Below are 71,816 nucleotides of genomic sequence, written 5' to 3'. Positions count from 1 at the left end.
TCCATACGTAGAGAAGAAACCGGCTGACCCATATCGATCGGCCAGGACCGAGCAAAGAAGGGATTTCAGGCGTAGGGTATGCTGGGAGTACAGTAAAGGGTTATGCCAAAGGCCATCTTGTAAATACCCGCATGAATGCGACAGATGCGCCGGGGCTCACCCTGCAACATCTTGCTTTAAGGGGGGGAAGCAGCCCTTTCGTGGAAGCCGGGGGTTCCATCATTCCAGTTCCAGGGGAGCCCCCGCGGCAGGGAACAGAAGATAAGGTGGCTCTGGAATTGGCGTTTTCCCCCATCAAGCTCGCACCCCTTTGCAGCCTTCTATCCTTTTATCCGGATAAAAACGCGGCTTCCTACCTCCGGGAAGGATTTTCCAGTGGGTTTAGAATCCCTATTGCAGGTTCTTTGATAGCAAAAGATTCCCCCAATCAAAAGTCAGTTAGAGAGAGACCGGAAGTTGCTGGGAGAAAGATAGCAAAGGAAGTGAGCGCAGGTAGGGTAGCGGGCCCATTTGACAGTCCCCCCATCCCAAACTTACACATATCACCATTAGGCATCGTCCCCAAGAAGACCCCTGGGGAATTTAGGCTCAATCACAATCTTTCCTATCCGAAAGGCGGCTCAGTTAACGACACCATCCCGCAAGAGTTATGCACGGTAAAATACGCCTCCTTTGACCAGGCAGTTAAATTAATCCGGAGCTTTGGTCGAGGGGCACTGTTAGCAAAGTGCGATATCGAGTCGGCCTTCCGCCTTTTGCCAGTGCACCCCAGCGATTTTTGGTTGCTGGGCTTCAAATTTCAAGGAAAATACTATGTTGACAGGGCCATGCCAATGGGCTGCGCAGTAGCCTGTTCGGCATTCAAAACTTTCAGTACATTCTTGGACTGGGCCTTGCGTTTTAGGACCAATTCCACCGGCGTCACGGACTATCTGGATGATTTTCTTTTCGTGGGTAAGTCCAACACGGGGGAATGTGCCTCCTTGCTTGGGGCCTTCTCAGCTCTGGCCCAGGACCTGGGTGTTCCCCTCGCAGCTGAAAAAACCGAGGGTCCGGCCACGCGCCACACGTACCTGGGCATTGAGTTGGATACAATGGCCCAGTCATCCCGCCTACCTGAAGAAAAAATTGACGCCCTTAAGGAAATAATCCGAGACACCCTTACACTGAGGAAGATCACCCTTAGACAAATTCAATCCCTATTAGGTCATTTTAACTTCGCTTGCAGGGTAGTTTCCCCCGGGCGCCCCTTCTGTGCGTGCCTAGCCAGGCTGTCAGTTGGTCTCAGACACCCACACCACAGGGTCCGCCTCTCCAAGTCAGTTAAGGCCGACCTGGAGGTGTGGACGACATTTTTGGAAAACTACAATGGGGTATCTCTCTGGCAGGATGTTTTAAATTTGTCATCTGACTTCCAGGTCCAATCAGACGCGGCTGGGTCTCTCGGCTTTGGCTTGTACTTTAGGGGACGTTGGTGCGCGCAACGATGGCCAACGGCATGGCAGGGTCAGGCCATCACGCGAGATCTCACCTTTCTTGAGTTTTTTCCGATAGTGGTGGCCGTTCACATCTGGACGGAGGATTTTCGAAATCACCGCGTATGCTTCAGGACCGACAACCTGGCAGTGGTGAACATACTAGCCAGGCAGTCATCTCGGTCTGCGAGGGTCTCCTCCCTTCTGCGAGCGTTTGTTCTCCAGTGCCTTGAGTACAACATAATTTTTTCAGCCAAATTCATACCAGGGACCAATAATGATATAGCCGATGCCTTGTCTCGCTTTCAGATATCTCGCTTCCGGTCGCTAGCACCTGGAGCACAACTGTTGCCCGAACCCTTTCCGGAGCACCTGTGGAACGTTGGAGACGCAAAGTGATACAGGGAGTATTAGCGTCTGTCGCACCATCCACTCTCAGGTCCTACAAGAAGGCCTGGGGCGATTTCCTGGGTTTCAGGTCTGGGTTATCTGGGCTGTCGTATAACGTTCCTCCCACCACAGACGATGTCCTGCAATACCTTTCCCATCTCGACGATTTGGGACGCGCTCCCAAAACCTTAAAGATACACGTAGCCGCCATCAGCTTCTTTGCTAAAGCCACATTTTCCTACGATCCGTGTAGCGACTTCCTGATTCGTAGAGCTATTGAGGGTTGGGGCAGGTTACAACCTCCCAGGGCCGAGGGCCGTAAGCCAATATCTTATGGGTTGCTATCTCAGATACGCACAAAACTCAGGTCAATTTGCTGGACCAAGTTTGAAGCCCGTCTTTTTTCCGCAGTGTACGCCATTGCCTTTTTTGGTGCGTTGAGAGTTGGCGAAGTGGTGGCTGAAGCCAGCGCCCGAGGCGCTACATGCGGCCTCCTGAGGGAGGATGTTCAGTTGTCGGAAACTACTTTGACGGTGCGGATACGTCAGTCCAAGACTGATCAGGCCGGTAGGGGTGTCCTAGTTAAGCTCATAGCGTCAGCGCAGCAGGGCCCATGCCCGGTTAAGGACACTAGGCGGTACCTCTACCTCAGACCATCTGGCCGGGGTCCGTTTCTGGTTCACGAAGATGGGTCACCCTTATTGAGACACCAGTTCACCAGGGTACTCCGCAAGGCTATTGAGGCTTGTGGTTTACCCTCCCGGGAGTATGCGGCGCACTCATTTAGGATTGGCGCCGCAGCAACAGCCGCCCACTTGGGGTTGCCAGCAGATAAGATTAAAGAAATGGGCCGGTGGAAATCCAACGCTTATAAGAGTTATATACGCTAGAACGCGCTCTGTTACATTACCCTACTTACCTGCCTTTCTTGTCCTTTTATCCTCAGCTGTGCTCAAGAGAAGCGTGTGGATTTGCGGCCACAGTATAGTCCACTGGGCCCGCATACGGGCGGTCAGCTGCGGCCTCGCGCCTAATCTTGGTTTTCCACCGGGAGTTCGAGTTTTCTGGTTCTCGAGAAGAGGCATGCGTTGGGAGGAGCTTATGCCATTGCTGTGGGAGAAAGTAGCCACTTTCGGCCCTCCCGACATCCTTGTCATTCAATTGGGGGAGAATGACCTTGCTAACAGAAGGAGCGTGGACTTGTTGTCAAGCATAAAAAGAGACTTGAACGCGTTCGCTGCCTTATGTCCCAGAACGACGGTGTTCTGGTCCTCCTTCCTGAAGAGAACTTTCTGGCGCGGTGCTCAGAGCTGTATGGCCATTGAAAAAACCAGAAAACTCGTAAATCGGGCAGTGGCCCGTTGGGTGCGCTTCATGTATGGCCGAGTCATCTATCATGACCGTATCCGGATCGGCGACCAAGCCTTATACCGGAATGACGGGGTGCATTTGTCAGACCTGGGGAATGACATTTGGTTAGATAGTGTCATCAATAGCACCCGGGATTGGTTACAGCCGTGAGGGTATTGGCGGCGAGCCTTTTGGCTCGGGTGGCGGTTAGGCATTGGAATAATGTGTTGTGGTGTGTCGAAGAGGTAGGTGTGGCCATCGCCTATGCCTTCAATTTAGGGGTATTCCGTTAAAGGAATCTGGCGGTCGTGTATTTCTGTCCGATGCCTGCTTGGCGGGAGGCCATGGCACGACCCCCGGTGACATCAGGGGAGAGCCTATAGTTGGATTAGCATCAACAGGCTCCACCTACTGGTGAATAAACCCATTTGCTTGAGAGATCCAATGCCTAAGCCAATACCTTTTCACTGCTGTAATCAATAAAGTTGTGGCCTTTCCTTGCCCATTAACCTTACATAACGTGTCCTTGTGTATTTCTTTCCACACTGCGGGGTTGGGTCCTCGAACCACAAAGACTCTCCTCCCTGCAAGAGAGGGGAGTGGTTGTGGGCGGGAGCCGAGCACCGCCCCTAGCAGGGGGCATTAGCCCCCTGCCTCCACCTCACCCGGCTGGCGCCCACGCCCCCTCGGCAGGCATCCAACCAGGTGCCTGGGAGGGGGCGTGCTTAGCAGCCTTTTGCTGCGGTGCCAGCCTCTCCCCGGCCTCATTCTTCGCCGTCTCACCGCGAGTCACCCACCCTCCACTCCCTTGAGTTAGGGCTTAGGTCATTGGCCTTGCTATGGACCTTAGGTTGGTCGCCCTGGTTGTCTAGGGGGCCTGGTAGGAGTTTTTCCATTTGGCATTAGGCTTTTTGGTTTTTTCGCCTACCTCGTAGCAACCGTCACAACTTTTGCGGTATTGGTGGGTAGGTTAGGCATTGGAATAATGTGTTGTGGTGTGTCGAAGAGCTAGGTGTGGCCATCGCCTATGCCTTCAATTTAGGGGTATTCCGTTAAAGGAATCTGGCGGTCGTGTATTTCTGTCCGATGCCTGCTTGGCGGGAGGCCATGGCACGACCCCCGGTGACATCAGGAGAGAGCCTATAGTTGGATTAGCATCAACAGGCTCCACCTACTGGTGAATAAACCCATTTGCTTGAGAGATCCAATGCCTAAGCCAATACCTTTTCACTGCTGTAATCAATAAAGTTGTGGCCTTTCCTTGCCCATTAACCTTACATAACGTGTCCTTGTGTATTTCTTTCCACACTGCGGGGTTGGGTCCTCGAACCACAATTTCTCTTTCCATGCATCTATTTCAGGACATACGTCAGATTTCCATATGTTAGCCAAGACCACTCTGACTGCTGTGGTCATATAACTAAATAGTTCCACTGACGATTTCACAATACAGTAGCTGAAGGAGTCATTCCCAACAGCATAGTTTGGGGGTCCAATGCAAATTTGGGGGGGTTACATTTTTTTCATTTCGAAATGAACTTTCCTCCAAAACATTTTGGTCTTTTCACAGGTCCACCATAAATGGAAGAAGATTCCTTAAGGTCTATCACATTTCCAGCAATGTCCATTCATTACATTATTCATCTTCTGTATATTTTTCAAAGTTATATACCATTGAAAGAACATTTTTGTACAGTCATACCTCATGTTACGGCCGCTTCAGGTTATATGTTTTCGGGTTGCGGACCGCGGGAAACCTGGAAGTACCAGAACAGGTTACTTCCGGGTTTCGCCGCTCGCACATGCGCAGACGCGCCAAATTGTGCTGGCGCCTGTGCAGATGTGGCGCTTCAGGATGCGAACGCTGTGGGTTGCGGACGTGCCTCTTTCACGGGTTATGTCTGCAACCCGAGGTTCCACTGTACCAATTTTGTTTTAGGGCTTAACTTGAAGTTTTATTCCTTTATTCATAATTGTTCTCATTGTTCCACTGTAAACTGCTCTTAAAATTTTTGCATCCATTTTGTCATATAAGGTTTTGCTTGTCCGGTCTCGGTGTCATATTTGATTAATAGTTTATAAATTTTACCCAAAAGGTAGAACTCTGTTATGATGGACTCAAATTCTGTCTTTTCACTGATTTAAATGTTTGCCATACAAGGAGTTCCGGTTTACCGCGGACATTGTGGAAGTGCAGAAAACCTCTCTGAGGCTTTCTGAGCGACGCGGGGGTTCGGGGGGTGGCGCAAGGGCACTGCGCACCCCCAAACCTCAAGGGGAGCAGCCTTGGGGGACAGGGCACCCAGTGGCGTGAAAGCGGCTTCTCCACTTTTTCAGGTTTTTTTTTAAAAGGCTCGAGAGCAAACGGAGCTGCAGACGCGACAAGGAGGCACCACCACCCCCGCGTTGCGATGTCTCTTAACTTCTACTGAAAAGCGGTAAACTTCCAAAGCTATAAGAACAGAACCCTCAGTGTGCACAGCTGGCTTTAAAGATAGACTTGAAAAGAATACACTGAGGGAGTTCTGGATGTCGAAGGATTGATTTAAGGAGTCCATCCCAGCAGCGGAGAGAAAATGGCGCAGAGAGAGAAAGTTGCAAGAAAAAAGGAAGGAGGCTGACAACCCTGTTGAGTGAGTACAAAGTGAAAGTCCTCTGCAACTTTGTACCAAGGCAGTGGATTAATTTGAACTAAAGAGCTGCAAAAAGAGTTATATTAGAACTTTGTTTTACCCTCATGGTTGTGAAAAGAATGCATAAGAGGCTTTTTTGAAGGAGAGAGTGATTACTGACTTAAAGGAGTTATGAACTGTGCTTGATTAATGGTGGCCAAGAAGAGGAAAAGCAGAAATAAGAGCCGAGATCTAGGAGCTGGGATTTAAGAGCTGGATTTTAAGAACATCAACACTATCATTTTTGGTTCCAGGGGTTTTTTTAAAAACCCAAATTGACTTTAAGTATATGGATAACCCTCCCAGCCTAATTATTATGCTATTTCAGTACATTCCCTCCGTTTATTTTTTATATTTTTTCTGGGTAAGGAAAAAAGAGTGGAGAGGGGAAAATAAACTTCCTCTTTTTTGGCTCTTCCCCTTTCTCTTCCCCTCTCTCTTCATATTCTCTTCATATTAATAACTAATAAGCCGGCAAGAGATGAAGAAAAAATATAAGAACTTTAATATTGAACTTTGGACACTTCCCCTTTGGATTTTTATATATTGGATTTCCAGTGACTCAGGTTTTTGGGACTATTTCTTTCTTTATCTCCCTCTCAGGTTGTAGGTTTTGGATACAATTTGTTATAATATTAGACTATACCAGTAAGAGGACAAGAAGAGAAGGAAGCCATTCTGGATTACAAATATTCCATTTTTGGTACTTTAAAGCTGTTTAACATTCAAGTTGACCTGCCCCGATTTGGATTAGGCCTGCAAGTGGCTGAAGAGCATTTAAGTCGAGTGGATTTAGGCCTACAAGTGGCTGAAAATTATTGCTTAACTGAATTAAAACTTCAAAAGATAAGAAAACAGGGGGCTAAAAGAGGATTTCAGCTAAATCAGTTATAAGTGAATTAACTTAAGTAGACCTTTTAAACCCCTATTGTTGAAAATTATTAATTGTATTAATTGGAGTGAGAGTACTGAAACTGATTTATTTGATTTATTTGATTAACTGATTTACTGGTTACCAAAAATGTGTTAATGCAAGTGTATTAATTTGTATTAATCTGTATCAATTTGCTTAATCACAAGAATTGGTTAATTGGTGGAGATATTTAAGGAAATTGAGAAAAAAGTGATAAAATATATGAATATTGTGTTGGGGAAAGAAGTTGAAGAGAGACATCTTGTGGTATAATACACAATAGGTTTCTTTCATATATAAAAGGCATTAGAGGGGGATTGTACGCCCCCTAAGGGTGAAAATGAGTATTGCATTAGAAAAAATTGGAAAGTTTTTTGAAAATTGATTTAAAATGGCAAGAAAGAATGGCAAAAAGATAGGGGGAACACCGGGGGAAAGGAAAATATCCTGACAAGAAGAAATTAAAGATTTGGACATTTTGTGGCTGAAGATTGGCCGTGCACAATCGGATGAAGTTCCAAGTAGCTTTATAGTACAAGGACAATGGAGCTAGGACAAATCTGAGGAGCTGAAGGACCCCTTTAATGATCCTCCTCCAGCCTCAGCAGTTTTTTGTCTTTTTATTCTTGAACTATCGGTCATTCGATGTTTTAAATCCCCTGTTGTTTCTGTTATCTCCTTTCCCCCCCCCCCTTTAAGTATTTGCCCAGGACGATATCTACCTTTACCTCCCCACCCCCATTTTATGTTATGCTGTTATTTCTATGTATATCGTGCTATGGCCACACGGCTAATGCAATAAATCTATGTTCATTGATAAAGGAAGAATTTAAGCAAAGCGAACAACATATGGAGAAGAAGTTAGGAGAAGTGCAGGAAATGCTAGATAAAAAAATAGAAGGGACAGTAGGAGAACTCTCAAACAAAATCAAAGACTTGACAGTTAGATCAAAGATAATAGAAGAGTCAACTAAAAGAATCCAAAAGGAAGTGAAGGAGAACAAGAGAGAGACAGATAAGATTAAAGAGGAGTTAGGAGACCTGAATAAAAGTCAGGACCAAGTATGGGACAGTCTAGCCATGTTGGAGATGAGGCAGAAGCAAATGAATTTGAAATTTAGAGGAGTAGGAGAAGAGATGAATGAGAACATCAAAGTTAAAATGATCAAAGAGCTGGCAAGATGGCTGGACATGAAAGAAGAAGAAGTTGAATATACAGTGGGAAATGCATTTAGAATAAAAGTAAGATCTTTACAAGCTAAATCAAATAAACTACCAGGAGATTGTCTAGTGATATTTAACTCGTTAGACATGAGGAATGCGATATTGAAAACGAGTTACCAAAAAAAGTTGATAATTGATGGCAGGCCGATTATTATCTTCAAAGAAATTCCTACCAGATTTTTACGTAAGAGAGATGGCTATAAACAACTAGTGAGTGTTTTGAAAAGAAACGGCATACAACACAGGTGGGAGTTCCCGGAAGGGATCTCCTTTCATTACAAAAATAAAAGATTCAGGTTGACGGACATTCAAGAAGTGAGGAAATTTTCAAGGAGATACGAGAAGGAGCTTGGAAAGGTAGAGGATAAATTTGGAGAAAGGGAGTCAGATTTAGAGGAGAGAAGAAGGAAAAGGGAGAGAGAGGAAGAGAAAGAAGAGGAAAAGAAGAGGAGGAGGAGGAAACTGAAGAAAGAGAAGTGGGAGAAGAAGAAGAAGAGGAGGAGGACACAGGCGACAAAACCACTCGAATTTAATTTAATTTGTTACTACGGTTAATTCGGTTAAATAATAATGACGTTGAAATTAATAACCTGGAATGTGAATGGTTTAAACGAGAAATCTAAGAGGAATAAAATTGAGAATGTATTGAAGAAAAAAATCTCTACGTAATTTGTTTACAAGAAACTCATATTGCCAAAAAACACAAATATATTTTGAAAAATAAAAGGTTAGGGGTAGAATTTATTAATTCTGATGTGAGTAAAAAAAGAGGGGTGGTACTCTATGTCAAAGAAAAATGGGAACCTAAATTAATTTGTAAGGATGAGGAAGGGAGAATATTGGGGGTACAAATCAATCATCAGGGTGAAAAACTTAATGTGGTTGCCATTTACGCGCCAAATAATAATAATAATAATAATAATAATAATAATAATAATAAATTGTATTTATATCCCGTCCTCCCCAGCCGAAGCCGGGCTCAGGGTGGCTAACAACACTAAAATAGTGCAACATTATAAAAACATTATGAAAATTAATTAAAATCAAAATTGATGGCAACCATAAACTAAAGTTTTGTAAAGATTGCCAAAGGAGGGAGTCAGGCTGCGCCCTGACCAAAGGCCTGGTGGAACAGCTCTGTCTTGCAGGCCCTGCAGAAAGATGTCAAGTCCTGCAGGGCCCTTGTCTCTTGTGACAGAGCATTCCACCAGGTTGGAGCCGCAGCCGAAAAAGCCCTGGCTCTAGTTGAGGCCAGCCTAACTTCTCTGTGGCCTGGGACCTTCAAGATGTTTTTATTTAAAGACCGTAAGTTCCTCTGTGGGGCATACCAGGAGAGGTGGTCCCGTAGGTACGAGGGTCCTAGGCCGTATAGGGCTTTGAAGGTTAAAACCAGCACCTTAAACCTGATCCTGTACTCCACCGGGAGCCAGTGCAGCTGGTATAGCACCGGATGAATGTGATCTCGCAGCGAAGACCCCGTAAGGAGTCTTGCTGCGGCATTCTGCACCGCTGGAGTTTCTGGGTCAGTCTCAAGGGCAGCCCCACGTAGAGCAAGTTACAATAATCCAGTCTGGAGGTGACCGTCGCGTGGATCACAGTGGCTAGGTCAGGGCGAGAGAGGTAAGGAGCCAACTGCTTAGCTTGGCGGAGATGAAAAAATGCCGCCTTTGTTATAGCTGCAATCTGCGCCTCCATGGAAAGGGAGGTATCGAAGATTACACCCAAACTCTTAACGGACGGTGCTGGCACTAATTGCACCCCCGCAAGAGATGGAAGTTGCCCCCTCAATCCCATATCGTCCCGTCCCAGCCAGAGGACCTCTGTCTTCGAAGGATTTAACTTCAACCGGCTCCCACGTAACCATCCAGCCACAGCTTCCAAGCATCTGATCAGTGTGTCTGGGGCCGAGTCAGGATGGCCATCCATCAACAGATAGAGTTGGGTGTCATCGGCATACTGATGGCAGCCCAGCCTAAAACTCCGGACAAGCTGGGCGAGGGGGCGCATAAAGATGTTAAAAAGCATCGGGGAGAGTATCGCACCCTGGGGCACTCCACACACCAAGGAGTGGCACGATGACAATTCCCCCCCAAGCGCCACCCTCTGTCCCCGACCAGAGAGAAACGAGCGCAGCCATTGAAGGACTGTGCCCTGGATCCCCACATCGGCAAGGCGGTGGTCCAGGAGTTTGTGATCAACCATGTCGAAGGCTGCTGACAGGTCTAGAAGAATCAGCAGCCCCGACCCGCTTCGATCCAGCTGCCTGCGGAGATCATCTGTTAGGGCAACCAGAGCCGTCTCGGTCCCATGACCAGCGCGGAAGCCGGACTGGAATGGATCCAGAGCCGATGTTTCATCCAGAAACCTACCAAGCTGTTCAGCAACCGCTCTCTCAATCACCTTACCCAGGAATGGAAGATTCGAAACCGGGCGGTAATTGGATAGATCTAAGGGATCTAATTATGTTTTCTTTAAAAGCAGGCGCACCACTGCCTCCTTCAGTTGCCCTGGGAATGTCCCAGTGCCAAGGGACAAATTGATGATATCCCCCAGGGGGGCCCGCACCTCGTCTGGACACGCTCTAATCAGCCAAGACAGGCACGGGTCGAGAGGACCAGTGGTGGGCTTTCCAGCTCGGAGGAGTCTGTCCACATCGGCTGGGGATATCCAGTCAAAGTGGTCCAATACTGGACCCGAGGACAGTCGAGGGGCCTCCAGTTCCTTTATTGTATCCAAATTGGCAGGGAGGTCATGGCGGAGCAACAGGACCTTCTCCGCAAAAAAGCTCGCAAATGCCTCACAGCTGTGTGTCAAATTGTTATTTAAATTTGGCTGTCCTTCGAGGGACGTTAAAGACCGAATTATACTAAATAATTGCGCTGGGCGAGAGCTAGCGGATGCAATGGAGGCCGAGAAGTAGGACTTCTTAGCGGCCTTCACTGCCATCTCGTAGGTTTTCATAAAAACCCTATAAGATGTTCTTGAGCACGGGCACCCCGCCATACTCGCTCTAGCCGTCTGAGGTCCCGCTTCATTTTCCGGAGCTCCTCAGTAAACCAGGGAGCCCGGTTTCTGCGGGGTCGCAGAGGGTGCCTAGGTGCGATCTCATTGATGGCTGCCAGGAGCTGGGTATTCCAGCCCTCAACAAGCTCAGTCAATGAGTCGCCAGGGGGAGAAAGGTCCCGCAAGGCTTGAGGGAATCTATCAGTGTCCATCAGCCTCTGCGGGCGAGCCCAAATCGGCTCGCCACCTACCGTATTTTTTGCACCATAACACTCACTTTTCTCCTCCTAGAAAGTAAGGGGAAATGTCTGTGCGTGTTATGGAGGGAATGCCTACGGGTGGCATTCCTACGGATTTTCCTCCTCTAAAAACTACGTGCGTGTTATGGTCGGGTGCGTGTTATAGAGCGAAAAATACGGTAAGCAGGGTGGGGGTGGAACGTCAATCCTGGCTTTCAGAGCGTAGTGATCAGACCATGGCACCTTCATCGAAGGAAACATGATCACATCTATACCGACGCCAAAGATCAAATCCAGCGTGTGGCCTACTTGATGTGTGGGGCCCGAAACAAACTGGGAGAGCCCTAGTGTCGCCATGGAAGACACCAGGTCCAGAGCCTGTGAGGAGAGAGTGGCATCAGCATGGATGTTGAAGTCCCCCAATACCAATAGGTTAGGGAACTCCAAGGCCCAGCCGGCCAACGCCTCTAGCAGGCCTGACAGGGTGGCTGCTGGTGCGCTAGGTGGCCGGTACACCAGCCAGACAGCCACGCTCACCTCGGAGCCCCACACTAGGCCAACACATTCAATGCCGGGGATCGATGGCGATGGTAGAGCCCTGAAAGAACAATCTTCCCGGATTAATAATGCCACCCCTCCCCCCCGGCCCACAGTCCACGACTGGTGGAGGACGGAGAAACCCGGGGGTGCCATCTCTCGTAAGGTAACAGTATCCCCTTCGCGCACCCAGGTCTCCGTCACACAAGCCAGGTCGACCCCCTGCGAGATGAAGAAATCTCTCAGGGTGGCGGTTTTGTTGCCTATAGACCTGGCATTGCACAACACCAGTGACGGAGGTGAGTAATCCTTGCTCACCCTAGGCTCGTCTCTCGGGATGGGGCGCAGATTGGAAGGGGTACGAGCATATCCGTATCTCGATCACCTTCGCCTATGACATCTGCCCCCACCGCCATACCTCCCTCGCCCCTCCACAGTAGGAATCCCAAGCCTCATACTCGCCTCCATTTACAAAATATAAAAGCAAACAAACAAACAAAAAACAATTACACCAAAACAAAACCAATCCCCACCCCACTCAACAACCATCCCACCCCAACCCAAAATAAAAATACATGGATAAAAACCACCGTTTATGGTGGTACAACAAAGTAAAAAGTAAAAACACTTTTAAAACACTTTAAAATATATAAAAACATTTTAAACATTTGCTGCAGCAGCACCAGTGTCCTTAAAGTTGTGGCGGTGGTGAGTGTGGGCCCCGCCCCCTGGCCTGGTGAAGTGGGCTTGCAGGGGGAAGAGCCCTCCCCACAAACTCACGGCGAAGCAGCAGCAGCAATGTCCCGAGGCCTCCTTGGAGCCTTATATGCTGAGGTGGAGTATGGGGCCCACCCCCAGGCCCAAGATGGAGAATGGGCTTGCAGGGGGAAGAGCCCTCCCCACAAACTCACGGCGAAGCGGCAGCAGCAATGTCCCGAGGCCTCCTTGGAGCCTTATATGCTGAGGTGGAGTATGGGGCCCGCCCCCAGGCCCAAGGTGGAGAATGGGCTTGCAGGGGGAGCGGTCCTCCCCAAGACTCACTGGCAAAGCGGCAGCAGCAATGTCCCGAGGCCTCCTTGGAGCCTTATATGCTGAGGTGGAGTATGGGGCCCGTCCCCAGGCCCAAGATGGAGAATGGGCTTGCAGGGGGAAGAGCCCTCCCCACAAACTCACGGCGAAGTTTGCCTTCAAATAAGGCAGAGTTTTATAGGAAATTGGAAGAGAGATTGATTGAAATAGAGGATCAAAAAATAATTTTATTAGGAGTTTTCAATGGAGTGGTACAGTCAGAATTGGATAGGCTAACAAAAAAGAAGAAAGGTAATCAAGGGAAATTACCAAGGTCCTTGTTCAATTTGGTGGAAAATCTGGACTTAATAGATGTTTGGAGAGATAAACATTGAAGTACAAAACAATTTACATTCTTTTCGGAACCTCACCAGAGTTGGGCGAGGATAGATCAGGTCTGGACCTCAAGGTACCTAACTCCAAGAATTTTGAAATGTGAAATACAGCCAAGAACTCTATCAGACCATAACCCCATAGTCTTAGAAATAAAAGGTAAAGTGCAAAGTATATATAGATGGAGGATGAATGAAAATCTTTTTGAGAACTCCAAAGTAATTGAAAAAGCTAAAGACACCCTGAAAGAATATCTTAAATGGAATTTAAATAATGATATTAATATTGACATAGTCTGGGACGCAAGCAAAGCCGTCATGAGGGGTCACCTAATACAGCAAAACAGCTATAGAAGAAAATTAAGAGAAAAGAAGAAAGAAGATATTCTAACGCAATTAGGAGAATGTGAGAAGAATTTAAAGATAAAACCCAAAGACGAGCAGAATAAAAAAGTAACTAAAATGTTACAAACCCAATATGCAATGCTGGTAAATCAGGAGGTAGAATGGAAAATAAAATCAATGAAGCAGAGATTTTTTGAATCAGCCAACAGAACAGGAAAATTTTTGGCATGGCAGTTACGGAAAAGACAAAAACAAAGTGTAATAAATAAGATAAAAGTTGAAGGACGTCAAATAGAAGATTCGAATGAAATAAAGAGATCATTCCATAAATAATATGAAAAACTATATAAAAGAGAAAATTAAGAAACAAACAAAATAGGAAAATATTTAGAAGATTACAAAGGAAAATACATAACAGAAGAAGAAAAGGCACAATTGAATAAACCAATTACGAAAAAGAAATACAAGAAGCGATAAAAAAGATGAAATTAGGTAAAGCCCCAGGCCCAGACGGATTACCGGCCAAATATTATAAAACCTTGGTGGACCAACTGACTCCGGTGTTATGTGATGTGATGAACAACATTTTGCAAGGAGGGAATATACCAGGTACCTGGAAGGAAGCGCATATAACCCTGATTCCTAAACCAGACACTGATAGACTGAATATAAAAAATTACAGACCTATTTCATTGTTAAACAATGATTATAAAATTTTTGCAGAAATACTGGCAAACAGACTTAAAAATTGTTTAAAGGATTTTATACATAAAGACCAAGCTGGATTTCTCCCAAATAGACAACTTAAGGACAACGTCAGGCATATCATAAATATTATAGAATATTTGGAAGTCAAAAATGAAATACCGGCGGCCCTAATATTTATAGATGCCGAAAAAGCATTTGATAACGTATAATGGCAGTTTCTGTTAAAGAGCATGGAGACAATGGGGATAGAGGGCACTTTCATGAAAGGCATAAAAGCGATTTACTCTAATCAAACAGCTAAATTGATTGTTAACAATAATTTGACAGATTCATTTAATATTATGAAGGGAACAAGACAAGGCTGCCTTCTATCCCCTTTACTATTCATAATGGTTTTAGAGGTAATAGCCAACAGGATGAGAACTACGCCAGAGATACGGGGGGGTCATAATTGGTACCAAGGAGTAGAAGTTGAAGGCATATGCGGATGACTTGGTGTTATCCTTAGAAGAACCACAAACAAGCGTCGGTAAGGTTTTGGAACAATTAGAGGAATTTGGCAAATTATCAGGTTTCAAATTAAACAAAAGAAAGACTAAAATGCTGGTTAAAAATATGGATAGGAATATAAGAGAGCAATTAGAACAAAAATATGGAATTAAAGTCGTAAAAAAAGTAAAATATCTAGGTATCTGGTTGACATCGAAAAATATCAATTTAATCAGTGATAATTATATACCTACATGGAAAGAGATTAAAAAGGATTTGCATATACGGAATAGGTTAAAGCTTTCATGGTCCGGAAGAATGGCGGCAATCAAGATGAATATTCTCCCAAAAATGTTGTTCCTATTTCAGACTATTCCGATAATCAGGGGGCCTTCGATATTTAAGGAATGGCAAAAAAATCTTTCAAAATTCATATGGCAGGGAAAGAGGCCGAGAATTAAATACCAACTACTTACGGACCGGAGAGAAAGTGTGCCAAATCTAAGATTATACTATGAAGCTTCCTGTTTATGTTGGCTTAAAGAGTGGATTGTTTTAGAAAATTCAGACTTGTTGGACTTAGAAGGCTTTAATAATAGATATGGCTGGCATGCTTACTTGTGGCTCAACAAAGAAAAGGTTCACAAAGGTTTTTCAAATCATATTTTTAGAGGAGCCCTGTACGAAGTTTGGGAGAAAAACAAAAAACTTCTAGAAAGAAATACCCCATTGGTGGTTATCCCCGGTAGATATTTTAACAATAAAAAAATTGAACATGGAGAGGGAAAGGTTAACATATGAAGATTTATTGGTAAAAACAGAAAAAGGTTGGAAGATTAGAACTTATGAGGAACTGAAAGATAGATTGACAGGTTGGCTACAAGACCACCAGATAAATGCACTTTGGAATGAAGATAAAAAATTGGGGATGAATGAGAAAAAATCTAAATATCAGATAGAAATTCTAGAAGGAAAAACCAAACTTTTATCTAAGATGTATAATTTTTTGTTAGAATGGGATACAAAAGATGAGTTGATAAAGGAGGTGATGGTAAAATGGGCAATTGATTTTGGATATAACATAGAGTACGACAAGTGGGTGAGGCTATGGAATAAAGGAATGAAGTTCACGGCATGCGTCACATTAAGGGAAAACCTGGAGAAAATGATGTACCAATGGTACATCACACTGGTAAAATTGGGGAAAATGTATAAAATTGGGGGAAATGTATAAAATTGGAAACACATGCTGGAAATGTAAGCAGAAGGATGGGGATCTTTACCATATGTGGTGGGTTTGTGAGGAAATGAAAAAATTTTGGGAGCTTATATATAACGAATTAAATAAAATTTTCAGATATACTTTTTCAAAAAAACCGGAGGCATTTTTGTTAGGAATAATAGGTGACGAAATTAAAAAGGAAGATCAGAGATTGTTTCAATATGTGACGGTGGCGGCCAGGGTATTGATAGCTCAAAAATGGAAATCAGCAGAAATCCCTACGGTTATGGATTGGCAAGTAAAATTATTTGAATACGCAGAATTAGCAAGAATGACACATAAAATTAGACACCAAGAAGGTACAAAGTTTATTGACGAATGGAGTAAATTTGTGACATATACTGAAAGTAATTGTAGAAATTTAAAAAGTACAGTAGGCTTAACGTAAACCTTGTGACGTGTACATAATTGGAACAGAAACTGTAAGAGTAGAAGTATACCAAGAAAACCGCAACGGGATAGGAAGGAAGTCGAGGCGTGATCCAACGCAATGTAAATAAGATGATGGTACCAAAGAACGATTGTTAAGAGTGTTTGTTTTAGTTTTTGATTGTTTGTTCTGGTTTGTTTTCTGTTTTCTGTTTAACTGAAAATCTCAATAAAAATAATTTAAAAAAAAATGTTTGCCATACAGTCTTTCTTGAATCTGGATATTAGTTGACAGTATGTAAGCAGTTTCATATTTTTTCTCCTCTTTAATACTTTGGCATGTATTTGATCTGTTCTTGAATATGAACCATATCTTGGTACTATATATAGTCATATATTCTCTTTTCGGCTCTAATAATAATTTTCCAGTGGAGACATTAACAGTGCAGGTAAGGGCATTTTTGTGGTTTTTGTAGTGCAACTCATGATTTTTGTGGTGAGGATCCATGAGGATTCACGTTTTTGTTCCACGGTATGACCAGGAAGCCATGGATCTGAGTTTTTTGTGTTGCAGAATGTGCCCCTGGCTATGATGTGTGATTTGGTGGTGATTTAGGGGTGGCCCAATGCAAAAATTATGAGGATCCATGCTTCAAAACCATGTTTTTGGACCATGGAGTGGCCAGGAAGCCGTGGATCTGAGTTTTTTGTGGTGCAGGCTGTGCCCCTGGCTATAACATGTGATTTGACAATGAGTTTGGGTTGGCCCAATGCAAAAAGCATGAGGATCCATGAGGATCCGTGCTTCAAAACCACGTTTTGGGGCCACGGTACGACCAGGAAGCCGTGGATCCTACTTTTTTGTGGTGCAGGCGGTACCTCAGGACATGATGTGTGATTTGACGGCGAGTTTGGGGTGGCCCAATGGAAAAAGCGTGAGGATCCATGAGGATCCGTGCTTCAAAACCACGTTTTTGGGCCACGGTATGGCCAGAAAGCCATGGATCCGTGATTTTTTGTGGTGGATGCTGTGCCCATGGCCATGATGTTTGAAATGATGGTGACTTTGGGCTGATCTAGTGCAGAAATCATGAGGATCCATGAGGATCCGTGTTTTGTAACCATGTTTTTGTGCCATTGCGGCACCACGAAACAGTGGATGCGTGATTTTTTTGGTTCTGCCTACAGACTAAGAAGTGGTCTACAGTATCATGGTGTTTTTATTTTGTTTCAATATAAAAATCATATGAATTCATGAGGATCCATGCCTCGGATCCATGTTTTTGTGCTGCTGCAGCGCAGCAAAGTGTTGGATCCACGTTTTTATAGTCCAGTCTGTAGGCGTGCCTTCCAGGTGTGATTTGACACTGCATTTGTTGGGGTTATTTTTAAAAAAGGCGAGGATTCATGAGGATCCGTCTAGATCCGCCTTTAACCCAGACCCTCCTGTGAGCTAGTGATGAAGGCAGTTGTAGTCCCAAAACAGCTGGACGACCACCATTCGCCAGCCAACCTGCGATTCTGTGTGTGTGTGTGCGCGCGCGTTGTTTATTGTCGTTTTTCACTACATACCGTGAGAGGCGGGGAGAGGACGACCCTCTTTCTGGACGGGCCGGGCGAGGGAAACGCACATCCGCAGCCTCCACAGAAACAACAGCCCTTATTCCCATCACCGCAGCAAGCGACGATGGGCGTCCCGAGCGAGGCCCTCCTCTCTGTGCACGCGTCGGGGAAGCTCCACCCACCGCCCCGCCCCCTGCCGCCCAAGGACGTCGAGAAGAGGCACCGCCTCTCGCGCCCTTTTCCCGCCTCCCGCTTCACATTCCCGGCAGCCCTATCGACTGGTGACACAAAAAGGGGCGGGGAAATGGGCGGGTCCGTCCGCTGAGCCGAGGGAGAGAGTCGGCGCTTGGTGACCGAAAGAGCCCAGAGGCGGCGGCGGCGGGTCTGTCCGAGGGGTGAGTGAGGGCAGGGAGCGGGGGTCTGCCGCCCCCCAGGAATGCCCTCAGGGGTTTCCTTCCCGCTGAGGGGCCAGTTTGGGGACTACCATTCCCACCATCCCTCACCTCTTGCTCCTTGATGGGAGTTGTAGTCCCGAAACAGCTGCGAGGCGACCCGACCCCGAAACAACAGCGGGTCTCCTCGGGCTTGAGGGGAAGGAGCTGCGCTGCGCTCCTCTGCGGGGGGGGGAGGGAGCGGCGATCGGGGGTCTCGGGCCGTTGGGGGGGGGCTTCCTGGGGGAAATGGCTCTCGAAGAAGCAGGCGACCCTCGCTGAGGGCGAGGAGGGCCTGGCTTTTTTGGGGGGGGTCGTCGTCGTCATGCCTTTGGCGGTCACTCTCTCTCGCCTTGGGGGTCCCGGGCAGTGGTGGGCAGCGCCTCCTTCTCCCGTGGCGGAGTTCCCGGAGTTGTGTCAGGGATGACCCCCTCTTAGCTTTTTTGGGACTACAATGCCCATCATCCCTGGCCACTGGTGCTGTTGGCTAGGGATGATGGGAGTTGTAGTCCCAAAACAGCTGGAGGGCCAAATTTTATTAATAGTGGTATGGAGTATAGTGGCCAAGAGTACGAGCTGTGAAACAAGAAGTCCTTCATTTGAAACAACTATGAATATTATGATTGTTTCTATATATCAGGCTTCCTCAAACTCAGCCCTCCAGATGTTTTTGGCCTACAACTCCCATGATCCCTAGCTAGCAGGACCAGTTGTCAGGGATGATGGGAATTGTAGTCTCAAAACATCTGGAGGGCCAAGGTTTAGGAAGCTTGCTATATATTAATATATATCCACCTGGCTGCCAAAGTATGCGAACCAGAGCCTTTGACCTTTACCGTTGTTTTTTTTCTGCCTATAGGTTTGCCAAAATGCTTTCGGATTCCTAAATTGCTCTGACAAGACGCTTGGGGAGACGAAGCGGTCCTGTGAGCAGAAGGCGCAGCGGGGAGGACGACTCGGGGCCAATGCAGCAGCAAAAACGGCAGCCAGAGTTAGTGGAAGGAACCCTTCCCGTATTCCTGTTCCCCACGGAGCTTATCTTTTACGCGGACGACCAGTCGACCCACAAACAGGTGTTGACTCTCTATAACCCCTATGAATTTGCCTTAAAATTCAAAGGTGCGTCTCAGGTACAATTCAATTGAAGGGCTTGCTTGGGGAGGAGGGATTGCCTCAACTTCCTTTTATTCACTTTCTGACCTGCCTTTTGCCTGAAAGTCCCTGGGTGGGTTACAATAACTTGGGAGTCTAGATCAGGCATGGCCCAACTTGGCCTTCCAGCTGTTTTGGGACAACAACTCCCATCATCCCTAGCTCACAGGGCCAGTGGTCAGGGATGATGTCCCCTCAAAGACTGAATGGCAAGCCAAATTGATAAGAGCACTTACAGTTAGCAAGGAGAACAGGGTCAGGAAGAGGAAATACAAAACAAGAAGTAAATAAGGATTGGTTAAGAAATATCTCAAAGGGTACTGCAATAGTAAAAGTTTTCTGGAGGATATTGAATGAGCGTTGTAATACAAAGTACACGTTAAAGTTAAATTAAGTTAATGTTCTGCCAAGGGCAGGGTTCTTTCTAGATCTGGAGCCAATAAACACACCAGTGGATGAAGAATAAGTAATGCTTTATTTGCATAAGGTTAACAGATAGCAGCAGGCATACAAAACACAAATTACAGCATACCTGACAGAAGTCACACACAATCTCCCCTTCAGCTGCCTGGAGCTCCAGGTAGAGCAGCAAGAGAGACCCCAGCCAACAGTATCTGGTACCTCAATCTGTGAAGAAGCTCTGTGAGCCCCTTCAACCTACAGCTTTTATAGCCAACTTTGATTGACTGCACCTGGTTAGCAGGGATTACTCATGATCAGCCTGGGACATGGGTTGTGACTCAACAGGAATGCGGAGCAGCTGAGCGTCTCCAACCCAATTCACTGCAATTGGGTATCCTCCCCACTAGCCAATCAGCACCTAGAACACAGGAGACCCAGGAAACTCCTGACACAGGTGTGTGGAAAACAAGTTATACCAGCATGAATCGGCAAATTTAAAAACAGGAATGTAAAGGGAAAGAGGCATGTCATCTAGCTCCTTGAAATTACAATGGTCTTCAGCGTTTCCCCAACAGTTAATGAAAAACAACGTTGTGTAACTGTAAATAATAGTTTATTTGAAAATTAGTACCATGGGTATAGTTGGAAGTTTCTTTTCTTTGCTGACTAAAATATGAGCTATTACTATGTTTTTTACTCTATTCATTTATTCTTTTCTTTTTTCTTTTCTTTTTTCCCTCTCCCTCTCTTTTTCCTTTATTTTTGTTATTTTGTATGTATACTCTCAATAATTTTTATGTTTGTTTGCTGGTATTGCATGTATTTTAAGACTTTGCTTGTTCAATAAATTCTTTATTAAAAAAGTGGTCAGGGATGATGGGAATTGTAGTCCAAAGCAGCTGGGGGGCCGAGTTGGGCCATCCCTGCGGTAGGTGAAGTAAATGACGAAAAAATGTAGAGCAGTCATAGGCAAACTCTGTCCCTCCAGATGTTTGGGGCTACAATTCCCACCACCCCTGACCACTGGTCCCATTAGCTAGGGATGATGGGAGTTGTAGTCCCAAAACAACTGGAGGGCCGGAGTTTGCCTGTGCCTGATGTTGAGCTTCGCTTCTGTGCCAGTTCCTGGCAATTGGCTGACATCGAATGACGGCCCTTTTTCTTTTCTTTCAGTTCTTTGCACAACCCCAAATAAATACATTGTGGTCGATGCAGTGGGTGCGGTGAAGCCTCAGTGCTGCGTTGACATGTGAGTAAAAAGCTGGTTTGGGGTTTGTTGGCTTGTAATGAATAGCAACCACTAACCTGCCTTCCAGAGGCCGATCTTCCCTTTATTAGATGTATAGTCCACCCTTATCAAGACATCTCAGGGTGGGGAAAATAAAGAAAAATGATCCAGGAGGAACGTAGAGACCAATGAAGTTTGTTCTGGGTCTGAGCTTTCGTGTGCATGCGCAGTTCTTCAGATACACGGAAAGTGAAGTCTGTATAAGGACTAGTATGAAAAGAGGCCTCCCAGGCCCATATAAGAGCAGCGCAAATAGTTGGGCCTGATGAGCGTTTACTGTTCCCAACCCTAATCCTGCAGAAAGCCATCTAATTGGATTTTAATTTGATCCTGACTTGTTTTCAGGAGGTAATTTCGTTATTGCTTGATTTTATACCAGTGTTACATATTTGATGTTAGCTGCCCTGAGCCCGGTTTTGGCCGGGGAGGGCGGGATACAAATCAAAGTTTATTATTTATTGTTATTATTACCAGGCCGTGATATATAGTGGGAGGGTGGGGCGGGGTTTTTCTACAAAGGGTAGTAGAACTCAATTGGTCAACCTGTGGGTGACTGTGAACGACTGCAATTAGTCCGGCAGGAAAAAGCAAGGGAGATTATGCAGGTGAACAAAAATAGCTGAAATAATAAAAAAATAAAAATTGTCTAGTAGCACCTTAGAGACCAACTCAGTTTGTTCTGGGTCTAAGCTTTTATGTGCAGGCGCTCTTCTTCAAATACACTGAAACAGAAGTCCCCAGACCCTGATATATAGTGGGAGGGTGGCGTGGGGTATTTCTCAGAAGGGTGGTAGGAAATGGGTGATTTTATGGTTCCCAAAAGGAAACCTTCCTCCACTTGTCCATATTGAGAGGATGCAAGCAAGCCTGAACCTTTCCCAAAAGGAAACCTTCCTCTGTCCATATTGAGAGGAAGCCTGAGATAAGGTAAATAGGGTGATTTAGAAATGCGAAGATAAAAGTGATTGCATATGGAAATCAGGGAGGGGAACGGGAGGAAGGCAAAGCTCAATTTGAGAAAAGATATATTTGATAAAGAAATTTTATTTAGTTGTTATAAAGCAGGCAGCCCCAACATTCGGCCCTCCAGATGTTTTGGACTACAATTCCCATCATCCCTGGCCGCTGGTCCTGTTAGCTAGGGATCATGGGAGTTGTAGGCCAAAACATCTGGAGGGCCACAGGTTGGGGATGCTTGTTATAAAGGAAAAAAAGAAAATTTAATAAACATTAAAACAAAAAAAGCAATAACGTGTTAAAAATGGAAATGTGGCCGTTCACACTCTCCTCCCGTTACAGCGTGATCCGTCACCGAGACGTCCAGCCTTGCCACTATGGTGTGATTGACAAGTTTCGGCTCCTGGTCTCCGAGCAGAGCCAGAGGAAAGCGTTGGGGAGGAAAGAGGTCATCGCCATGCTGCTTCCGGCGGCGAAAGAGCCAAAGGAAGAGGAGGAGAAGAGGATCACGGAGCACCTGGCAGAGAGCGTCTTTTTCGAGCAGGCTTTATGCCAGCCAGGTAGTTGGGTGCTTGGAACGCCATTGCTTTTTGGTGCTATATACCAAAGAGGTACCTGCCTCTTTCTTTCTGAAAATTGTTTTATTTAAGCATATTTACTTTTTTTTCTTTAAACAGTTTTTATTGGTTTTGCGATATATACATCCTTGATGAAATATCTCTCCAACAATTTCCCATTTTTTCCTGCCCCCCTCCCCTGGACTTCCCTTATCCTTCCACTTGGTTTTACTTTCAATTTCTTCATCCTGCGTCTTATTTTTTTCTGCCGGGGCCGGCCCACTGTCCCTCAGACCTTGTGGGGGGCAGACTATATTTTGGAGACTATATATATATATTTGGAGACTATTTTTTTTAATAAAAATGAACAAATTCCTATGCCCCACAAATAACGCAGAGATGCATTTTAAATAAAAGGACACATTCTACTCATGTCAAAACATGCTGATTCCTGGACCGTCTGCAGGCTGGATTGAGAAGGCGATTGGGCTACCCATGTTATATACACTTGTGAATGTTTACTCAAACCCTGCCAATGAGTCCAACTCTTCGTGTTGTTTCTTCATATATATCGTAAATGGTTCAAAATTCTTTTAAAGTCTTTGTTGTCCCTTTCGTGTAATTGATCTGTTCATTTGGCTAATGCTGCATATCCCAGGAGTTTCTCTTGACACTGTTTTTTCATTGGGCTTTCTTCCGTCTTCCGAGCTGGTGCTAGTAGAATTCTTGCTGGTTTTGTTGCACACATAATTTCCAGTTGCCTTTTCTTATTTCTTTAAGTATATTTACAAGCAGACAATACGGAGGCGCAAGTTGCAGCTATAACAAAGGTGGCATTTTTTCATCTCCGCCAAGCTAAGCAGTTGGCTCCTTACCTCCCTCGCCCTGATTTAGCCACTGTGATCCATGCAACGGTCACCTCCCGGCTCGATTATTATAACTCGCTCTACGCGGAGCTGCCCTCGAAGCTGACCCAGAAACCCCAGCGGGTGCAGAACACTCCCCGCCGCAGGACCACATCCACCCAGCACTATGCCAGCTGCACTGGCTCCTGGTGGAGCACAAGGTCAGGTTTTAGGTGCTGGTTTTCACCTTTAAAGCAGGCATCCCCAACCTGTGGCCCTTGAGATGTTTTGGCCTATGGCCAAAGGTTGGAGATGCCTGCTTTCAAGTAAGGTTTTCCAAAGAATCCGGGGACACTTTTTTTGAAAAGAGAAAAAAAAGCTATTAACAGAAAAGTTACTTTTTTAAAAAATAAGAAGTACCCTCTTTTCTTCTGTGGTCTCCTCTGTCGTGTGGCCTTCCTCAACCTCGGCCCTCCAAATGTTTTGGGACTACAACTCCCATCATCCCAAGCTAGCAGGACCAGTGGTCATGGATGATGGGAATTGTAGCCTCAAAACAGCTGGAGGGCCGAGGTTGAGGAAGCCTGCGCTAGCCGCTGTGGAGTAGGCTTGGCTCGGGCCGGGGCTCGGCCACGTGCCCTCACCCTCCTGGTGCTCTCCTACCTCTCCTCTTCGGTGGCAGCGCAGCAAAGTCGGGGCTCCCCTCTTTTTTGCCTTCCTCTTTCTCTTCCTTCTCCTCCTCCTCCCTGTGTCGGCTCCGGGGTATTTCTTGCCCCGGAGCGCCGCTGAGCAGTCAGCTGGGTGGCCGGGCACTCTCACCCCCGGCTTGATTTGGGTCGCGGGGTGTGTGTGTGTCAGCAGTTTCCTCAGTTCCCCCTTGGCAGTGGCGGCGGCAGTGGCAGCCTCAGCAGCCATATGATGTGCCTTGTGCCATTGAACCAATCACACCGCGTTCATTCCCTACCAATAAATCAACAACAATATAAATCCAGGGACATTAAATCTGGGGACAGGTTTGTAAATCCGGGGACTGTCCCCGGGAAAGGGGACATCTGGTAACCATAATTTAAAGCCCTATACTAACGTTGCCGGATTCCGCCCCCCCCCCCATGAATCCGGGGACACTTTTCAACTTCAGTTGAAGGGGATAGGTTTTGTCAGGGGACCAATTTGTAAATCCAAGGACTGTCCCCGGGAAACGGGGTCGCCTGGTAACCTTACCCTATACAGCCGAGGGCCCTCGTACCTACGGAACCACCTCTCCTGGCATGCCCCGTGGAGGACCTTAGGGTCTGCAAATAATAATATCTTGGAGGTCCCAGGCCTCGAGGAAGTTCAACTGGCCTCAACCAGGGCCCAAGACCTTTTCAGCTTTGGCCCCGGCCTGGGGGAATGCTCTATTGCAGGAGACCAGGGCCCTGCGGGAATTGACGTCCTTCCACCAGGGCCTGCAAGTCAGAGCTGTTCCACCTGGCCTTCGGTCCGGGCCCAGTTTGAACCCCCCCCCCTCCATGGGACCCTGTAAGTTATCTCTTTGGCCCTTTTATCGGCTCATGTGGGACCAAAACGGATAGCTGGCCCTTACGAATACTTGAGGTCCCCGACCCCTATGGTTGTAATTCATGGGCAGCCATTTAAGTTTATCCTGGTTCTAATTTTTAAGCTGTGTTTTAATCATTTGGTTGCGTTTTCATGTATTTGATATTTGAGGTTAGCCGGCCTGAGCTTGGTCTTGGCTGGGGAGGGCGGGGTATAAATAAAATTTTACTTACTAATAAGGTACACACACTTAACCCAGGCTTCCTCAACCTCGGCCCTCCAGATGTTTTTGGCCTACAACTCCCATCATCCCTAGCCAGCAGGACCAGTGGTCAGGGATGATGGGAATTGTAGTCTCAAAACATCTGGAGGGCCAAGGTTGAGGAAGCCTGCACTTAACCACAAAAACCAGAGAGTAAAGGGAAGGGGTCAGGAAGGGGGGGGAGGATCAAGTACCACACCCATTTGACTTTTTAATGTTTTATTTAAGCATATTTACAAACAGACAAAAAGGTACACACAGTTCACCCCCCAAAACCAAAGAGAGTAAAGGGAAAGGGTCAGAAAGAAAGGAAGGATGGAGGACCATACCCATTTGACTCTCCTCCACCAGCACCCAGCACCTTGTAGTCCTTTAAATTCTCATTCCCACTGCATATCATTTATTGTTGCAATTACTTATTTTATAGTACTATGACGGTGTAACATCAAGTCACCTTACAAGCTTAGTCTAGCAAATGATGGTATGGTGTGCCTCCAAATTCCAAAAAGGAAACCTTCCTCTGGTTGTCAATATGAAGAGGATGCCAGCAAGGTCAAAGCTTTCTGTAAAAAAACAAGCAAAAAAACAAAAAACTAAGGGATTTTATGATTCCAAAAAAAAGGAAAGCCTTCCCCTGGTTGTCAATATGAAGAGGATGCCAGCAAGGTTGAAGCTTTCTATAAAAAAAATGATTTAAATCAAGTCTTGCTGACTAGTGATTTAAATCCCTCCCTCCTCCTTGCTTCTCCCCACCCTGCCTAGAGGAGGAAGGCGGCTGGCTGAGTGCCATTTTGAGCAGCCCCTCTCCGGAGCCAGCCCTTTCGCACTCCGCCGCCCTGCTGCTCCTGTGGGCCGGAGAGTGCAGCGGACGAGCTCGCTCTGCCTACTCACGAGAATCAGCAGCAGTAGTGGTGGCAGCCTCCAGGAGGTAACTGCAGCAGGTGGGGCTCGGGAGGACTACTTGCCCCCCTCGCCTCTTCTTCCAGCTCCACCCCCACCCCCGGCGCTGCTTCTCTGGCTCCTCAAGTTGCTAGGGATGGTGGACCGGCCCGCGGCAAAAAATTTTTGCCGGCCCCTGCTCTAATCCATGGGTCTGCAAACTACGGCCCGGGGACTGAATCCAGCCCAATTACCTTCTTGATCTGGCCAGCGGACAGTCCAGGAATTGGCGTGTTTTTACACGAGTAGAATGCGCCTTTTTATTTCAAACACACCTCTGGGTGATTTGTGGGGCATAGGAATTTCTTCATTTTTTTATTGATTTTTCAAAATATAGTCAAGGGACAGTGGACTGGCCCCCTGCCAGAAAAGTCTGCCGACCCCTGAAGTCCTAGCCATTCTGGCAGGGTGGATTTGACGGGAAGCAAGATTGTTTGGTGAAATGAAACATTTAGGAATGAAGTGGATCTCATTTGTGGATAAATAGATAAACTTTATTCACATTAGCCAATGGCCATAGCAACATAAAACAAGCAATATATACAATTAAAAAGACAACAATGGGTAAAAAGGGCCAAGATTATTGTTCAGATAGCGTCCCTTAATCTCATTGCACCCTTGATAAACCTAGCAACCTTTGCTGTTGTCTGATCATTTTGATCTGATAAAAGAAAAAACAATGTGGCCACAGATGGGCGGCCTGGGATGGTAAGTAAGAGTGGGGTGATGATCTCATTCCTCAGATCTTTATAAAGGGGACAGAAAAGGACAGGAAAACATGAGCCACTGTTTCCAGATTGCCATCTGCACAGGGGCAGAGTCGTTTCTCAGTTGGAATCTTTTGGTATCTGCCCTCAAGTACGGCAGAGGGCATCACATCCAATCTGGCCAGTGTGAAGGCACGTCTGTATTTTGGGATAGTTATTTGGGATAGTCATTTATACTTTTTGTTATACCAGGGGTGGCGAACTCCCAAGAGACTGTGATCCACTCAGAGTTAAAAACTGGCAGTGACATACCCCTGTTTTGGGGGGGTTCAGGTCTAAGTAGGTCACGATCTACCTATTGGACATGCCTGTATTATACCATTCATAAAAACTGTGGACAAAAAAATATAAATTTTACAGTATGTTATTTAATAAGAGAAAATTACCTGAAAATGCACTGTAGGTGGTATTTAGCACCAGAGAGATTGGCTAAAATGAACAAATCGCTTGGTAATAAGTGTTGGAGATGCACAAAACAGATTGGAACCTTCTACCATATGTGGTGGACATGTCCAGAGATCAGAAAGTTCTGGGACATGATTCATGAAAAAATAAAAAAGTTACTAAGAACTTCACATAGTAAAAGACCAGAAACATATCTTTTGGGAATATTGAACAGTGATACTGAATTCCAAAAGAAAAAACTAATTTTTTTCTGTACGCGACATCAGCGGCGAAAATTCTGGTGGCTAAGTACTGGAAGGGTAACCAGGTACCAGCCAAAGAGGAATGGTTATGTAAATTATGTGAATATTTGGAACTGGCCAAATTGATGGATATAATAAGACTAAAGCCAATGAATACAGTCAAGAAGGAATGGAATTGCTTGAATGACTATTCAGAAAGACAAGGTTCAAAGGTAAAAATTTGGCTGTGTCTAGAATGACCTCGTGAATAGAAAATGGAAAATATACATATATACAAATCTATATATTAAGAGGAAAATAATACTGAAATACAGATAAAATATGAAAGGTGAAAGGAAATGTGAGAGTGATGGAAGTCTATTATTATTATTTTGTAAAATATTGTTTATTGTATTGAAATATTATACTTTTCTTTATTCTTTAACTGTCTTTTTTCTTCTTTTTTTCTTTCTTTCTGTTTTATTGGATATTTTTCTTTATGTATGGTTTTGTTTTGATTTATTTACTTTGCAACATAATAAAGATTTTTTTTTAAAGTTTGGTTATTTACTAAATTCAATAAAAGGGTGGGGGAAGAAAGGAAAGGAAAGAAATTCTGCCCCTTTCCATAATGTCAAATGCCTTTTCCTTTTTCCAGAAAACAGAATTGCCTCATCAGGGCCGAGTTTGCTCACCGTGTTCCTCGGAATTGTGTGCATTGCAGCTCTCATGCTTCCCACATTGGGAGAAGGGGGTTCCCTCGTGCCTCTCTACCTCCACTTAAGTGTGAATCAAAAGTTAGTAGCAGCTTACGTATTAGGTACGCATCTTTTTGTCGTCATTACATTATGTGATTTGGGGCAGGACCAAGTGAAAAAATGAAAATGTGTATAGAAACGTTTTTAAAAAACAACCTATAATCGAGTCACTGTGTGAGGCTCATGCCAGCAAAATTGCAACCAGCGTGGATAAAGATCAATGGTTTTTTAAAAAAAGTTTTTAAAAATCGGATTTTTGAAATAAAATGCTTTTGGAGGAAGAATCTTTCTATAGTTTTCCTTTTAGGTTACATTATAGTCCAAAAGCTATTCATCAGGAAATAAGGATTTGTTTTAAGTTTTTAATGTGCGCTAAAACTCAGTCTTAAGTTGTTTTAAAAAAAACGTTCAACCCCATCAGTTAACAAACATGGGTCCATATGCTAGCATGTTATTGCTTTAGTTAAATAAATGGTTTAAATTGTGATGAAGGAAATGATTCTTTTTCTCCTTTCAATTAAGTACAGCAGAAAAGCTGTCCAAATAGAAACAGTTAGCTTATGAAACCTCACCAACATTTCATCATTATCTGTCAATGTATTTTGAATAGTAGAACCAAATCAGTCATTTTTGATAGAACTGTAAAAACGATTCTGAAATTTTACTGTTCCAAAAAGGAAACCTCCCTCTGGTTGTCAATATTAGGAGGATGCCAGCAAGGCTGAACCTTTCTGTAACTTATTCCAAAAAGGAAACCTTCCTGTGCTTGTCAAATATGAAGAGGATGGCAGCAAGGCTGAACCTTTCTGTAGAAAAAAATATGATTTAAATCAAGTCTTACTAACTAGTGATTGAAATTGTGATTGAAATTGATTTGAATCCAATCCACCCTGATTGCAACTGAAAGTATATCTGAGCCCCCTGACATTTCGGCGTTTGTACAAAGATCAGTTGTCTATGCAAACTACATTTCACAAATATTAACAAACGTGCATCTGGCTCCCGGTGAACAAGCTTTCATGCGTGCCCCCCACACCTAACAAACCTCTCGGTGTGGGTTATTTCTCGAGTTAAGCTGAAATAACTGGATTTATTCCTCTGATTCTTGCAGGTCTTATCACTATGGTCATCCTGAGAACATGAGTGAGAACACAACTGGATGTTTATCTTTTTTCTCCTTTTCTTACCGCGTTTTAAATTTGCATCCTGAACGTGGGCCTCTGACTCCCGTTTGGGTGCAAAAATCATCTGGCGATTTGCATTGCTTTTTTTTTTTCTGGAAAGCAAAGCTTTAACTGTTTTCACTGGAAAGACTCGCATGCTCGTAGGCACTTTTCGACAGACAGCCATGAAATGGTCGAAGGAATTTGCAGAAACTTCTCTACCTAGGTCTACCATGCAAAAATCTCATTTCTGCTTTCTTTTTAAATTGCATGTTTTTAAATTCACGTCGACTTTAGCGTTTGGCTGCCATAGGAGCCGGCAGTTCTATCTGCAACGTTCATTTGACTGTGAGTATTGCAAATTTAAATATGGATAAAACGCCAAGATGGCGGAATAGAAAGCCGCTCGCCTGACAGTGGAAGCTGCCATGTTTTTCAGTCTATTTTTGGAAACTCAGGTTTAAGAAAACCGGGGGGGGGGGAGAGGAGATGGCCCACGGGGGGGGGAGAGAGGAGATGGCCCACCTGGAGACTCAGGTTTAAGAAAATGGGAGGGGGGAATGGCCCAGAGCATGGGTAGGCAACCTAAGGCCCAGGGGCCGAATGCGGCCCAATCACCTTCTCAATCCGGCCAGCGGACCCCTGGCGCCCTTTTTACAAAAGGAGAAAAGAGGACAAGCTTTTGCAACAGGATCCGTTCTGGAGGTCTGGCCGGATTCCGAGGTTTTTGCAACTGGAGGTGCCATTCTGTGCATGCGCGCGGCGTGGTAGAGCGCTTCTGCGCAAGCTGCAAAACCCGGTAAAACACTTCTGGGGTTGCCACTTACATATCCCAAAGTTTACGTAACCAAAGGGTTACATAAGCGGAGGTACTGCTGTATTTGCACTTCAGGGAAGCTCATCGATAGTAGGCGCAGGCGTGGTTCAAATTGGCCCTCCAGCTGTTTTGGGATTACAACGCACATCATCCCTAGCTAACAGGACCAGTGGTCAGGGATGATCGGCGTTGTAGTCCCCAAACAGCTGGAGGGCCAAGTTGGGCCATGCCTGATCTAGAGCAGTGGTGGCTGAGGAAACCAACTCTCCCCAGGTGAAAACCGGAATAGGGGTAACAAGAGGTACAACTCCAATTCCAAACCAACGCTTTCCAAAGGAAAATTCCAGGAAGGGAAAAGCCAAATGTCCTTTTTTTCTCCTTTTTCCAAGCCAGATGAGCACAATCTCACATCAAATTCCGTGCTATTTCTCGGAATGAAGGAAGGAAGAAAATCAAAGTTTTCCAAATGCGGACAACAAGAAACATTTGGAACCAGAATCCTACAAATAGGACAACGTTGCCTATCAATACAGACCAGCCAGCGCTCACAGAACATGGGGAAAGGGCTTCATAAATACTCTAACAAATCACCAGACTACTACTATTATGATTATGATTATTATTTTATTTATTTTATTTTACAGAATTATAAATAATAAATAGCGTGTGAGACAGTAGATTACAAATTGTTTGCTTCTTTTTTAAAAAGAAAAAAGAAGTTAAGCCCGATGGGATCTTGTGAGAAGGAATAGATCAGGCTTCCTCAACCTCGGCCCTTCAGATGTTTTTCGCCTACAACTCCCATGATCCCTAGCTAGCAGGACCAGTGGTCAGGGATGATGGGAGCTGTAGTCCCAAAACAGCTGGAGGGCAGAGTTTGCCTAGGTCTGATCTAGTTTATTTCAACTCCATTCTTACCTTCAGAACAGGCATGGGCAAACTCCGGCCCTCCAGATGTTTCAGATGTTTGGGGACTGCAACTCCCATCGTCTCTGACCCCTGGTCCTGTTAGCTAGGGATGATGGGAGTTGTAGTCCCAAACATCTAGAGGGCTGGAGTTTGCCTGTGCCTGCTTCAGAACAAGCGATCGCAACAGCTTTTCCGAGAATTAAGAGTTACGATCCGAGCAGACATTGGCAAAATAATAATTTATAATAATAATTTATTCTTTATACCCCGCCCATCTGGCTGAGTTTCCCCAGCCACTCTGGGCGGCTTCCAATCAAGTATTAAAAACAATACAGCATTAAATATTAAAAACTTCCCTAAACAGGGCTGCCTTCAGATGTCTTTTAAAGAGAAGATAGCTGCTTATTTCCTTCACATCTGAAGGGAGGGTATTCCACAGGGTGGGCGCCACTACCAAGAAGGCCCTCTGTCTGGTTCCCTGTAACCTCACTTCTCGCAATGAGGGAACCGCCAGAAGGCCCTCGGTGCTGGATCTCAGCGTCTGGGCTGAATGATGGGGGTGGAGACGCTCCTTCAGGTAGTTAAAAGGAAAACCGGCAAACCAGGCAGCATTGGGCCTGATGTGTCTATTAAAAGGAGAATTATTTTTTCTAAACAAGTATCTAGACCAGGCATTGGCAAACTCGGCCCTCCAGCTGTTCAGGGACTACAACTCCCACAATCCCTAGCTAACAGGACCAGTGGTCTGGGATGATGGTAGTTGTAGTCCCCAAACAGCTGGAGGGCCAAATTTGCGTAGGCCTGACCTAGAGCAACAGAGTTTATTTCAACTACATTCTTACCTTTGGAACAAGTGACGGCGACTGGTTTCTCGCCGACATTTTTAACGCGAATATAAATTGGGTGCTTTTCCGAGAATCTGGAGGAAATGTGGATTCACTTTCTTTGAAAGGAAAGTCCCGATCCGAGCAGTTGTTGTCAAAATAATTGGTAGTTAAAAGGAAAACCGAGCAGATGTTGGCAAAAGAATTAAAAGGGAAACCGGCGAGCCAGGCACCGCCGGGACCTGACGCATCCCTTAAAAGGATTAAAATCGCCAGGAGACGTTGCCGAGAAGGAAGGTTGACGTGGGCATTTCGCACTCTGCGCTCATAATCCGGATGCCCTCAGGGGTTTTATGCCACCAATTTCTCTGTAGGCGGGTATAGGGAAAGGACGGCACGGGCGGACATCCAGGCGAGCGGCAGGGGGGAGTCACTTGGGGGAAAGGTCATCCATCAAGATGAAGGGGGTTCGGATCGCGCAACAGGTGCTTCCGCCACGGCACCTTTGGCCAGGGAGTCGGAGGAAAGCCTGGCACTGCTGGAGCTCCCGTCGAGGGCGTCCGAGGACAAACTGCAGGGCACGAGGGGAAACCACAAGCTTCAGTCAGGGCACATGAAATGAAAATTAAAAATTAAAAAAATGTCCAGTAGAATCTTAGAGCAGGCATAGGCAAACTCCTATGTTACATTTCCCATAATCCCTGACCACTGGTCCTGTGAGCTAGGGATGATGGAAGTTGTAGTCCAAAAACAGCTGGATGGCCAAGTTGGGCCACGCCTGATCTAGAGCAGTGGTGGCCCAACTTGGCCCTCCAGCTGTTTGAGGACTACAATTCCCACCATCCCTGACCACTGGTCCTGCTAGCTAGGGATGATGGGAATTGTAGTCCCCAACATCTGGAGGGCCGGAGTTTGCCTATGCCTGTTATAGACCAACTCATTTTGTTCTGAAGAAGTATGTGCACACATCTTCAGATAAAGTGCACATGAAGTGAATGCAAAAACAAACAAACAACGAATCCGAAGAAGTCACTGGCAGGTTCTGGTCCGTACCCAGCCGGGTGGATTGGGTTCAAATCAAGTCGGTTGAAATCACAATTCAAGTCACTCAGTAACGCTTGATTTAATATCCATATATATATATATATATATATATATATATATATATATATATATACACACACACACACACACACACACACACACACACACACAGACAGAAAGGCCCAACCTTGCTGGCATCCTCTTAATACTAACTCCCATCAGCCCTAGCTAACAGGACCAGTGGTCAGGGATGACGGGAGTTGTAGTCCCCAAGCATCTAAAGGGTTGAGTTTGCCTATGCCTGGACTAGAATGTCACTTAAATAAAAAAGCTTTAGAAAGATTTTTCGTCCAAAAGCATTTTGTTTTAGAAATCTGATTTAATTTTTTAAAAATCCAATTTAAGTAAAAAAAAAATCAGATTTAAATATAAAATCCCTTTTTTTGTTACATGGCAAACCATTTCTGGGCCAAGATGAGTAGTATATGCATTATTAAGATTAATTTTACCATGAGCTGAGGTCTGACAGGTGGGTCACGTCGGGAGAAAGCATGTTGGTGGTTCCTTGGAAAAGTCTCTTGGGCTGGCTTTCGGTTTCCATTTTTCCTACCAAAATCAAGCAGATTTGGTTCAGATTGGAGGAGGAGACCTTCAAAAAGCAGCAGTTTGAAGCTTGTCTCATAGCAGCAAAACAAGACAACCAAACCAAGTCTCTGGGTGATGATCATTTCAGGCACCCGCTCCTCGACTCCAGGCATAGGCAGACTGCCCTCCGGATGTTTTGAGACTACAACTCCCATTGTCCCTAGCTAATAGGTGTTGGCATACAACCAAGGAAATGGGGGCAATTGGCAGGCCCCCAGCTGGCTCTAGCCCACTGGCTGGTGTGTTGGGCGATCTCCAGTCCTCGGATCAGCTACTAACAACAGCTGTTGCTGTCTTAGCAAACTCATCAGCAAATCTCTTTGGAGGTTTGCCTTTTGTGGCCCTTGCAGATATGCATACTAGATGCAAGTCTTCAGCACTCATCTCCTCCTTCTTAGGAGAATGATGGCCAATGGTGAACAGTGGTTCTTCCAGTTTAGTGTCAAACCCATCAGATGGTCTGAGTGAGGCCTTTGCGCTCTTGTAGTCTGCTGTGTCATCACTGTCGCTGACATCAGCAGCAGCACCGCCCACTAAGCTGGAATCCGAACTCTGATCACCATCCTCAGCTTCCTCTGCTACCTCAGCATCCTCATCTTCGGAGTGACTCTGGAAAATCCCCACATTCCCCCCCCCCCACTTGGGATTGTATTGAACACTCTTTGTGAACCGTATGGTCTTAGTGTCAGTCATGAGTACCCTGTATGCACCTTTTTCATACCCCATGAACAAACCATGTGCCCCACGCTTCCCAAGCTTGCTGCTCTGTGGGGTGTGGACCCACATGTCAGAACCAAAGATTCTCATGTGCTTGACGTAAGGTTTCTTACCAAACATCTTCTCATAGGGAGTACAGCCGATAGGTGAAGACAGTCTCCTGTTATACGTGTAAACAAAATTATTCAGCGACTGCCCAATATTGCTCAGGAAGATTGGCATCATGCAACAAGGTTTTTAGGCCTTGCAGCAAAGTTTGATTTGTCCTTTCACAAAGTCCATTCTCCCAGGGAGATCTGGGACTTGAGAGGTCGTGCTGGATTCCCTTCTCAGTCAAAAAAGCTTCAAACTGCTGAGAAGTGAATTCCCCACTTCGGTCAGTAAACAAACAACCAAGTTGTCTACCGTGGGCATTATTCAACCAAGCACAGAAAGCCTTGAACCTAGGAAATGCTTCTGATTTCTGCTTGAGCACAAACACATGAATGTACCTGTAAAAAGCATCAATTAAAACCATGAAGTACCTGGCGCCACCCAAAGAGGGTGAAAGTGGACCAACCAGGTCTGCGTGGACTAGCTAATAGGGTTTAGAAGCCTGCCTGCTAGACACTTTGCCTTTGGGTGCAACCTTCACTTTGTTTTCTGCACAAGAGACACATTTCATATAATACCTGCAGAGTTTTATTGTCATACCTTGAACCTTCTCTGGCATCTTGGCGAGCGCTTGCCATGCCATGTGACCAAATCTTTGATGATGTGTATGAATACAATCTAAATGAAGAACTTTGTTAGTTTGTGCAACACAACAAGATTCAACATTAGGCACATTAACACCAGTGTCATCGTAAGTTATCAAGAACAATCCATCTATAAAATCAGCATGCAAGATTCCTTCATTGTTCTTCCGAATGATGCAAACCCCCTTCTTGAAGGAAATTTCAAAGTCTTGCTCAGTCAGCTGTGGGATACTGAGCAAATTGTCTGCTGAATCAGGAACATACAGTACCTTGCTGATGGTGGTGTGCAAGCTTGTCAGTTTCACTGTCCCAATTCCAGCAACCCGCAATGTCTTTCCATCAGCCTGTTGAACTGCCCCATCCTGTGGCATAAAGGAGATAAACAAGTGTCTGTCCCTCGCAATGTGCTGCGATGCGCATGAATCCACAACAAATCAGGTGTTGGCTTTTGGAGCAGTGCTAGCAACTAAAGCCTTGTTCTGCACTGTTTCGGGCTTTTGGCCCCCCTTCTTCCGGCCATCTGCAGTCTTTTTTCTCTGTTTATCTTTCGCCTTTGGACAATTCCGTTGGACGTGACCTTGATTCTCACAGGACTAGCATTTCACAGCTGCCAAAGCCTTAGCTCCCCCTGGTGGCTGCAATGCTGTCCCAGATGACATCGCAGTCTGCTCTCCCTGAAGCACGCAATCGGGTTCTGCGTTCCTCCGATCATACAGTGGTACCTCGGGTTACATACGCTTTGGGTTACATATGCTTCAGGTTACAGACTCTGCTAACCCAGAAATAGTACCTCGGGTTAAGAACTTTGCTTCAGGGTGAGAACAGAAATTGTGCAGCTGCAGCAGGAGGCCCCATTTAGCTAAAGTGGTGCTTCAGGTTACTAACAGTTTCAGGTTGAGAACGGACCTCCGGAACGAATTAAGTTATTAACCCAAGGTACCACTGCACTCATTTTGGAGGAAAGCCAAAACCTTTGCTGCAGTCAGGTCTTGAGCAAGTAGAGTAGCCAGCTGGCTTGCCACAGCGTGGTAACTCTCATCCAGGGAGTCCAAAATCAGGACCGCAAATCAAGACTCCGGCATAATGAAACCTGTATGCACTAATTCCTGTCTTAACTTCTACAAGTCCAATACGTGGGCTCTGAGATCTCCCCCTGGCTCAAGCTTCTTTCTGTGCAGCTTTCTGAAGTAAAGCAATACAGACCCAGCTTCTTGTCTCAAATGCGATTCCTTCAACGCCTTCCACATTTGGCGTGAAGACGCCTTGCCAGCCAGGGTAATTAACTCCTCCGGAGCTACTGACAGGAGAATCGCCCCCATTGCTTTGGAGTCGGCTGCAGACCATGCATCTGTTATTTGAGCTGGGGGATCTTCAGAAACAGTGTTCCATACCCCAAGCCTTCTCAATTGACCCTTGCAGTACTTTGCCCAGGTCTGATAATTGTGTCCATTTAGACGTGGACAGGGAGCCCCATCTGATGCTTGTAAGAAATCCATTCCTGCTTTTTACTTCAGCCAGGACCTGAGCTCTTCACAGCCGCTTATCTTAGCAGGTCGTAAATCAAGGCAGCCTGCTTCTCTCCGGCCTTAATTGCTTGGCACAGACATCCAATGCCAGGTGGTGCAGCATCCATCAGCAGCCTTACTCTTGTGTAAGCGCTGTGGATCTGGGCCCATAACCCTGTTGTTGGCATGCAACCAAGGAAACGGGGGCAATTGGCAGGCCCCCAGCTGGCTCCAGCCCACCGGCTGGTGTGCCGAGCTATCTCCAGTCCTTGGATCAGCATGAATCTGGACCTGAGCTTCAGAAGCTGGGGCACTCTACTCAGCAAAGTAAACACGCAAACAGAAGTGGCAAGAGAGGTTGTGTGAGCATATTTACAAGCAGTTTATTCAGCATACATCAGGACAAAAGGAAAACATGTCTGCTTTCCTTCGTGTCCAAAGCAAGACAGCTAAAGCAAAAGCAAACAGAAGTTCCCAGCAATAATAATAATAATAATAATAATAATAATAATAATAATAATTTATAATAATAATTTATTCTTTATACCCCGCCCATCTGGCTGAGCTTCCCCAGCCACTCTGGGCGGCTTCCAATCAAGTGTTAAAAACAATACAGCATTAAATATTAAAAACTTCCCTAAACAGGTCTGCCTTCAGATGTCTTTCCTTCACATCTGAAGGGAGGGTATTCCACACGGCGGGTGCCACTACCAAGAAGGCCCTCTGTCTGGTTCCCTGTAACCTCACTTCTCGCAATGAGGGAACCGCCAGAAGGCCCTCGGTGCTGGATCTCAGCGTCTGGGCTGAATGATGGGGGTGGAGACGCTCCTTCAGGTAGTTAAAAGGAAAACCGGCAAACCAGGCAGCATTGGGCCTGATGTGTCTATTAAAAGGAGAATTATTCTTTCTAAACAAGTATCTAGACCAGGCATTGGCAAACTCGGCCCTCCAGCTGTTCGGGGACTACAACTCCCACAATCCCTAGCTAACAGGACCAGTGGTCTGGGATGATGGTAGTTGTAGTCCCCAAACAGCTGGAGGGCCAAATTTGCGTAGGCCTGACCTAGAGCAACAGAGTTTATTTCAACTACATTCTTACCTTTGGAACAAGTGACGGCGACTGGTTTCTCGCCGACATTTTTAACGCGAATATAAATTGGGTGCTTTTCCGAGAATCTGGAGGAAATGTGGATTCACTTTCTTTGAAAGGAAAGTCCCGATCCGAGCAGTTGTTGTCAAAATAATTGGTAGTTAAAAGGAAAACCGAGCAGATGTTGGCAAAAGAATTAAAAGGGAAACCGGCGAGCCAGGCACCGCCGGGACCTGGCGCATCCCTTAAAAGGATTAAAATCGCCAGGAGACGTTGCCGAGAAGGAAGGTTGACGTGGGCATTTCGCACTCTGCGCTCATAATCCGGATGCCCTCAGGGGTTTTATGCCACCAATTTCTCTGTAGGCGGGTATAGGGAAAGGACGGCACGGGCGGACATCCAGGCGAGCGGCAGGGGGGAGTCACTTGGGGGAAAGGTCATCCATCAAGATGAAGGGGGTTCGGATCGCCCGTTTAGGGCTTTAAAGGTCAGCACCAACACTTTGAATTGTGCTCGGAAACGTACTGGGAGCCAATGCAGATCTCTCAGGACCGGTGTTATGTGGTCCCGGCAGCCACTCCCAGTCACCAGAATAGCTGCCGCAATCTGGATTAATTGCCGTTTCCGGGTCACCTTCAAAGGTAGCCCCACGTAGAGCGCGTTGCAGTAGTCCAAGCGGGAGATAACTAGAGCATGCACCACGCTGGCAAGACAGTCCGCAGGCAGGTAGGGTCTCAGCCTGCGTACCAGATGGAGCTGATAGACAGCCGCCCTGGACACAGAATTAACCTGCGCCTCCATGGACAGCTGTGAGTCCAAAATGACTCCCAGGCTGCACACCCGGTCCTTCAGGGGCACAGTTACCCCATTCAGGACCAGGGAGTCCCCCACACCTGCCCACCCCGTCCCCCAAAAACAGTACTTCTGTCTTGTCAGGATTCAACTTCAATCTGTTAGCCGCCATCCATCCTCCAAGCTGTGCTGGACTGTAAACAGACATGTGACATGCAACAATCCACACGTCTGTTCTTAAGGTGGAACGCAATATCCCAACAACAGGACCAGTGGTCAGGGGTGGTGGGAGTTGTAGTCCCAAAACAGCTGGAGGGCCAAGTTTGGCCACGCCTGATCTGGAGCAGGAAAGACGCATGGCTCGGGCAGGCCACAGGCCCCATGGTGAGGGCCCCACGGCATTTTGTGTCCCCCCCAGTGGTGACACCCGGGATGGACGGCCCCACGGCACCCCCCTGCCTTTGCCCCTGCACATACCTTTCCTTTTGATGGGACCAAGAGCGCTGGGCCGGATGCAGTTGATTGGACTCTGGCTCCTCCTGCTAAAATCAAAGCCGGATTACGATCAACCTAGGAACGGGAAAACTTCTGAGGTGACAAGACGACTTTAAAGCTACTGTATTGTGTTTTCAAAATTATAATCTGGGTGGATAAAAATCAATGTTTTTAAAAAAAATCAGATTTTTTAATAATTTAAATCGGATTTTTAAATCATTCTAAAGATAGTTTTCCATTTAGGTTACACTATAGTCCAAAGGCTATTCATCAGGAAGTAAGGATTTGTTTTAAATCAGGCATCCCTAACCTTCGGCCCTCCAGATGTTTTGGACTACAATTCCCATAATTCCTGACCACTGGTCCCGTTAGGGATCATGGGAGTTGTACGCCAAAACATCTGAAGGGCCACAGGTTGGGGATGCCTGTTTTAAGTGCTAAAACTCAGTCTAAGGGTTTTTTTTAAAAAAAATAGTTTAACCACATCAGTTAACAAACATGGATACATGTGCTATAATGTTATTCCTTTAGTTAAATAAATTGTTTAAATTGTTGTGCAGGAAAAGATTATTTTTCTCCTTCCAATCAAGTACTGCAGAAAAGTTGTCCAAATTGAAACAGTTAACTTATTAAACCTCACCATAATTTTGTAAGTATTTCTAATGGTATAACCAAATCAGTCATTTTTGATATAACTGGAAAAACTCTGAAAATTTATGATTCCAAAAAGGAAACCTTCCTCTGGTTGTCAGTATTCAGAGGATGCCAGCAAGGTTGAACCTTTCTGTAAAAAGGGATTTAAATCAAGCCTTCCTGACCAGTGGTTTAAATCAAGTCTGACTGACGAGTGGTTTAAATCGTGATTTAAATTGATTTAAATCAAATCCACCCTGATTATAATGCTGTATAATGCCCACCCAATCCTTACAAAGAGTAGCCTTTCACAAGCTTTCATCCCTTAAAAGCAAACACTGTTAATATTTTTAACCGCCAAGGAATTTCACCGAAGATGGACTTTGTGCCCTAGCAGTTTATCAAATGAAACTCTGCTACTCTTTAATAAGCATATCTACACGGGGCAGTATTTTCAGGACAATGCTAATAAAATCGATATAAAGTTGAAAATAAATGCTATCCTTTCCAGAAAATAAAACACAAATAATGACAAGTTACATAACATCAGAAATGCCAATTGCTATCTGCTTAGGCGAGTAAGGCAACACATAACATGTTTAAATTACAGTGGTACCTCGGGTTAAGAACTTAATTCATTCTGGAGGTCCGTTCTTAACCTGAAACTGTTCTTAACCTGAAGCACCACTTTAGCTAATGCGGCCTCCCACTGCTGCCGCCGCCCCGCCACCGCGCGATTTCTGTTCTCATCCTGAAGCAAAGTTCTTAACCTGAGGTACTCTTTCTGGCTTAGCGGAGTCTGTAACCTGAAACGTCTATAACCCAAGGTACCACTGTATAACTGATAAATTGTCAGAAGAAAGAAATTTATTTTAAAAATGGGCTTTAAGTAACCAGCCTGTGACTTTATGGTTTCAGCTTGCGGTGTGCTGCCAGATTTGATATACTGTACCTTTAAAGTTTCTTACATTGATCCTAATTATTTGTTATTTGATACATCTGTGAATAACCTTATAAGTTCTATACATTGGTTTTATCAGCATCAGCTAGCTACATTGGTTAGTAAGCACTGATCCCCAAGTATTATATTTACCTGTATGGATATTCTAAAAAAATTACTTGGTGTGTATTCCTAATTTATTCTTTATTCGTTATTTAATATACAGGTTGCTTCAGCACTATTTGAAATGTTAACTCATTACATTGACTACTCTTTGGTGATGGACTGATATCTATTTTATTTGGAAATTGTAAATTTGGGGTGACATTCTACTATTAATAAATGCATTTATTACATTCATTAACCACGTGTTGTGGCTGTATTGGAGTAGACAGGTAAGGAAACACACATGATGTTTAAATTATACAACTGATAATCTGGTTTTCGTGTTGGTTTTATGCAAGTGGTTTTTAACGTGAAGCACCCCGAGAGCTTCAGGGATGGGGCGGTGCAGAAATAAAAGAAATAATAAATAATAACAAACACAACGCCACACACTGTCCATCAGCATGCATCTAGATTCAGGGGGGCAGCCACGTTGGTCGGACACAGTCGGAATAAATAAATAAATAAATAAAAATGGTCCAGCGGCGCCTTTGAGACAAACAAAGTTTGTTCTTGGTATAAGCTTTCGTGTGCATTCACCCTTCTTCAGATACACGGAAACAGAAGTCCCCAGACTCTTATATATAGTGGGAGGGTGGGGTGGGGTTTTTCTCAGAAGGGTAGTAGGAGATGAGTGATTTTATGGTTCCCAAACGGAAGCGTAGTAGGACTACAGACCTGTGCCTCCATGACTGACGTTTTCTTAATCCTTGTATTCATTGATAATAACACTTGGCTGTCGTGCGCAGGCAGACTTCTTCAGATACACTGAACCAGAAGTCCCCAGACCCTGATATATAGAGGGAGGGTGGGGTATTTCTCAGAAGGATAGTAGGAGATGAGTAATTTTATGGTTCCGGAGCCCCATTCACAACCTGAGCAGAATGCAACCCACGTCTGCGTGTGTTTAGTGATTTGCCGCTTCTGCGCATGACGTCATTTTGAGCGTCTGCGCATGCACGAGCGGCGAAACCCGGAAGTAACCCTTTCCGATACTTCTGGGTTGCCGCGGGACGCAACCTGAAAACGCTCAACCTGAAGCGTCTTTAACCTGAGGTATGACTGTAGTAGAACCAAATCAGTCATTTTTTATGTAACTGTAAAAACTACTCTGAAAATTTATTATTTTTGAAAAATGAAAATGAAAATCCTTATTTCCTGATGAATAGCCTTTGGACTCAAATGTCAGTTAAATAGAAAACTATATTTAGAAAGATGTTTCCTCCAAAAGCATTTTATTTTAAAAATCTGATTTATATTTTTTTTTAAATCCGATTTAAATAAAAAAATCTTTTTTGACATATATATATTTAAATCATTGCTTTTTATCCACCCTGATCTGTTCCATTCGCAGGCATAGGTCATGTATAAGTTAACAGTACAGAAGTCAAACTGATTACTAAGAAACGCTTCCGCAGATATACTGACTTACTTTGAAAATCTCCTTATGGGGCTAGGAGTTGGGCTTGGAGGCAATCCATTACTACACACAAACATTTGCAGGGAGGGAGAGAAGCACTGCTAGGAAAGACAAGCACAGCATTGAAAAGCACCTGAAATGATGTTTCTGTCGTTAGAAATAAGAAGTTTTATCAACATATCAACACCAGCGAAATTAACTGAAATGCATAAAACAAGGAATCGTTGTTGGAAACGTAAAAAAAAGGAAGGTACTTTTAAACTGTATGTGGTGGGTCTGTAAGGAGGTGAAAGCTTTCTGGGAAATGATTTATAATGAACTTTTAAAAAATGTTAAAATATATATTTATTTAAAAAAACAAACCAAGAAGCCTTCTTACTAGGCATTGTAGGTAATGAAATACATAAGCAAGATAAAAGACTGTTTTTATCTGCAAGAACTGCAGCAAGAATATTATTAGCCCAACGTTGGAAGCATACAAGAGATCCCAACGAAAGAAGAGGGGCAGATGAAATTAATGGACTATGGCAAGCTGGCGAAACTTGCAGGGAAAATTCGGAACCAGCAAGACCAGACTTTCCTGAAATATTGGAATAAATTTACAGAATACTTGAAAGACAATTGTAAAAAACTAACTTCGCTAGGAGGGTTGCCAGAAGTTTTGTAAGGTGGACTTTATCCATTATTGCAAAGTGTAAAATGGTTGATTTATAATTAGGATTTAATAGTACCGTATTTTTCCGTCTATAGGACTAGGTTTCCCCCCCTAAAAATAGTGTCCAAAATTGAGGGGCATCTTATACATGGGGGCCATCTCCCGCCATTTTCTTAAATCTGAGTCCCTAAAAATAGGGGGCATCTTATACATGGGGGTGCCTTATAGACAGAAAAATACGGTAATTTAAAAATGGTCAATTTATAATTTGGATTTAATAGTACTGTATTTTTCTGCCTAGGGACGCGGGTGGCGCTGTGGGTAAAACCTCAGTGCCTAGGACTTGCCGATCGTATGGTCGGCGGTTCGAATCCCCGCGGCGGGGTGAGCTTCCGTCTTTCGGTCCCAGCTCCTGCCCACCTAGCAGTTCGAAAGCACTCTTAAGTGCAAGTAGATAAATAGGGACCGCTTTATAGCGGGAAGGTAAACGGCGTTTCCGTGTGCTGCGCTGGTGCTGGCTCACCAGCTGCAGCTTCGTCACGCTGGCCACGTGACCCGGAAGTGTCTTCGGACGGCGCCGGCTCACGGCCTCTAGAGCGAGATGAGCACGCAACCCTAGAGTCGGACACAACTGGCCCGTACGGGCAGGGGTACCTTTACCTTTATTTTTCTGCCTATAAGATGCCCCCATGTAGGAAATACCCCCTATTTTGGAAAAATCCGATTTAAGAAAATGGGGGGGAAGACGTATCTGTGTATAAGACGCCCTCAAATTTTTGACATTATTTTTTTTGGGGGGGGCTAGTCTTATACACAGAAAACCATTAGTCAAGGAGGAGGGAAGTCTCCGGCTGTTTTAGCCAAATGTTTTCTATGTTATATATAACTTGAATGTTATGTTTAAAATGTTTACAAAAAACTGATAAAAATGGTAGGAAAAAATGAAGTTTTATAAACATATTGCAAAATATTTATCCCTCCAGTTCTGGACAGAAGCAACCAGAAGGGTTGGTGTCCACAGCCCTCTCTGAAGATTATGAATGAGCTTATCGGTCCAAAAGATCTGAGGACTCCCGAAGACCACTAAATATCATTTAGTTCCCGTATAACAGGCACGTCCAACAGGTAGATCACGTCCAACTAGTAGATTGTGGGGTGTTCCTGGTCGAACTCTGGTCCCTCAGGGATCTCTCCCCCCCCCCACAATAAAATAAGCTCAACAACTACTGCATCCTCAAAAAAGCTCAACCACTCTGGCTTCCGAAGAAAAGCTGAACAACTTTGCCTTCCCCAAAAAAGATCAGCCACTTTTGCTCCCTAGCAAAAAAGTGGGCCATCAAATTAAGTTCCACTATCGGACTGTGGATTCAGGACCCTCCACTGTGTTTTATATAATCAAGTTTTGATTATGTTCTGTGTATCTCGCAATGCTCATTCAGTTCCATTCATTCATCTATACAGTTCCATTCATTCGTATATTCTGTTCCCTTCATTCATATATTCCATTCCCTTCATTGATATATTCCGTCTCCTTCATTCATTTGCTTCCAGGGGAAAAGGTCAACCACTTTGGCTTCCCCAAAAAAAGCTCCACAACTTTGATCCATCCAACGACAATGGGTAGATCCCGGCCAGTTTTTTTTATACTGCGAGAGTAGATCGCAGTCTATCGGGAGTTGGGCGTCCCTGCTGTATAGAAAAGTCTTCCCACACTGCCACCTCCCTTGCGACTCCTAAACTGAGGAAGCTCTCTGGCGTACCTTTCCAATCCCCCTCGTGGGAGAAGGTGCCGGAGAGATGGGAATGAAGTCTATCCTCTTTGGAGACGAGGATTTTCCCGATTTGTCCAAGTCGTTGTCACTCTGAGAACACAAAAGGGTCATGTTGACAGCCTCATGGGGCTGCGCTGCAAAAATCTCAATGAAAAAGAGCACAGCCAATCACTTCATTCCCCACTCTAAGCTCACTGGTTAAATTAAATTAAATTAAATTAAAATATTAAACATCTGTAAAAAGATTACCAGGCTCAAGCTTTCTTCCCATGATTGGCTTATCTGCATTGCTGTTTGGACTTCCCTAAAACACAAAAAGGCTCATCAGTGGTGACAAGAGAACACAGTCGCTGCTGCTTCTTTTTTTTTTTTTTACAGCAACTGCATACAACAACTATACTTTGCAAAGGCATATGTGGAACATTACAAAGAACAAGTTCATTTTCTGCAAGTACTGCTTCTTAAAGTTGTCGCGTCTGACACTTGTATTTGTAAAGACACACATGAAACACAAAAAGCTTTTATTTGGACATTACCTTTAAAAAAACTGATTCATTTGTACATACGTGGAACACAAAAGCTTCTATTTGGACATTACGTATATAAGAACTGATCTATTTGTATTTCCCGTTCTAAATGTTGGTCCTTAATTGCTTCTACTCAATTAGATAATGTGAAAAGAGTTATATTTATATGATGTATAAATAATTTATATAGTTAAACACAGCCAGTTACGCTGTGGGTATATTTGCTCCTTTTTTTTTAAGACAGCAGTTCAGTTGCGCCTACCTTTCATGTGCCGCTTCTCTGTTCATCAAATCCACTCCTTCCTCCTGGAGTACAAGAATTCACAGCTTAGTTCTTAATGACTTCCAGCTCCGCAAAATATCACTTCCTATATCAACCATATATCCTATATCAGGCATCGGCCAACTCGGCCCTCCAGATGTTTTGGACTTCAATTCCCATCATCCCTGTCCACTGGTCCTGTTAGCTAGGGATCATGGGAGTTGTAGGCCAAAACATCTGGAGGGCCGCAGGTTGGGGATGCCTGTTTTGGGACTACAACTCCCATCATCCCTAGCTAACAGGACCAGAGGTCAGGGATGATGGGAGTTGTAGTCCCAAAACATCTGGAGGGCCAAGTTTGGCCACCACTGCTACATCCTATACAGCCTTGTGCAAATGAATTGAAACAAAGAATATTTTCTATCTCACTCGCTATCTGGAGGGCCGAGTTGGCCGATGCCTGTCCTATATCAGCATAATCTGATATATCTTATATCATAGGTAGGCAAACTAAGGCTCGGCGGGCGGATCCGGCCAATCGCCTTCTCAATCCAGCCCGCGGACGGTCCAGGAATCAGCGTGTTTTTACATGAGTAGAATGTGCCTTTTTATTTAAAATGCATCACTGGGTTATTTGTGGGGCATAGGAATTTGTTCATTTTTTAAAAAAATTATAGTCCAGCCCTATAAGTGGTGAGGGACAGTGGTCTGAGGGACAGTGGACCGGCCCCCTGCTGAAAAAGTTTGCTGACCCCTGTAATATCCTATATATCCTATATCAACAGAATCTGATAAATCCTATATCCCAGTGATGGCCAAACTTGGCCATCCAGCTGTTTTGGGAATACAACTCCCATCATCCCAAGCTAACAGGACCAGTGGTCAGGGATGATGGGAATTGTAGTCCCAAAACAGCTGGAGGGCCAAGTTTGGCCACCACTGCTACATCCTATACAGCCTTGTGCAAATGAATTGAAACAAAGAATATTTTCTATCTCACTCGCTATCCTGTACTCAAAACAAACATGAAAAGCCAGTTGGTCATTGTGGTGTCGGAAGCCTGCAGCCAATAGGAGGAACGATGAGCTCGCCACAATCTATTGAGGTTCTACGAAAGAAAGTTATTCCAGAGCTGAGAAAGAGGTATCCTGACGGTACTGAGATATTGCAGCAGGACCTAGCTCCCTGTCACACATCGAAAGCGGCAAAGAAATTCACGATAGAGCAGCAAAGACAGATACTTGATTAGCCAGGAAATTCCCCCGACAATCCCATGGAGAATTGGTGGGCTATATGCAGAAAGTCGCCTCTGCGCTGTAAGACTGCGCAGCTATGCAGAAGCTCGAGTGTGGTGCGGGGATCTGAAAATCAACAGCATGGGTAGGCAAACTATGGCCCGGGGGCCAGATCCGGCCCAATCGCCTTTTCAATCTGGCCTGCAGACGGTCCAGGAATCAGCATGTTCTGTAACCTGAAGCGTATGTAACCTGAGGTCCCACTGTATAAGACTATTTTGGGGGATTGGGTGGAAGATATATCCGCGTATAAGACGCCCCCCTAATTTTTTTTTTTTGGGGGGGGAAACCTAGTCTTATACACGGAAAAAATACATAAATTTGCACCAGGGTGTATCAGCAGAATTGCATGGTGCAGCCAAACTGTACCATCACAGAGGATAGGGTAATACAGTGGTACCTTGGGTTACAGACGGTTCAGGTTACATACGCTTCAGGTTACAGACTCTGCTAACCCAGAAATAGTGCTTCAGGTTAAGAACTTTGCTTCAGGATGAGAACAGAAATTGTGCTCCAGCAGCGCGGCAGCAGCAGGAGGCCCCATTAGCTAAAGTGGTGCTTCAGGTTAAGAACAGTTTCAGGTTAAGCACAGACCTCCGGAACGAATTAAGTACTTAACCCGAGGTACCACTGTATGCGTTTGAATATAAATAACCGCGTAGATGCACACAAAACATAAATGTATCAGGAAGATACATTTTCCCCCAACATGCTCGTTTTCTGTCTGCAGGAAGCTTTCAAACCTGGAAGCTCACATCTTGACCCTCTGCAGCAGCAGAAACCAGCACCGACCCTCCCTGCCAGCCGTCTCACCAGAGTGGTGCATGCTCTGGTTATCTCCCGCTTGGACTACTGCAGTGATGGCCAAACTTGGCCCTCCAGCTGTTTGGGGACTACAACTCCCATCATCCCCGACCACTGGTTCTGTGAGCTAGGGGTGATGGGAGTTGTAGTCCCAAAACAGCTGGAGGGGGCCAAATTTGGCCATCACTGGACTACTGCAACATGCTCTACGTGGGGCTACCTTTGATGGTGACCTGGAAACTGCAATTAATTCAGAATACGGCAGCTAGACTGGGGACTGGGAGCAGCCGCCGAGACCACATAACACTTGTCCTGAAAGACCTGCATAGGCTCCCGGGGTGTTTTTGGGCACAATTCCAAGTGTCGGTGCAGACCTTGAAAGCCCTCAACGGTGCAGTACAGGAAACTTTCCTATAGTTGTCAATATTAAGAGGATGCCAGCAAGGAAGCCTGCCCGCCCCACCCTGAACTCCCCTGCCCCTTCTTCCAGGCATAGGCAAACTCGGCCCTCCAGAGGTTTTCGGACTACAACTCCCATCATCCCTGACCACTGGTCCTGTTAGCTAGGGATGATGGGAGTTGTCGTCCCAAAACAGCTGGAGGGCCAAGTTTGCCTATGCCTGTTTTATTATGTTTTTAGTGTTCTGTTGGAAGCCGCCCAGGGTGGCTGGGGAAACCCAGCCAGATGGGCACAGTAGAAATACATTATTATTATTTAAATTTTATTTTATTTTATATACAAACCAACAGGAAAACAGAAATATTTCACATATGCTACTGACACCAATTACAAACATTAAAACACCCTTGTGACTTCCCTCCACCAACATTCACCTTCTTTTGTACAGTATTACTGTATTTCACATTGCAATTTATATCTTTGTTTCTTAACTCTCTTAACTTACTATTATTTATTCTTACTCGACTTTACAAGCATTAATCCAAACATATCAACATATTATTTTTTGAGCAGTGTCTGGACATATAATCTTCAAACAATTTCCATTATAGTCTTAATTTCTGCAAAACAATTGTTTTCTTTGAATAACCGAGATATTATTGAGACCAATTCCAAAGAACCTTTATATATGTTTGTACTTCGATGACAGCGCCTGTAGAAGTGAAATGTTGCTTACCCTCCTGATCTGATGGAGTCGGCTGCTGGGAATACAAATTGTAGAGGAAGAGATCAGCTGTGGGAGAGAAGGAAGACACAGACCTTTCAGAAGTTACCTTGCTTTGGTTGGGCTGAAAGCCAACACTCACTCAAGAACCTGGCATGCCACTTTGTAAAGAAGGAAAGATGAGCCGCTAATAAGAACTGCCCACAGAATTGTATAGTAAGAATGCCAGGGTGGATTAAAATCAATGATTTTTTTAAAATAAAAAAATGAATTTTTAAAAATTTAAATAGGATTTTTAAAATATTTAAATCGGATTTTTTTGATTTACCATATTTTTCCATGTATAAGACTAGGGTTTTTTTACAAAAAAGATAGGTTTAAAATTGGGGCTCGTCTTCTACACGGGTAGTGCTGAGGGGTGTTTGCTTAATTTGGAGTCCCCCAAAATAGGGGGTGTCTTATACATGGTATACGGTAAATCGGATTTTGAAAATAAAACGCTTTCGGAGGAAAAATCTTTGCCAAGATTTTCTATTTAAGTGACATTATAGTCCAAAGGCTAGTCATCAGGAAATAAGGATTTGTTTAAAGTTTTTGTGTGCCCAGTCTCAAATCTTCCATTCTTGGGCAAGGTGATTGAGCGAGCGGTTGCCGAACAACTCCTTTAAAGGAACAACTTCCTTTAAAGCCCTAAACGGCCTCGGTCCAGTATACCTGAAGGAGCGTCTCCACCTCCATCGTTCTGCCCAGACACTGCAAGAAGCCAAGCATTCTGCACCCGCTGAAGTTCTGGGTCAGTCTCAAGGGCAGCCCCACGTAGAGTGAGTTACAATAATCAAGCCTGGAGGTGACCATTGCATGGATCACAGTGGCGAGGTCAGGGCGAGAGGTAAGGAGTCAACTGCTTAGCTTGGCGGAGATGAAAAAATGCCACCTTTGTTATAGCTGCAACCTGCGCCTTCATAGATGTCGAAGATTACACCCAAACTCTTAACGGATGACGCTGGCACTAATTGCAACCCCGCAAGAGATGGGAGTTGGCCCCCCAATCCCATATTGTCCCGACCCAGCCAAAGGACCTCTGGCTTCGAAGGCTTTAACTTCAACCGGCTCCCACGTAACCATCCAGCCACAGCTTCCAAACATCTGATCAGTGTGTCTGGGGCCGAGTCGGGACGGCTGTCCATTAACAGATGGACCGTCCAATCAAGTACAGCAGAAAAGTTGTCCAAATATAAACGGTTAACTTATTAAATAATAATAATAATAATTTATTATTTATACCCTACCCATCTGGCTGGGTCCCCCCAGCCACTCTGGGCGGCTTCCAACAAAACACTAAAATACAATAACCTATTAAACATTAAAAGCTTCCTTAGACAGGGCTGCCTTCAGATGTCTTCTAAAGGTTTGGTAGTTATTTTTCTCTTTGACATCTGGTGGGAGGGCGTTCCATGGGGCGGGCGCAACTACCGAGAAGGCCCTCTGCCTGGTTCCCTGTAACTTGGCTTCTCGCAGTGAGGGAACCGCCAGAAGGCCCTCGGCACTGGACCTCAGTGTCCGGGCAGAATGATGGAGGTGGAGACGCTCCTTCAGGTATACTGGACCGAGGCCGTTTAGGGCTTTAAAGGTCAGCACCAACACTTTGAAATGTGCTCGGAAACGTACTGGGAGCCAGTTTAGGTCTTTCAAGACAGGTGTTATGTGGTCTCGGCGGCCGCTCCCAGTCACCAGTCTAGCTAGCACATTCTGCATTAATTGTATTTTCCGGGTCACCTTCAAAGGTAGCCCCACATAGAGCGCATTGCAGTAGTCCAAGCGAGAGATAACCAGAGCATGCACCACACTGGCGAGACAGTCCGTGGACAGGTAGGGTCTCAGCCTGCGTACCAGATGGAGCTGATAAACAGCTGCCCTGGACACAGAATAAACCTCACAATAATTTCATAATTATCTTTCAATGCATTTCTAATAGTTTAACCACATCAGTTAACAAACATGGATCCATATGCTACCATGTTATTGTTTTAGAGAAATAAATGTTTTAAATTGTGGTGAAGGAAATGATGATTTTTCTCCTTCCAATCAAGTACAGCAGAAAAGTTATCCAAACAGAAACAATAATTTCATAATGATCTATGTGTTTGTGATAGTAGAATCAAATCAATCATTTTTGATGTGATGGTAAAAACTACTTTGAAAATTTATTCTTCCAAAAATGAAACCTTCCTCTGGTTTTCAATATGAAGAGGATACCAGCAAGGTTGAACCTTTCTGTAAATAAAGGATTTAAATCAATTCTTACTGACTAGTGATTTAAATCGTGATTTAAATTGATTTGATTTAAATCAAATCCACCCTGTTAAAGTGTACCTTCAGTGTTCTGTTTTTATGAAGAGGATGCCAGCAAGGTTGAACCTTTCTGTAAAAAAGGATTTAAATCAAGCGTTATGGACTAGTGCTTTAAATCGTGATTTAAATTGATTTGATTTAAATCAAATCCACCCTGAAGAACACTAATATTTCCACAGCTGTAACCTCCCCAGGACTATAGATTATGGTAGATATGCATTCCACCCATTTTAATGTAGGAAAAATACACTACCACTCAGCCTCTGCTCCAAGGCATGTGGCCCTGAAAACTCCTTATTTTTATAGCATTGAAAGAATATTCATTCTTCTTAAAAGGAAAGAGGCATGACAGTTTCTCTCATGCAGATGCGATCAAACTCCATCATATAAATCTGTTGCAAAGGAAGGTAATATTGCCATATTTTTCGCTCTATAACACGCACCTGACCATAACACGCACATAGTTTTTAGAGGAGGAAAACAAGAAAAAAAATATTCTGAATGAAACAGTGGATGTATGATTTTTGTGCTTCATGCTGTGGCCACAGACATGTGATTTGACGGTGAGTTTGGGGTAGCCCAATGCAAAAATCCTGAGAATCCATGTGGATCTGTGCTTTGTAACCACATTTTTGCGCCACTGCGGCCCCAGGCAACAGTGGGTGCGTGATTTTTTTGGTACAGGCTGTACCCATGGACATGCTATGTGATCTGATGGTGAATTTGGGGTGACTCAGTGCAAAGATCCTGAGGATCCATGTGGATCCGTGCTTTGTAACTACGTTTTTGAACCATTGTGGCCCCAGACAACAGTGGGTGCATGATTTTTTTGGTGCAGGCTGTAGCAATGGACATGCTATGTGATCTGATGGTGAATTTGGGGTGACCAAATGCAAAGATCCTGAGGATCCATGTGGATCCGTGCTTTGTAACCACGTTTTAAGTGGGGAGGGAAGGAAAAACACAGAAGGGACAAGGAGCACGAGAGGGGTGTGTGGAGAAGGAGCTGGCTAACAATGCAGGAGAGGGGTTTAACGGGAGGGAGGAAAGGAAAGCAAAAGTCCCCCCCCCCAAGCCAGCCCCCTCTCTCTATCTCCCACCTGCATGTTTTCTGGCTGCCTGCGCTTCCCTAGAATGCTTCCCTGGACGCAGCAGCAGAAGCACTGGAGCACGGAGAGGAGGAGGCGGCGGCAGCTGTCGGTTGCGCTTCTAGCTGACGGAACCTGAGCCGGGTGGGCTGGAGCCTGCGCGCAGGGTGACTAGGAAGGAATTAGCAGAAAGGACGCGATGCTTTCCCCTCTGCTTGCCAGGAGGGCAGGGGACTTCCCTGCTCTTTGTTGCATTTGTGTGCTACCAGTCTCCTTGCTTAGCGTGTCTGCTTGCTGTGAGGTGACGCTGCCGCAGCCTGTGCTGAGCAACGGAAGGGGAAAGGATCATGTCTGCCTGCTAATTCCTTCCTAGCTGCGTCACCTCACAGCAAGCAGACACGCTGAGCAAGGGGAATGGGCCATTGCTGGCCCAATCCGAGCAAACACATCAACCAAAAACAAAAGAGGGTGGGCAGTAAGACCCTGAGGCAAAGGGCAGGAAAGGAGTTCACTGAGGCTGTGCGCTCCCTGCCAGAAAGGGACAAGAACAAAAAGAGGAGAGCAGCGGCTGACTTTAATCGCCCAGTTAAAACCATACGCAGCAGGGAGCGCAAAACAAAATAGGAGTCGCAATTGAATCCTTAGGAAGGCGCTACAATAATTAGGCAAGGGGAACAGGGCTGATGAACAGACAGTAGCCTTGGGATGCCGTACAGATTGAGAGGCTCCACACACAAGGACACTCAAGCGCCCCCTTTAACCATGCACTCTCCCGTGCAGCAACACGACTCACACGCCTCCAGACACACACCAAAGTATGCCCGATACAGGAACCCCAGCAGCCTCCTCTCTGCAGCCTTCCCTCCTCTGTGACACGTGATCTGATTTTCGCCCCTGCACTTGGGCCAGCTGGCTCCAGGGCCCACACATTCGCTCAATAAGACGCACAGACATTTCTCCTTACTTTTTAGGAGGAAGAAAGTGCATCTTATCGAGCAAAAAATACAGTACTCTAAATATTTTAACAATGATAGAACCTGAAAACACCTTCACTGGTGGCTAAGAAGAGTTGAAGCATTATTTATATGTGGAATTTCAGCTGCAAAACTTATTCTTCTCACTGTTCATCTGTTTATCTGGTGGAGATGATTGACACTTTAGCCTACCATGTAGAGATTGATACTAAAGCTAATTCAATCTTGGGGCAAAATTAGCTGAATTTATTCCTGCCATTGAAAATGCTATCAGCTTGCCTCTTTGCAAGACAGAAAATTGCAAGTTCCTCATCTTGCAAAAAGTCATGGAAAGAGGAAACAAAGTTTACTGCATGCTCAACAACTTCAATCCTAAAAGAAGCTCAACAGCTTTGGGGCAAAATCGTAAAAAAAGCACAACAACTTCAATCCTAAATAAAGCTCAACAACTTTGGGTTAAAACTGTAAAAAAAGCTCAGCAGCATCAATCCTAAAAAAAGCTCTACAACTTTACAACTTCCATCTGAAAAACAGCTGAACAGCTTTGGGGTAAAAGTGTAAAAAAAGCTCAACAACTCCAGTCCTGAGATATGCCATGAATAGTTACGCTACAGAGCAGGGATTCTTGGCAGGCCATATTTCTATTTGCAATTTCTATTTGCGTGATTATGTCGTGCACGAGGGTGTTGGGATACTGCCAGGGAGATAAAGCCCATCATGGTCACCACGTCGCCTCCGGACAATCCATCGATCTCCTGTAGATACAGTATCAGCAATTAGCGACACGAGCTCCAGAAATAGCTTGTGACATTCCAGAGCTGATGCACGCTCTATCAGCAGAATTTGCACAGCGAAAGATGCACGCAGGAGAGCATTATTTAGAAGTTTATTCAGCATTGGTCAGAACAAAGAAAAACATGACTGCCTGCTTCGGTCTGCTCAGGCAGAGAGAGTGAAACGAAAGCAATAACAAAACATAAACTTCCTGTGAACAGGAAATACGCAGACTCTGTGACTCACAAAGCCTGCTCCCTTTTAAGGTGGAACGGAAATATCCTAACAGAGGGGAAGTCCGGCCTCGAGTTCGAGTTCCGCCCTGATGAGAAACTGAGACATGCAAACGGCAGCAATTGTAAAAATGATGTCTGGATCAGAAAAGAAGCATGCGTACTCAAGAAGTAAAGAGGATAATCAACCCGGAGGAGCTTGGGGGGGGTCCTTTTGTTCTTGGAGGAATTCAAATAATTTCCACGTAATACACAGCCAGGAAGCATGCCCCACAACACAGCATTATATACAGACATACACGGAGACCAGCTCATTAGGAGACACCAGAGAGAAGTTGTTGACTTGCCATTTAAAAACTCTTATTTTTGGAATGAAGCCCAGTGCCTTTAATGAGAACTTGATGAACAAAGGAGAGAGAAGAGGACTGAACACCCAAATAATTGGACAGAGAATAAGATGGGGAGGGGAAAAACATGCCTCCTGTGTGTTAACAAAATAATAATAATAATAATAATAATAATAATAATAATAATAATAATAAATTATTTGTACCCCGCCCTCCCCGGCCGGAGCCAGGCTCAGAGCGGTTAACATCACAGAAAAAATACAATATGCATAATACATATGCATAAAAGCTTTGCTACAGAAGATGTGAGCCACAGAAACGACGACTGATCAGATTCAGAATGAGGGTGGATAATATTAGTATTGAATTTGAACAATAGCCAGAAATGCAGAGATGTGAATGAGGACGGTTATCTCCAGACATCTGGAACACAGGAAGTCCCAATTTTTTAATTTTTTTTACAATTGGAATATATAATTGGTGCACTGCTATTACTGTAATCTGGATTGGTTTGATTTGATTTGTCATTAATTGGAAGGTTGTGATTGAAAATGAATAAAATTTGAACAAAAATAAATACAAATAAAGAGGATAACTGATGATGGTGAAATCACGAAAGAAGATGATGCCTTATGGCCTCCTCCTGATGGAGTTGGCTGGCAGGAGCTGGAAATTGCAACTGGCGATGAAGACATCACTTTTGCCACCTCAAAAAGTGGTTCTCTGATTAGGGCGGTTCATAAAAAACTTTTTTTAAAAAAATGCCTGCTCCAAAGGTCTTATGTTACTACACTAGGGATTATATCGCTATCTCTGACATTTCATGCATATCAGTTAATATCTTGACCCTGCTCCACTGAATTGAAATTTCAGCCTTCACGACATAGAAAAACGGCCAAGTAAACAGCTATTTTCACGGAGGAGGGTCAAGATATCAACTGATATGCATGAAATAATATTAGAGTCAAGGGCTGACAGCACAACCACCAATTCAGCTTTGATGGAAATGCAACGGGGCCTTCGCCGCCTGTCTGTCAGGCTCCCACACAGCCTCCCTCTTCCACAAACCCCTGGGGTTCGAATGCGCTTTGTACCTCACCAGTGCTTACCATGCTGTGCCGGTTCACGACCGTTGTGCTGTTCCAGCGGGTGCGCAAGACGTGAGGCTGAAAGACCTGGGAATTGTCACTGAAAGAAGCGAAAGCATCTATTACGTTATGCAGCTGTCTTACATACGATTCTAAATTCCTGATTGACTACTCTTCCCTTCCCACCCTCTTCTCTCCCATCCGAATGTCGACTATCAACTTTGGAAGAGGCTGCTTGGTTTGTTCTGAAATGTGCCACACATATTGCTAGCTCTATACAAATATGTAGCTCCCATGGACAGCTAGCACAATACCACCTGTAGCACTTTGGATCCTGGCCACACTGCTGCCATGCGCTCTATGTGGGGATGCCTTTGAAGGTGACCCGGAAACTGTAATTAATCCAGAATGCAGCAGCTAGATTGGGGACTGGGAGCGGCCACCAAGACCATACAACACCGGTCCTGAGAAACCTGCATTGGCTCCCAGGACGTTTCCAGGCACAATTCAAAGTGTGTTAAGAGGATGCCAGCGAGGCTGAACCTTTGTGTAAATAAAGGATTTCATTGTTCCCAAAAGGAAACCTTCTTCTGTGTGTCAGTATGATTAGGATGCTAGCGAGGTTGAACCTTTCTGTAAAATAAAACCTTACCAAGACCATATAACAATGGTCCTGAGAGATACGCATTGGCTCCCAGGACGTTTCCAGGCACAATCCAAAGTGTCGGTGCTGACCTTGAAAACCCTAAACAGCCTCGATCCTGTATACCCAAAGGAGCGTCTCCAGCCCACCGTTCCACCCGGACACTGAGGTCCAGCGCCGAGGGCCTTCTGGCGGATCCCTCCCTGCGAGAAATGAGGTTACAGGGAACCAGGCAGAGGGCCTTCTCGCTAGTGGCTCCCGTCCTGTGGAATGCCCTCCCTCAAAGAAATAAACAACTATCTGACTTTTAAAAGACATCTGAAGGCAGCCCTATTTAGGGAAGTTTTTTAATGCTTGATGCTGTCTTGTGTTTTTAATATTCGGTTGGAAGACACCCAGAGTGGCTGGGGAAGCCCAGCCAGATGGGTGGGGTATAAATAATAAATTATTAGCATTATTAATTACTAGTGGAATAGCAGTATGTTGGCTAAGAGTATGAGCTGTGAAACAAGAAGCCCTCCGTTTGAAATTATTACGAATGAGGCCATTCAACAGGCCCAGTCCTCTATTGTCTCCCAAGACAGACAGATGCCAACAAAACAAGAGCCCCACTGATATCAACAGGTTAACTGCCCATTGTAACAGACGTCTATAGCAGTGGTGGCCAAACTCGGCCCTCCAGCTGTTTTAGGACTACAACTCCCGTCATCCCTGACCACTGGTCCTGTTAGCTAGGGATGATGGGAGTTGTAGTCCCAAAACAGCTGGAGGGCCGAGTTTGGCCATCGCTGGTCTATAGGATACCAGTTCCCTGTGACCTTAGGTAGCGTAAAGTAGAACAACATTCCAATGTGCTCTCCAGATCCTTTATTTGTGTTTTAACTGTATGCTTTAAACCAGGCATGGCCCATCATGTTTATCATGTTATTGTTTTAGTGAAATAAATTGTTTAAATTGTTATGAAGGAAATGATTATTTTTCTCCTTCCAATCAAGTACAGTGTCCAAATAGAAACAATTATTTCACAATTATTTGTATGTATTTCTAATAGTATAACCAAATCAGTCATTTTTGATGTAACTCTAAAAACTATTCTGAAAATTTATTCTTCCAAAACCGAAACCTTCCTCTGGTTGTCAATATGAAGAAGATTTCAGCAAGGTTGAACATTTCTGTAAAAAAAAAAAAAAAAAAAAGAGGATTTAAATCAAGCCTTACTGACTAGTGATTTTGATCGTGATTTAAATTGATTTGATTTAAATCAAATCCACCCTGCTTTTCCTCCAGGGGAACCCCCAGCTCACCTGGCGCAATGTTTTTTTAAAAAATTCTTTTGGATTTTTTGTATGTGGGGGGTGGGGGTGGGATGGATATTTGGTTGGGCTTGGGGATTTTTTTTTATTTTGATGTTTTTGTAATTTTTACATTTTTTTGTTTGTATTGTTTTATTGGTTTTGTTTAAGGTGTTATATTGTTCTTAGGGGGAGGGGTCAGGGCTGCCGGGGAGTGGGCTCCAGCCCACAAAATGGCTGGGGCATGTTCCACAGGGGGGGATGCACTGGGACAACCGATCTCAGTGATCACGGGTAGGAGGAGGAGTTACGCTAAGACTAGACCATGTCATTACAGAGGGGGCAGGTTTAGTCGTTGTCTGAGGACTATTCCTGCCTCCGGGTCTGGTCCTGACCGGATGGATACTAGAATCAGCAAGGGATACCCACATGACCTGAAGGTGCTGCTGTGCAATGCCAGGTCAATGATTCATAAGACCACTGCCATCCATGACTTGATCATGGATGGAGGACTTGACCTGGCATGTGTAACAGAGACTTGGTTGGATGAAGCAGATGGGCCTGTCCTTGCCGCTGCTTGTCCACCAGGTTTCTCTTACGCACAGCAACCCAGGCCTTGTGGGCGGGGAGGGGGGGTTGCAGTGATTTTTAGGAAGTCATTAGTTTGCACCAGGCGTCCTGTTGGGAAGACCCAGTTTTCCGAGTGCATGTTCTGGAAGTTGGGCAATAGGGGCAGTACAGGATTCCTTTTGGTCTACCGACCTCCCCGCTGCACCAAGGATTCCCTGCCCGAGCTGCTTCAGGTCGTGGCGGATGTTCTCCTGGAGACACCTAGCTTGGTCGTCCTAGGGGATTTTAACATCCATGCCGACACGACCTTACAAGGGGCCGCTCGGGACTTCGTGGAAAGCATGGCCTCCATGGGGCTGTCCCTGAATAAGTCTGGCCCAACCCATAGCCGCGGACATGCCTTGGACCTGGTGTTTACCTCTATGGATGTTGGTGATCTGACACTAAGTAAAAGTGAAATGAAAGAAGTGCCATGGTCAGATCACTTCCTGGTGCAACTGGACTTCTCTGCGACCCATCCCCTCTGCAGGGAGGTGGGACCAATTCGGATGGTCCGCCCCCGCCACTTAATGGATCCAAATGGTTTCCAGAGAGTGGTAGGGGATGCTTTATCCCATGTTGATGGCCTTTCAGCCGATTCCCTGGTGGCCCGCTGGAATGTGGAGTTAACCAGGGCTATTGACTGTTTGGCTCCGAAGCGCCCTCTCCGATTGCATGGAGCCCGGACAGCCCCGTGGTTTTCCACGGATCTGAGGGCAATGAAACAATCGTTGAGACGGCTAGAGCTCCAGTGGCGAATAACTCATTCTGAATCTGACCGGACACAGGTTAGAGCTCAACGTCGAGCCTACCAAGTGGCAATAGCGACGGCGAAGAAGAATTTCTTCACCGCCTCTATTGCATCTGCAGAAAACAGCAGCAGGAGACTTTTTCAGGTGGTTCACAATTTAGCGGAACCACCTGCAACATCGGGGCCCAGTACGGGCCACATGTTCTCCTGCAATGATTTTGCAAAGTTTTTTGCAGATAAAATCGCTCAGATTCGGGAAGAAGTAGACTCCACCGTGGGAGCAGGGCCGGGGTGGGAGAGTGCTAGAGTTCTGTCTAGTCAAGTTGAGTGGGATCAATTCCAATCTGTTACCTCCGAGGATGTGGACAGGCTGCTTGGACGAGTGAAACCAACCACCTGTCTCCTTGATCCTTGCCCATCCTGGCTTATAAAAGCTAGCCGGGAAGGACTGGGCGATGGGCTTCGTGGGGTGGTGAATGCTTCCCTCCATGAGGGAGCCTTCCCAGACCCTCTGAAAGAGGCGGTTATTAAACCGCTTCTTAAAAAACCATCTTTAGATGCGGCCACGATGGCCAACTATCGCCCAGTCTCAAATCTTCCATTCTTGGGCAAGGTGATTGAGCGAGCGGTTGCCGAACAACTCCAGGCATGCCTGCAAGAAGCGGACCATTTGGATCCCTTCCAGTCGGGATTCAGGCCTCATCATGGGACTGAAACTGCCTTGGTCGCACTGGTTGATGATCTCCGGCGGGCTAGGGACAAAGGTGAGAGCTGTTTCCTAGTTCTGCTGGATCTCTCAGCGGCGTTTGATACCATCGACCATAACATCCTTCTGGACCGTCTTGAGGGGCTGGGAGCTGGGGGCACTGTCATACAGTGGTTCCGCTCCTTCCTCCTGGGCCGTGTTCAGAAAGTGGTGGTGGGGGATGAGTGTTCAGACCCCTGGGCTCTCACTTGTGGGGTGCCTCAGGGTTCTGTCCTCTCCCCCATGCTTTTCAACATTTACATGCAGCCGCTGGGAGAGATCATCAGGAGGTTTGGGCTGGGTGTTCATCAGTATGCGGATGATACCCAGCTCTACCTCTCTTTTAAATCAGAACCAGTGAAGGCGGTGAAGGTCCTGTGTGAGTGTCTGGAGGCGGTTGGAGGATGGATGGCGGCTAACAGATTGAGGTTGAATCCTGACAAGACAGAAGTACTGTTTTTGGGGGACAGGAGGCGGGCAGGTGTGGAGGATTCCCTGGTCCTGAATGGGGTAACTGTGCCTCTGAAGGACCAGGTGCGCAGCCTGGGAGTCAATTTTGGACTCACAGCTGTCCATGGAGGCACAGGTCAAATCTGTGTCCAGGGCAGCTGTTTACCAGCTCCATCTGGTACGTAGGCTGAGACCCTATCTGCCTGCGGACTGTCTCACCAGAGTGGTGTATGCTCTGGTTATCTCCCGCTTGGACTACTGCAATGCACTCTACGTGGGGCTACCTTTGAAGGTGACTCGGAAACTACAACTAATCCAGAATGCGGCAGCTAGACTGGTGACTGGGGGCGGCCGCCGAGACCATATAACACCGGTCTTGAAAGACCTACATTGGCTCCCAGTACGTTTCCGAGCACAATTCAAAGTGTTGGTGCTGACCTTGAAAGCCCTAAACGGCCTCGGTCCAGTATACCTGAAGGAGCGTCTCCACCCCCATCATTCTGCCCGGACGCTGAGGTCCAGCACCGAGGGCCTTCTGGCAGTTCCCTCATTGCGAGAAGCAAAGCTACAGGGAACCAGACAGAGGGCCTTCTCGGTAGTGGCGCCCGCCCTGTGGAACGCCCTTCCAGCAGATGTCAAAGCGATAAACAGCTACCTGACATTCAGAAGACATCTTAAGGCAGCCCTGTTCAGGGAAGTTTTTAACGTGTGATATTTTACTGTAGTTTTGGTTTCTATGGAAGCCGCCCAGAGTGGCTGGGGAGGCCCAGCCAGATGGGCGGGGTATAAATAATAAATTATTATTATTATTATTATTATTATTATTATTATATAAAAACCACTTTTAAGCCTTCCATCGCATATATACCGTATTTTTCGCTCCATAAGGCGCACCGGACCATAGGGGGCACCTAGTTTTTAGAGGGGGATATCAAGGGGGGAAATTGTATTTCCCACTCCCCAGCCCCAAAGAGCAGTGTACAGGCTGCGCGCAACCTCTCCCTGCCGGAGGGGTTGCATGCAGCTATGGCACATGCCAAGACAGCGGTGTCTTGGCTTCCTCTTTAGCTGCGCGCAACCTCTCCAGCCAGGAGAGGCTGCACGGGGCTAAAGAAGCCATAGCCCTGAGCAGCCTCTCCCTGCCGGAGGGGTTGCGCGCAGCTATGGCATAAGCCAAGACAGCAAGCGGAATGGATCCTGCTCGCTGTTTTGGCTTCCTCTTTAGCCCAGCGCAACCTCTCCCTGCCGGAGGGGTTGCACGCGGCTATGGCACAAGCCAAGACAGCGAGCGGAATAGATCCCGCTCGGTTTTGGCTTCCTCTTTAGCCCCGCGCAGCCTCTCCCTGCCAAAGGGGCTGCGCACGGCTATCCCTGAAGCCTTCCGAGCGCAGCGCAAGTTCCCACTGCGCTCCTCAGGTTTCGGGTTCCTTTTGCTGAAGCCAGGAGAGCAAGACTCTCCTGGCTTCAGCGAAAGGAACCTGAAGCCTCCAGAACGCAGCGGGAACTTGCGCTGCGCTTCGAAGGCCTTCAGGCGGCTATCCCTGAAGCCTGGAGAGCGAGAGGGGTCGGTGCCCACCGACGCCTCTCGCTCTCCAGGCTTCAGCGAAAGCAACGCGAAGCCTCCGGAGCGCGGAGGGAACGCTCCCTCTGCACTTCGGAGGCTTAGCGTTGCTATCGCTGAAGCCAAGGAGCCTGCATTCGCTCCATAGGACGCACACACATTTCCCCTCAATTTTTGGAGGGGAAAAAGTGTGTCCTATAGAGCGAAAGATACGGGATATATACAAGCAAGGTGCCTATAAACAATATTCACATTTCTGCTCTGGGTCTGTAAGCGCAGTAGTTGGGCATCCTATACGTCTCATAATACCCACACCAACCCCAAGTTCGGCTTCGTCGCACACGAGGGATCTTGGTCTGCTCGAGTCTCTGCGCGCCCATTCATTTCGAGAAGGCATGGCCAAACTTGGCCCTCTAGCCATCTTTGGGACTACAACTCCCATTACCCCTAGCTCACAGGACCAGCGGTCAGGGATGATGGGAATTGCAGTCCCAAAGAAGCTGGAGGGCCAAAAGGGTGACAGTACCTCGGGGGGGGGGGGTGATGCCTCCTTTCTGTTCCTACCGACCCCAATGCCCTTTTTGAAATAATAACTATTATTTTAAACAGTGGAAACAGTTGGTCTTGGCAAGTATTAACCACTCTCAATTCCAACCTGATAATCACCACCTGCCCAGATTTTAACTTGTCTGAATTAATTTTAATATTTATTTTAGATTTAAGATTGATGTCTGTTTTTATGCACATTGTGTTGTTTTTATGATGTTAGACACTCTGAGCCCGGCCTCGGCCAGGGAGGGCGGGATACAAATTTTTTATTATTATTATCAATATTATTATTCCTCCTCCTGCGAATGGCCAGGCGCAAGAGAAGGCACCCCCTGCCTTCCTGGCGCAGTGCCCCATTTCTTGGGATACCGGTTGAACTAGACGCAAACTCGGCCCTCCAGCTGTTCGAGGACTACGTTTCCCATCATCCCTGACCACCGGTCCCGTGCGGTAGGAATGATGGGAGTTGTAATCCCCAAGCAGCGGGAGGGCCCGTTCCTCACCTGAGCCCGTGGATGAGTGGGGCACTATTGAAGCGCCTCAGGCCGCCCCCCTCACTCCCGGCCGGCGGCAGCTCCAGGTCCAACTCCATCTTCTCGACCTGGGCCATGGCGGCGGCGGGCCTGCTCACTGAGGGCGGCCTCGGCTGCTGCTCCTCAGGCCCGGCCTCCCAGCTGTGACGGGAGAAGCATGGCAGTGCCCGCGACGAACTTGCCCGGCGGAGGAGGCTCCTCCTCCAGCCCGTCGTCGCCGCCGCCTCAGCTTCGCCTCAGGAGCGGCGTCGGAGCGTCTCCTCAGGCGGAGGCTGGCCAGCCGGTAGGCGTTGCGCATGCGCTGACAGCTGGATCGCCCGGCTGCTGGGCGAAAGGAAGGGAAACGTCGGGCAGGCCCTTCACGCATGCGCACGTCGGCCTCTGCGCGTGCGTGCGTGCGTCTCGCCGAAGCACGGCATTGGAGGCTGGCAAGCCGGTAGGCGATGCGCATGCGCGGGCTGTTGAATCGCCCGGCTGCTGGGAGAGAAGCGGGCCGCCCCTTCACGCATGCGTCCCGCTGCTCCTGCGCATGTCGGCCTCTACGCGTGCGTGCATCTGGCCGGAGCTGCTCCCGACGACGATTGCGCATGCTCAACCGAATAGAGGGCGGGGCAAAAGGGAAAAAGCCCGGGCGGGGGGAAGGCGAGCCTCATGATTTCGTCACCGCGGCTCTCCCTTGCCGCTCCGCCAATTGAGGGCGGGGCAAGCGCTTTACCGCAGAGTGATTTGCTTTAAAAAAAAAAAATCGGATTTTTAAAATAAAATGCTTTGGGGGGGGAAATCTTTCTAAGATTTATATTCTTTTTTTAAAAAAACAACCATTTGCTTAATTGAAATAAAGAAAAGATTCTTCATCACCCATTAATACAAAATTATAAAGCAAATCAACTAAAAGAAAAAAAAATCTAATATAATAAAATAAAGAATATCTTCTTACTCCATATTTCACATGTTCATTATTAGTTTGATTGCCAAAACTTGTCAGATTGTTATCAAAGCCAAAAGTATAAATAAATATTCAATTATCTGTGTCCTCGAGTCTTACTACTGTAGCACCCTGCTTGTGGTTAACACTTAGCTGGAATGAAATATTCAACGCAGCAATAGAGAAATTAAAATAATGATTTGTCAAATAAATGATAGGCACAGTGGTATATGGTTACCAAAGCTCTGCCCATCCCAGCCCTGATGGTCAGCACTTATATTTCCTCAGCCCAGCCCCCTTGCTCCTCCTTTGGCTGCCTCTGTCCAATCAGCCTGGTTGAAATTCCTATTGGCTGTTTGCTAGAACCAATCATAAAAGATACACCCATTTCCTATTACCTTTTATGGGAGACAAAGAGCTATATTTCCTTCTATCCATAAATGGCAGACAAGTAGCCATATATCTTACATTTGCCTCGACAAGGCACCTTAATTGCCAGATCACCTTTTGCCCTTGTTGCCCCTCCATTCCAAAATAGATGGCTAAAACAGATGGCTCATGGTCTTACATTTTGTCTTAAACAGAGATCTTGGGTTCACATTCTCACACACCATCAATGAAATAACAATCTAACATAAGAATCTAACATTTCTTACTTTCTAAATCCTTTGCATAATTACATTTAAGCCAACAAATCTCATACATTAACATAGATAGCTTTTTAGAAGAAAAGGCCTTTGCAAAGTAAAACTCTTCAGTTTACACCCCCCTTTCCCGGCCAGCTGCTTTTCCCATTAGCTCTTGCCCTTTAACCTTAGGAAAATGTGGCTAGTCTCTAACGGGAGGCACATGGTATTATTTTCTGTTAAACAATAAATCCTACTATTTACTAACTCTTAATTAGTGTTTTTGCAGCTTGATTGTATTCTGTAATATGTAGGGTCAGTGTAACCTTTGCTCCCAGCCTATAATTCCCTTTTACAACTTTGAGAATTTTGGCTCCTGCTATAAATCGGGGGGGGGGGCCTTGTCCAGGAGGATAAACATCTGCCAAAGTCCTTAGCCAGCTGGTTTTCTGCCTGGCATGAAACATTTGCAAATCTTTAAGCTCATTTTAAAATACAGGCCTTGATCAGATGCCTCACTACCAACTTTTATAGATATAATAAATAACAAGATGAAAAATGAAAAAATATTTTAAAATAATTCCAGTGGCACCTTAAAGATCAACTAAATATAAGCTTTCAAGGTATGAGCTTTCGTGTGCAATACACACTTTGTCAGTGGGGATCATTTGTCAGATACTCTGCAGCAGAGGTCGCTATTATTATCTTATAGTTATTATTATTATTATTATTATCTGTAATAACTATTACAGATGTGATTCGAATGTTACAACAGAGTTTAGACTGCAACAATTATTTTTCAGAAATATTTTAACTACTTCCCAGTTAGAAATGAACACACGTTTTGGTTTATTTTTCATTTTTCCCTGACAAATTGTCCAACAACTCCGCATATCCAACTGGTTTTGGAATCCATCTTGTCCTAGAAGGAGCATGGTCACTTTTCCAATGTGGAAACATTCTTTTGTTGGATTCTTATTTTCGACAAGTTTGATTGACGGGCAATAATGAAGATATGTCTTTGATGTACCGATGCAATTATGGACAATAAGGCATGGGAAGGGGGGGAGGAGGAAAGAAGATCTACAGTTAGGTATTTTAGGACAGGATCTGCCGAAAGAAAAAAAAGACATTATTCATGTACACTACGACAGCTGCAAGAATTTTAATAGCTCAAAATTGGAAGACCGGAGAAGTTGGCGAACTATGCAGAGTTAGCAAAGTTAATGGACAAGTTGCATGAAAGGGGCAATAGTGACTTTGAAAAAGAATGGGAACCTTTTACGATATATTTGCAGAAACAGCAAAAAGAAATGGTCTCGCTGGCAGGATTTAAATGAGCATTTACAAGTTTAGTTACAGAGAACAAGAAGTACATTGCATTCAAACAGCAGAATGCTCTTAACTCTAGTGGGTCTATGAAACAGGTGAACAACTATCTTTTGGATAAATATTTTTTGGATTACAAAGATGACAGGGAGTGGGACTGGGGGGAAGGGGCCAGTCTGATAAAGGAAAATGGAAACTATTATTGGATGGAAACCTCCGGAGACCCACTCCCCAAGAAATCAACAACAGACAAAGAAGTGCGTAAGCATAAACAAGGACAAGAAATTGTGCAGAAGGGGCCTAGAAGAGACTTAAGGGCCTCGGACATAAGAACACCAGATTGATGGACTGGATGTAATGGACTGAAAGGACTGACATGACCCGAAACCAGGAAGAAGGGACGTTGGATAAAAATTAGAGATATCAAGGGAAATTCTTTTGTTAATTTTGGAATCAGTGTAATATTAATGAAACACCAGGGAATATGCCGGAAAGGAATTGAATTGGCTTTAGTAGAAATGATTTAAGGAGATATGAATGAATATGACGTAAACTTTGAAATTTTAAGATTTTTAAGATAAGATAAGGTTAAAGAGATTAAGGAAAATTAAATAACAGATTAAATTAAAAGAGGGAAAGGTTATGTTGAATTAATAAATAAGATAGATTGTGAAGATTCATTATTTAAATTAAAATTGAGAAACAGGGGAAGAATTTGCTGGAATAATGAATTAAACTAGAATACAAAAAGGGAGGTGTGAGGAAGTTCAAGAAATAAGCAAATGAAAGGTTGTAATTTGAGATCTGTATTTTTCTTTTTTCCTTTTTGGTTTTTCTTTTTGTTTTACTTTTTGCTGTATTTTTCTTTTTGTTTCTTTTGTTTTTGTTTATGTATTGATGAAATTTTGAATAAATATCATTTAAAAAAAAAACAAAAAACAGCAGACTGTATCATTGGATGTAATATACCAGAAATGGTAGTTGAGGGAAGTCAACAGAGCTGGGGGGAGGGGTGGAAAAGGTATGTTTAGTAATGATATTTGATACTTGTTTTGAGAAAAGAAAACTAATAAAAATCATTGAGGGGGAAAAAGAACATATGAATTTGCTTTTTGTTAAAGTATATAAAATAATAAATAAATTGTCCAGTAGCACCTTAGAGACCAACCCTAACCCTGCGGGAAGCCATTTAATTAGACTTTTAAAAAAAAATAAAGTTTATTGATACAACAAGAAAAAAGAAAAAGAACACAAATACCAAATTACACACAAGAATAACCATAAACACATAATTTTCTTAGCAAATAATAAAACATCTATTGGTCTTAACACTAAAGACCCAACCTCCCGTCTATTTCATATTTCAAATTCATATTACTTATTGCCAATACACACTTTTTATCATAGTTAAACTTATTCTTAATAAATCTAATTTCTTATATCTACCTTGCAACTATTACTGAAGTTCCTCGAATGCTGCGACAGAATTTAAACTACTATATTTATTTTTCAGATATTCTTTGAAAACCTCCCATTTTGAAACAAATTCCTGTTTTTATTTATTCTTTATTTTTTCTGATAAACCATCTAATTCGGCATATTCTGTCAGCTTTTGAATCCAATCTTGTATAGAGGGGATTTCATTACTTTTCCATTTTGCTGCGATCAAAACTCTTGCTGCCGCCGTCGCATATAAAAAGATACCCTTCCTCTTTTGTGGAATATCCAAATCTGTTATTCCCAGGAGGTAGGCCTCTGGTTTTTTATTGAAAGAGATCTTTAGCATTTTTTGCAGTTCTGCATAGATACTCTCCCAGAATACCTGTATTTTCCTACATATCCACCACATATGGTAGAATGTTCCTGAGTCCCCGCATCTCCAACAATTACTTGACACATTTTTATACATTTTTGAAAGTTTCCATGGTGTTAGATACCATCGATGTTGCATTTTTTGAAAGTTCTCTCTAATCGTGTAACAATTTGAGAATTTTCAATTGATCTTCCATAAATTTTCCCATTGGGCCATGGTTATTGAATGGCCAAAATCCTGGGACCACCTCACCATTGCCACTGTTATCTCCTCCTCCTCCTTGACTGTCCAGTCAAGGAGGAGTCGATAAGTTTTGGAAAGAGTTTTCTAAAATTTTTTAGAATTTACAAGATCATATTCGAATCGAGAAATTTCTGTTGAGAACTCCTTTTGTTTGTCAGATTTAAATTTTTCAAATAACTGATGGTATTGAAACCAGTCTGAGATGTGTTCTCTTATTTCCTCAAAGTTTTTAAATTTTATTTGGTTATCTTCATTTTTTAGAAGTGTTTTATATGTTGGCCAGCTTTCCTGGGTATTTTTCCGTTTTACTGCTATGGCTTCTATTGGAGAAGTCCACCACGGGACTTTAGGCTCCATCAGGTCTTTATATTTTTCCCATACAGCAAAGAGTGACTTTCTTATTATATGGTTGGTAAAATTTTAATGGATTTTCGCTTTTCCATATATTGAGGCATCTGATCAAGGCCTGTATTTTAAAATGAGCTTAAAGATTTGCAAATGTTTCATGCCAGGCAGAAAACCAGCTGGCTAAGGACTTTGGCAGATGTTTATCCTCCTGGACAAGGCCCCCCCCCCCCTGATTTATAGCAGGAGCCAAAATTCTCAAAGTTGTAAAAGGGAATTATAGGCTGGGAGCAAAGGTTACACTGACCCTACATATTACAGAATACAATCAAGCTGCAAAAACACTAATTAAGAGTTAGTAAATAGTAGGATTTATTGTTTAACAGAAAATAATACCATGTGCCTCCCGTTAGAGACTAGCCACATTTTCCTACGGTTAAAGGGCAAGAGCTAATGGGAAAAGCAGCTGGCCGGGAAAGGGGGGTGTAAACTGAAGAGTTTTACTTTGCAAAGGCCTTTTCTTCTAAAAAGCTATCTATGTTAATGTATGAGATTTGTTGGCTTAAATGTAATTATGCAAAGGATTTAGAAAGTAAGAAATGTTAGATTCTTATGTTAGATTGTTATTTCATTGATGGTGTGTGAGAATGTGAACCCAAGATCTCTGTTTAAGACAAAATGTAAGACCATGAGCCATCTGTTTTAGCCATCTATTTTGGAATGGAGGGGCAACAAGGGCAAAAGGTGATCTGGCAATTAAGGTGCCTTGTCGAGGCAAATGTAAGATATATGGCTACTTGTCTGCCATTTATGGATAGAAGGAAATATAGCTCTTTGTCTCCCATAAAAGGTAATAGGAAATGGGTGTATCTTTTATGATTGGTTCTAGCAAACAGCCAATAGGAATTTCAACCAGGCTGATTGGACAGAGGCAGCCAAAGGAGGAGCAAGGGGGCTGGGCTGAGGAAATATAAGTGCTGACCATCAGGGCTGGGATGGGCAGAGCTTTGGTAACCATATACCACTGTGCCTATCATTTATTTGTCTGACAAATAAATCATTATTTTAATTTCTCTATTGCTGTGTTGAATATTTCATTCCAGCTAAGCGTTAACCACAAGCAGGGTGCTACATTTTATGGTGCCTCTGTGGCTCGGATAAGTGGTCTGCTGGAATGCAGCCCCTTCGCCTTAGTGGGCAGGGTGCAAGAGGGAGGACCACTGACCGCTTACCCAGCACGCACTGGAACATTTTCCCAGGGGAACGCGGAAGTCTCGTCTGTCTGATACCCTGCTCACTGACAGCGACGGACCGGGGGGAACCAGAGAAATAAACAGGGAACCAGCTAAGGGTAAGTGCACAAAGGGGTTGAGGCCCTCCAATTAATTGGGAGGAAGAGAAGTCTTGATCAAACTTCTGCGTCTCAGTAAGGGGGAACTGAGTACGCCACGTGGTTGGGTACATCAGATGGTGGTCTGGTGGAGGAAAAGGGAAAGATTGGGAGGTAGAGTGTGGTGAAGTATCCAGCGCATTGTATGTGTGAGAAAGTACAGAGTAATCTGTAGCTGACCTGAGTGTGGAGTGGGTACTACTTCGGTTCCCAGTAAGGCGACTTCACTGGGCAAGGAACCCCACAAAGCGAGTGTGTGAGTGACTGAGTGGATACTTCACAGGGCCATACAATGGGAGTTGGAGGTTCAAAGGGGGAAAATACACCTCTTGAATGTATGTTAAATAATTTTAAGAAAGCCTTCTCAGGAGCATATGAAGTCAAAATGATGCCAGAGCGCTTGAGAACGTTATGTGAATTAGACTGGCCGAAACAAAATACTGCATGGCCGCCCCAAGGAACTTTTGATATAAATTTGGCAAGCAAACTTTGGTCCAACATCACCAAAGAAACTGGAGGATGCCCAGAACAATTTTCATATATAGACTCTTGGCTGAGCACATTAAATAATAATCCTCCATGGATAAGGGAATGCAAAGTCCAACGATGCAAATTATTGGCTGTAAAAGCCGAAGCTAGGAAAGGAATCTTGTCAAATAAACTCAAACACATTTTTGAGGGACCAGAGGAAGAGGTGCTTCCACCCCCACCCTATGCGCCACGTCGAAGGGAGCCTAATCCAAACACTCCACCAGTTGTAACCCCAAGGCAAGAAAGTGGAACGAATAACGAAGCTGGAGTCACACAGCTTGATTCCTTGATAGATTATGATAAATATCTTCAGGAGGCATTGGAGTCCTATAATAAAGCCCAAGCAGAAGTGGTTGTTCCACCTGTGAGTCCCAGTAGACTTCCATCTACAGTCTCCTTTAGTGGAACAACTGATTGCCCACCCCAAACCCCTGTACATCCAAGTCCTAGAGAACTATAACAGAAGTTACAGGGAGACCTTGATCGGTCAGCAAGCAATACAGCCAGGCACATAAAGCTGCTAAAAGAATGCCTTGGGACAGATACCATTGTTACGAAAAAGGAGCAATGCTGCTGAGTGCTCCAGATGGCTGGAAAGCCAAACAGGATGTTGATGTTATGGGACTGTACCGTGGGAACAAGGGACAGTCTATTATGTGCACTGAGCACCGGATGTTAGCTCAGAGTGTCACATGACCCTGTACCAGAAGTACATGGGTGGAGTTATTCTCTCTCTGCTGTGGCTGCTGAGGAGTGCAGACATGTTCTTTTCTGCACTGCTGGAAAGACAGAAATAAAGGCATGTAAAGACATTTCTGTCTGTCTCTTTCCCCTCCCTGGGGATGGCAGGGAGTGAGGGAGGAGGGATGGTTGTGTTCTTCTCACGTTCGTGAGGAGGATCGGCCGATAGAGACCTCGCCTTGTCTTGCCGGGAGTCGCTGACGGGGAGGTCAACATGGAATCAAAGCCGGGCACCTGGAGAGTGCCAAATTCCTCTGACTGATATGGCTTTGAAGATTACAACAACCATCCCCTATGATTTGAGGCCCCTAGAGCAAAGCGAAGAGAAAGGTCACGTAGTAGCCCCTCTCAGAAGAGTATTTGATGCACTTGAGGAGCCTGTGCTGGTTAACGGGCAACCCGGACCACGGCCACCTCGAACTTCGACCCTCCAGTACATTCCATTCACAACTACGGATCTGATGAATTGGAAAACACACACCCCGTCTTTCGCAGAAAAACCTCAGGCTATGATGGACTTGGTGACTTCAATAGTAAATACTCATAGTCCTACTTGGACAGATTGCCGCCAGCTCCTGAATACTCTTTTCACCACTGAGGAAAGGAGAGACATAATTGAAAAGGCACAGATATATTTGCGTGAGCAGGCCAGAGTGGGAAATATTTTTAATATTGACCGTCATCTCCAGGACAACTTTCCCTTGGAGGATCCTAATTGGGATCCAAACAATGCAATTCACCTGGCCAGGCTTACCACCTACCGCCAGACGCTTGTGCAAGGTATCCGCAGGGCATGTCAGAAGCCCACTAATATGTCTAAAGTCTCAGAAGTAGAACAGAAACCAAATGAGAATCCGGGAGACTTTTTAGAGAGGCTGCAGGAAGCCTATCGTATATGGACTCCTTTTGACCCTGAAGCCCCTGAAAACAGCAGAATGATTACTGCTACATTTGTGGCCCAGTGTGCTTCTGACATTCGTAAGAAAATTCAGAAATCAGAAGGATGGGAAGGGATGCTGATGAGCCAAATTATGGCCATTGCACGCCGAGTTTATCGGAATAGGGAT

The 71,816-nt window shown here is 45.1% G+C and overlaps 2 protein-coding genes across 3 annotated transcripts; one reads left to right on the top strand and one right to left on the bottom strand.

Moving 5' to 3' along the window:
- Window positions 1–19,246: 19,246 nt before the first annotated feature.
- Window positions 19,247–30,102, top strand: LOC310753853 (motile sperm domain-containing protein 1-like). Of its 2 annotated transcripts, XM_083595216.1 has the most exons (5): window positions 19,247–19,509; window positions 21,118–21,193; window positions 22,532–22,749; window positions 28,383–28,544; window positions 29,594–30,102. In XM_083595216.1, exons 1-5 carry the CDS (start codon window positions 19,356–19,358, stop codon window positions 29,623–29,625), a joined length of 642 nt encoding a protein of 213 aa, XP_083451342.1. In that variant the 5' UTR covers window positions 19,247–19,355; the 3' UTR covers window positions 29,626–30,102. The 2 variants fall into 2 exon arrangements, with proteins under 2 accessions (XP_083451342.1, XP_083451341.1); XM_083595215.1 differs by lacking the exon at window positions 29,594–30,102 and having other exon boundaries at window positions 28,383–28,742.
- Window positions 25,595–63,095, bottom strand: LOC310753845 (PABIR family member 2-like). The gene is given in 12 exon segments (XM_083595206.1): window positions 25,595–25,955; window positions 32,214–32,664; window positions 32,670–32,766; window positions 33,749–33,845; window positions 39,203–39,267; window positions 42,391–42,479; window positions 44,794–44,895; window positions 45,055–45,109; window positions 45,595–45,638; window positions 48,830–48,886; window positions 55,695–55,773; window positions 62,777–63,095. Coding segments are annotated over 11 exon segments (831 nt in total). The 5' UTR covers window positions 62,884–63,095; the 3' UTR covers window positions 25,595–25,955; window positions 32,214–32,625.
- Between the last annotated feature and the right edge of the window lie 8,721 nt (window positions 63,096–71,816).

This window comes from Podarcis filfolensis (assembly GCF_964270895.1).
Source record: "Podarcis filfolensis genome assembly, chromosome: W".
Taxonomy (NCBI): Eukaryota; Metazoa; Chordata; class Lepidosauria; order Squamata; family Lacertidae; genus Podarcis; species Podarcis filfolensis.
The sequence above is the reverse complement of the archived record's forward strand: the minus strand, read 5'-3'. Positions and strand labels throughout refer to the sequence as shown.

What these genes read in the sequence shown, in the direction of transcription:
- LOC310753853 (XM_083595215.1), top strand. Translation starts at nt 19,356, where the DNA reads ATGCAGCAGCAAAAACGGCAGCCAGAGTTAGTGGAAGGAACCCTTCCC. An exon ending in ATTTGCCTTAAAATTCAAAG is followed by an intron (nt 19,510 to 21,117) that starts GTGCGTCTCAGG and finishes CTTTTCTTTCAG; the next exon opens with TTCTTTGCACAACCCCAAAT. An exon ending in CCTCAGTGCTGCGTTGACAT is followed by an intron (nt 21,194 to 22,531) that starts GTGAGTAAAAAG and finishes CTCCCGTTACAG; the next exon opens with CGTGATCCGTCACCGAGACG.